The sequence below is a fragment of the Medicago truncatula genome, chromosome 5, assembly GCF_003473485.1.
Source record: "Medicago truncatula cultivar Jemalong A17 chromosome 5, MtrunA17r5.0-ANR, whole genome shotgun sequence".
Taxonomy (NCBI): domain Eukaryota; kingdom Viridiplantae; phylum Streptophyta; class Magnoliopsida; order Fabales; family Fabaceae; genus Medicago; species Medicago truncatula.
The window spans coordinates 793,252-858,612 of NC_053046.1; the positions used below are offsets into that span (position 1 = coordinate 793,252).

The following is a 65,361-nucleotide window of genomic DNA, read 5'->3' on the forward strand; positions in this document are numbered from 1 at the left end:
CAGAAAAATGCTACACTATTTGCTACCATGTTGCGACGTTTCACACTGATGTTGAATGGGATGTAAGTCGGAGTGTGATAAAATGCACAGGTTGAAAGGTAAGTTTCACGTTATCAATTTTATCATGTCTCCTTACGAAATTTGTAGAGAGCACACGCATTAATCTCATTTTCTTCTAGCATCACTTTGTTGGTTGCATTTAAGGTGGGAAAGTACTAAAGTTTCCCACCATGTAGGTCCGGCTCTAAGGATACGCTGGGGGTTGCGGCGGACTAGGGTCCATGCCCGTAAGTAGCCAAAAATTTGTTTATAGGGGTTGTATATATCAATACACTTTTCAAGGGCGTATATATAGCAAACATTGCAAAGAGGGACCAACCCTTTATAAGACTTCAACCCAGTAGCCCTTCACCCTTTGTATTTTACAACTCAGCAACATTTCATTTTCACACCTCCATCCCAGATCTTTCAAGGTGTCAGCATAGCTAAGATTTGAAAACATTGTATTATGGTATTAATGTCTTAGGGTGACAACAAAGCTGAGATGCCAGCTGACATAATTAATATATGTCTCATTTATCATTTATCAAAAACAAAAAAAGGGGACCATTTTCTCAAATTTGGTCTAAGTAAAATAAAATGTTAGGAACGATGCTGCCACCATGGCTAGGTTCTTATTTAATTTTTTTTTTTTTGAAGGATGGCTAAGTTGGTTTTTAACTAATAGATCAAATAAGGAACATGATTTTATCCTAGATAATGAAAACTTAATTTTTTTTTTTTTCTTTCTATATCTTCCACTTCCAATATCTCTCCTCCATGCCCCACTCACCACCACCACCAACATCAATCCCATTTTTCTACTTAATTGGCATAGTGGGGCACGTAGGAATTCAAAATTGGGTTTCAAAATACCTTTTTTTTTTTTTTTTTTTTATCATCAATTTCTAATATCTTTTTTTATAAAAGAAATTCAAAACACCCCATTTTTCCACAACGAAAATAATGGAGTGACAACGAAAATAATTCACTTTCTTTCACTCACACAAATTAAAGTTGTTGCGCCTTTAGTGGTTTTAACTATTATTTTTTTCGGTCACTATTAAAAACAAAAAGTTATATTTTAAGGCCCCGTTTGGTTTGAGCTTATTTTGAACTTATGAAAAATAGCTTATATAAATAGATAAGCTTTTATTTTAATCTATAAGTTCTGACTAATGAAAATTGTATTTTGATAACCCATTTTTTCATAAACTACCTTAAAAACTTATAAATAATACATAAAAATGTATTTATTTGCATAAACTGTTTTATATAAGCTCTAAAATAAGCTAATCCAAACGAGCCCTAAATTCATTCAATGAATGACATATAATGTGTATAATAAAGATCATATACATCATTAATTGAATGAATTTAAAATATATATTTTTCTTATAATATTAAAAAGGAGAAAAGTTAGGTAGAATTCCTTAGATTCTTTTCGTATGACTCTTGATTAAATTCACCATGATTTCCTTAAATCCATAATTTTCTTAAAGTTTGTTATATAAAAAAAAAAAAAAATTAATTAAGAACCATACGAAAAGCACCTAAGAAATTGTACCTAAGTTTTTTCCTATTAAAAATTATCGCAACAAGACAGGATATATAAGTGATTAAGAACAACACGGTGAATAGGCCTCTAATTTTCATGTTAATCACGGTGAACACTTAATTTATATCTTATGACCACATAACTTAAAATTAATTTGAAAAATATGTTAATCACTGTGCCGCCTATCCTTTTTTTGACAGGGCTGTGCCGCTTATCTAACAATATATAAATGGAATAAGGGATTAAATATATATTTATTTTACTCTACAAGCTGGCTCTAGTTTTCTCTCTTTAGGTTTTTTTCTTTTAGATTTTCCATCGAGGGTGGTTTTGGTTCAATTCTTGACCTGAAATCACCCATCTTCATCTTTTTCTCTATATTTCAATCTAAATAAGTGATTTTCAGATAGATCTAGGGTTTTTCTTTGTGATTTCATCATCTAAGTATGGTGGTTTGTTGTTCGTCGTCATGTGCGGCACTGTTTGATTTCCCGTCTTCTTGCGGTGTTCATCTGATTCATTTTGAAGATCAATTATTCAATCAAAAATTTGAGCGTCAACGTTGCAGATCCGGAAGCCATGGATATTCCGGTCACTTTAATTTTATCATATATTTTTGTAGACATTATGCCGTTATATGCTATTAACTTGGATGTTGTGAGTATATTCGCAGATTCATCCTTCACGTTTTTAGCGGTGTTGAATGATGTAATCTCTCGATTTGAATGAATGAATATCATTTTGTTTTTGTAAAAAAAAAATGGAATAAGGGATTTTTCGGGGCTGAATTTTCATTATTTCAGTTGTATTGTCGAATAAATTTGTTTTTAAAAACGCTATATTGTTTGTGTTATTGAAAAAAATAATTTTTTTTTATCATATTTGTTATATTGTTGATAAATGATGAACATAGTTGTCGTCTTGAGCTTAACTCAGTTGATAGGGACAATGTATAAAATATGCAAGGTCTGGGGTTCGAACCCTGACCACCACAAAAAAAATGATGAACATAATTTGTTACTATTTAAAAGTTAAAAACATCTATAAGTATAATTTAACTAAAATTAAAATTTCATAAAAATAATATTTATAATTTATACACGTGAATATAAAATAGCCGACAAACGCAAATATTAATTAACTATATTTAAAAAATAAAATTAAAATAAGATTCCTTTACGGTGTACAATATTGTTCCTATCGTAGCGAGGATAATTTATATTCTAAAGGGATTTAACAATTTTTTATTTAATAATATTATAAAATAAGGTTTAAATATGTTTTTTTTCCTTCTAGAATCTCACATATATAATTACCTGAAGAGATGTTCACATTTACCGAGACATGCTCACATTTAGTATTTTACTTAATCTCAAATATGATTACCTTAAGTTGAGAGAATTCTGTGAGAAACAAAAAAAAAAATACTAGTATATATATTATAAATTTAATTACTATATTTTATCAATATTTTAATTGACGTGACAACACATCGATAAATATATATTTAAAATAATTATACATTAGCCATGTATAGTAATTAAATTTTTACTTTAAACAATAATTCAAACAAATTTAGTGGATGTTACAATAGCATGTAATTGGATTGTAAAGTAAATAAATCAACCAAAATTAAAGGTGCATCTTATTATTAACCAGAAAACTACAAAAGCAAGATGAAAATTGGCAAAGATGTTGGAAGTTTGGGTTAGATAGAGACATCGAATCAAAATCATAAAATGTAATTGGTCCAAACCATATCACCTTATCCATATACCTAAACTCACACCACACATTCAAATGCTAAAAATCCATACAAACTTTTGTATACTAATATTATTCATTTTTCATCATTCACTCTCACTCACACAAATAAGCATCATTCTTCTTCTTCTTCTTCAACATTCATCAACAACATGGCAATGGCAACTCAAGCCTCTCTCTTCACTCCACCTCTTTCAAGCCCTAAACCATGGAAACAACCATCAACTTTATCCTTCATCTCTCTCAAACCCATCAAGTTCACAACAAAAACAACAAAAATCTCAGCTGCAGATGAGAAAACAGAAGCAGCATCAGTTACAACAAAAGAAGAAGCTCCTGCTGCACCAGTTGGTTTTACTCCACCTGAACTAGACCCAAACACACCTTCACCAATCTTTGGAGGAAGCACTGGTGGATTGTTACGTAAGGCACAAGTTGAAGAATTCTATGTGATCACATGGGAGTCACCTAAGGAACAAATCTTTGAGATGCCAACTGGTGGTGCAGCCATAATGAGAGAAGGTCCTAACCTTCTTAAGTTAGCAAGGAAAGAACAGTGTTTGGCTTTAGGAAATAGATTAAGGTCTAAGTACAAGATTAAGTATCAGTTTTACAGGGTTTTTCCTAATGGTGAGGTTCAATATTTGCATCCTAAGGATGGTGTGTACCCTGAGAAGGTTAACCCTGGTCGTCAAGGGGTTGGTCAGAATTTCAGGTCTATTGGGAAGAATGTTAGCCCAATTGAGGTTAAATTTACTGGTAAGCAACCTTTTGATGTGTAAGGATTGATAATGCTTGCTTAATTGGGTATGTAATGCATGTACTTATATTATCACATTTATTTATGTGACAAATGCTAAACAATTTACATGTATTTACTTTTATGACTGTTTTGTTTTGTTGAACATATTTTGGAATGAATATTAATCTGCTTTAGCTTTTATTAGTAATTAGTAATAGTATAATATGTAGCACATAATAATAGTATACAACAGACTCTTTTATTTATGTTATTATTATAGATGTAAAAGTGTGATGGACATACATACATACATACATACATACATAGTTTAGGATTGATGTACAACCGGGTCTTAGTGAGTGTTAAATTCAAGAGTATCGAGTTCTATTACTGCTGATAACAAAAGTTTAGGGTCGATCTTGCCAGTTTAATATTGGTCAAATATTTAGGCAGTAGTGTCTAATGTACCATATATAATAAACAAAACAAAATCACTTTCCACATTTTTTCTTAAATTAAATACATTAGAGTAGTGGTATATAGGAAGAGAGCATATCCAAATAGAAGCACAAGATAGGAACCATTGGTTGTTCATTGATGCAACACTTACAAGCCTTTTTTTGAGTGGTGAAAGTACAAGCCAAGGGGTAAAAAAGTGAAGAGCAGAAAGGAAATACATATAATGAAAGAAATATCTTGATTGAAAGCATTTGTTAACTTGCATTGTGTGTCTTTTTGCTTTACTTTTTGTTATGATTTGAAGCTTAGTTATGCATTCTTTCCATGACCATATATGAACCTAGCTGCTCCCTCTGTGTATACATGAGTTTCATTGTTTAGCCTGCCAATAGTATCATTCAATGTCTATCAGAATTAGACCACAAAATATGATTATAACAACAACAAGATTATAGTAAGTTTAAGCCTTTCACTTACGAATTACGAACAGCTTTGCTCAAAGTTGATGATGACACAAATGTTTTTCCATCAAGATATCTATTCTCTTCAATAATCCTCTGTCTCATTCTGATATCTAATTCTTCAGCACTAAGGTCCAATGGAGAATCTGAAGCCTGTTATAGGCCAAGGAAAAATTAACATAGAATACTTAGCTTTGGTCATAAGAACTTGTCAAAACTTCAAAATTTATCGTCAATAGTCTATAATTTTACCAGGACCCATCCCCAAATATCAGCATAAGATGGGATATGAGCTGAATAAGGCACCACATCTGTAAACATGAAGAAAACATGTTAATATAATTTGACTTAATTATAGTTGTAAGTAGCATTATCATATCTTTGTCTAGGCAAATACTTACACTTGAAAACTTGTCTCAAGGTGTTGTAAATACATGAGAAAACTTCTGTGTGGCTGAATATTCCAGCAGGCCCTGCCTGCATAAGAATAATAACAACAATATTACATTTTGTATTGTGTTTCTTTCACCTTATCAAGTTTTTAATACATATTATTGAAACAAGTATATCCTCCACCACCTACCTGTGTCACAAATATTCCACCTTTCTTCAGTTTTGGCTTAAGAGTGAGTTCATAGAAGTCTTTGGTGTAAAGTTTATAGCAAGGACCTCCTTCTATTGGATCAGCCAAATCACCAACTATTACATCATACTTCTCTTCTTTGCCTTCTAGTTCAGCCCTGCAACATCAAAAGTATAAATTTTAGAAATGACCATAATCATTATAGCTGTAATATATCAAATTAATCTTAGCAACTGACTTTGCGTCATTGATGACGACTTCAAGTCTCGAGTCATGGAATGCTTCCTTGTTTACAACTAAGTATGATTTGCAAAACTCCACCACCTCCTGCTTCCATCAAACATCAATACATTAAACTTTAACCACTCAAAATTGTGGGGGAAAAAAACTTATCAAAGTTAACATACCTCATCAATGTCACACATTACAACTTTATCTATAGTCTTGTGCCTGAGAAGTTCCCTTGCAGTAGATCCTTCTCCTCCTCCCATAATAAAAACATTTTTTGGCCTAGAAAGTGGAATGAAAAATAGATAATGAAAAAAAATGTTCAAGTGCTGCTTAAATCACACAAGATCGATCATCAATTATTGAAGAAGAGTAGAGAGGATATACATAGGATGGTGAAGAAGAGCTGGATGAACAAGACATTCATGGTAGATAAATTCATCTGTTTCTGCACTCTGAAGCTTCCCATCGAGTACCAATGCCTGCAAAAGTATAATAACATAGTAGATAATTAAGTGGCTGGTTAATTTATATTAATAATACTTTTCTTATAAGTAAAGGTAACTTTCTGTTTTATATAAGAACCTTGCCAAAGGGCTTTGTGTCCAACAATGCAATGTCTTGGTACTGGCTAGCTCCTGTATGCAAGATGCTGCAGCCCCCACCAAAACAAAGAGAATAAAAAGTTAGAATCATTATAAAACATTTAACATAAATTTATATAATAGTGCTAAACATTGTATTGAGAAAGAGCAAACATATATATCTTAGTGTTTCATTTTAGTTGTGTTGTGTCTGCCTTTTTCATAGCCAAACAAAGGCAAAAAGAGCATTTAACTTTTACATTTCTTTACTTTTTTTTTTTTTTCCAGCTTAAAAAACAAAATTTTGTCGACAAGAAAACTAGACATTAGGCGCAGACTAATATTTTATTTTTGTCTCACTCATCATGAACCTTCTTGTTCCTTGGCTTCTATTATCTTTTCATGAACCTTCTAAAAAACTATAGTCTTTTAGAAAAAGAAACAACATGAACATGAATGAACTACCAAAGAGCCGCCATATATAAAGGAAGACAGAAGAACATTGTCTTTGACCACCTTATTGTTTATCTACTATAATATAAATGTAGAAAAGGCCAGTTTAGTTATGCTAAAGTACTAAACTATAATATGGTTGCAATAGATGAATATAATGAGTGAATGTATCATAAATACATAGTATACCTATTGAGAGCAAAGCACCATCTAAGGTTCTCTTCAATCTCTTCTTCATACCAACAACTCTTCCTATAACCATTAGGTGGTGAATGGCTTTTGTCATTTCCATTTCCATTTGTGTAAGCTACTTCACCCATCTTTCCTTTGATGACAACTAAAAAGAACAGAACAAGAGAAAGTGTGAAAGAAGAAGAAGACGAGAAAAGAGTAGTTTGTGATGTTATGGATGGATATGAGAATGAGAGATCGTATATAAGAAGGAGAAATGAAAGGGAAGTAATTATTGATAGCTAGGAAATCTAGCAAAGTGGAAGTGCTTCAGACTTGAAAAAAGCAAAATAAAATCCTCATTGGTTTTCGTAAAGTACAATACATTACACACTGCGTGCGGGATTTCTTAGATTGATATTATACCCTCCCTAGTTAGGACCGTATCTTATCTTAAATTTCTTACTATTACTTTTGGTTTAGTACTGTTTTAACAACTTGTTTAAGACTAATTAACAGTACTATAGTAGTAATATTTTATCAAAAGCATAATATCTACTACTAGTAGTAGTATACTTAGACTTTAATAACAACTTTGTTTTATTTTATGTTTGAATTCATAACAAACACTACTTTAAACACAATCATTATCATTTGTCTGTAATTAGTAAGAGCACGATATAAAATTAGCAAGAGCAAGTGCAGTGTTTTGCATTGTACATGGAAGGAAAAATAAAGTCTAAGACACTTAATTGGTGGGGTAAATATGATAGATTTATTTCCCTAAGACATACTATTATTATAAGATAGATAAAATTTAATTAGTACTTAAAAAAAAAAATATGCCTGATATTTAAGATTTGACAGCGTGGAAGTTGTCCATATAGCTTAGGCATGCGAAAGTATATGAAGGCAGGCACGTATTGATGGTATGCATGATGATATGTAATGATGCTAATGCAGCAATTTGTCACGCAGATGATGGAGTGGAATGGATATTATTCATATTAGTTATAAAATAAGAAGTAGGAAAAGGATAAAATAGGATGATTAATATATAGTGGGAGTGACAATTACCGAAAATTGGGGTAAATTCTTAGTGTTGGAAAATGTGTGCAAATAAAATGTTGGTTTTGTGAGTGAAAAATAAGTAGAGCGTGCATAAGATACAATCATGTATATTCTCTTTGTTGTTTCAAAAAGCTACTATGAAGAGAGAGCTACGCGTGCCTATTCATCATCACTATCACCATCATCATCATCATCATCATAATTCAAACCCTAATTCATCATATTTCCATTTCAACCCCACCGTAACTATAACAAATATTAACCATTGCCACTGTTCTTGTTTCTGCCCCTTCTTATGTTATCATGTTGCATTGGACATGTTCACTTTGTGGGTCCCTAATGTTTGTTTTGTTTTGTTGATGTAAGGTTGCCATCAGCATGATGTTTCCACATATAAATATATCATGTTGTTGAGTTTAGTTTGTGAGTTAGAAGACCAATATAAAAAAATGGGTGTTGAACAATTTTTCAGAGTTTGCTCAACCATTCTATCTTCATTTATTGGTCTATTTGTTAGAGATTTAGACGCAAGTGGAAGATAAGTTTTTTTTTTTAATTTTTTTTTTATCAAAACAATAAAATATAAAAGACAGGAGAAGCCTGAACCAATACAACATGGTCGCATAGTGTAAAATCTATAAAAAGAGAAAATGAATCTATTCCAAGAAAGGAAAGACCTTAAGGAAAGAGGTGTCAAAGACAACCATTGTAAAAAACTAGACAAATTATGACCATTCATGGCCAAACCACAGCTAAAAGACTACCCTCTCTGAAATTTGAACAAAAGTTTGGTATTCTCCGATATTCTGTTGCAATTGAACCAATTATTCTATATATGTCAAGGCGGCTTTGGAGGAACCCTTTTGGGCACGAGTCCTCATAGCGTCTGAGTTAAAGTTAGAAGGCTTCATTTTGTTCATCTGCTTCTTCTTCTTTCTCTCTGCCTTAATGCTCTCAAATAGACTTGGATAGTCTTCTATTTCAAGCCTCTTGTCATGGCTGAGAGTGACCTCCATCACCTCTTCTACTTCTTCTGCATCATCCCCCCAAAATTGTGTGGAATCAACTTGTTAAAATTGTTAAAATAGGTAATCAATAGTATTATATATATAAAGTAAAGTTTTTTATGTCATGTGTCAGTTTCACGTTTATTCGCAATATTTTTATTATTTTTCTATTTTATAAAACCAATATTTGATTTGGCATAAATATCTCAACAAACTTTTGATCTTATCTATTAAATATTTTACTTAACTTTATCATTGAATTCCTAATCAATAATATATATATATATATATATATATATATATATATATATATATATATAAAGTAAGGTTTTTTATGCCACATGTCACTTCCACGTATATTCACAATATTTTTATTATTTTTCTATTTTTTAAAATCAATATTTGATTTGGCATAAATATCTCAACAAACATTTGATTTTATCTGTTAAGGTACCGTTTGACCATGCTTTTTTTCAGTCTAAAAGTTACTTTAAAACAAACTTAAAATAAAGCTCTTTAAGGAAAAAATTAAAGTTGTTTGGTTTCTTTATTTTTTTTTAGTTCTAAAATTATTTTTAAGTTAAAAGTTGTTTGGCAAAATATTGTACAAAACTTTGAATTTATTATTTTTTTGGTGGTGTCCGGGATTCGAACCCGCGACCTTGTATATATTTATGCATTGGCTAAGCTAGAAAATAGTTTGTTTTTTCTTTTCCAATTATACTTGTATAACAAATTTTGTTATAAGAATACCATATTTTTGGTGTCATTTAAAAAGATACGAATTTATATCATATGATATTATATTTGTTACATTGTTGGTGTCATTGAAAAAAATATGTTTAGTTTTTTTAATAAGAAAAAGATATGCATAGTTTGTTACAATATAAATGTGTAAAATATATATAAGTATAATTTTTTTAGGCATCTATACTTGTACTTTTAATTAAAATCAAAATTTTATAAAAATAATAATGTACGCATTACGCAACACTAAAAAAATTATACGCATTAGCGTAACAAAAAAACAGACATACGGACATAAAATATTACTCTAAACGCTAATGTTTGTGTGTATATTTGTGAGGTTGAAGAAAGGGAATAAAAATATTTGGTGTCATTCAATGACAACATGAATAAAAATATTTGTGAGGTTGTGATAATTAAACGATATTAAAATTAAATATATAAGTGATAAAAAGATAATAAAATTCCTTCAAAAATAGATGATAAAATTAAATTGATCATCCTTTAAAAAAAATTATATGGACCGGTTCAAAAAAAAATTAAATGAGAGAAAAAACAAATTGAAATATAATATTAAAAAATAAAAGAAAAGGTTGCCTGCGTGAATTAAATAGAGATGCTTGTGAAATAAATTACGGAGAAGTAGTTTTTTGAAGTAGAATTCAACAACTTTTGGTTAAAGCTCATTCCGTTCAATTTTATGCATTTTAAAAAAAGTACTTTTTTCGAAGGTACTTTGGTACCGTTTGGCCATACTTTTTTTCGGTCTAAAAGGTACTTTAAAACAAAGTTAAAATAAAGCTCTTTAAGAAAAAAGTTAAAACTATTTGGTTTCTTTATTTTTTTTAGTTCTAAAGTTATTTTTAAGTTAAAAGTTGTTTGAAAAAATATTGTACAAAACTATGAATTTATTATTTTTTTGGTGGTGTTCGGGGTTCGAACCTGCGACCTTGCATATATTTATACATTGTCTATATCAACTGAGCTAAGCTAGAGAATAGTTTGTTTTTTCTTTTCCAATTATACTGTATAACAAATTTCGTTATAAGAATATCATATTTTTTGTGTCATTTAAAAAGATAAGAATTTATATTATATGATATTATATTTGTTACAACATTGTTGGTGTCATTGAAAAAGATATGTTTAGTTTTTTTAATAAGAAAAAGATATGCATAGTTTGTTACAATATAAATGTGTAAAATATATATAAGTTTAATTTTTTTAGGCATCTATACTAGTACTTTTAATTAAAATCAAAATTTTATAAAAATAATAATTGTACGCATTACGCAACACTGAAAAAATTATACGCATTAGCGTAAAAAAAAAACAGATATACAAACATAAAATATTACTATAAACGCTAATGTGTGTGTGTGTATATTTGTGAGGTTGAAGAAAGGGAATAAAAATATTTGGTGTCATTCAATAACAACATGAATAAAAATATTTGTGAGGTTGTGATAATTAAACGGTATTAAAATTAAAATATATAAGTGATAAAAGATAACAAAATTCCTTCAAAAATAGATAATAAAATTAAATTGATCCTCCTTTAAAAAAAATTATGTGGACCGGTTCAAAAACAAATTGAAATATAATATTAAAAAATTAAAGATAAGGTTGCCTGCGTGAGTTGAAGAGAAGTGCTTGTGAAATAAATTATAGAGAAATAGTTTTTTGAAGTAGTATTCAACAACTTTTGGATAAAGCTCATTCCATTCAATTTTATGCATTCTAAAAGAAGTACTTTTTTTCGAAGGTACTTTATTGATCTTCTCCTTAAAATTGTAGAAAAGCTGGAAAAAAAAGCCGGGTCAAACGGTACCTTTATTAATATAGTGTTTGGCCTAGCTTCTCCTTAAAAATGTAGAGAAACTGAAAAAAAAAAAAAAAAAAAAAAACCGGGCCAAATGGTACCTAAATATTTTACTTAACTTTTTCATTGAATTCCTGATATTTTATGTAACAGAAATATCTCAACAGAAATAACACAAATTCCTTAAAGTTAATTTTATTATATATGTGTTAATATTTTTACTAAATTCAATTAATTTTATCTGTTTTTGTATCTATAAATTTACGAGTATTTATAATATGGTATATTTTATTATATTTGTGTGTATTTATTAAGATATTCATCCTATTCCAATCCATGATAAATTTTATTTGCGGATATCATACATATAATTTTTTTTTATCTTCTTGAATATGTCTAATCCAGACAACGCTGGATAAATACACTAGGTATATGTAATATTTAAAGTTTTGAGTAAAGTTATAGTGTCAATATTTTTTTTTTGAGTGGTTCTTTTAACCTAACATGACAATCTTCAAACTTACCCCATGACCTAACATTGATATTAAAACCAACGAGAAATTTTTGTGTAGGAACGAACCTAACCTACCATCCTTACAAACAACAAATTAAAACATGACACGTCGTTGTTTTCTTTTAAAATAATTATAAAAAAATAAATTAACTAGTCCTTTCTCTCTCTCTCCACCACCACTAGTTCGTGATCTTCCATCACCATTCACCACCAACACCATTTATGGTGGAAAAATAATGACGTGTCATGTTTTAATTTGTTTAATTTGTTGTTTGTAAAGATGATAGGTTAGGTTCGTTCCTACACAAGAATTTCTCAAAACCAATACTCCACCTGTCCCATAATAAGCGAGCTATTTGCAAAAAAAAATATTGTTCCAAAAAAATATATCTATTTCACTTTTCAATAGAATATTAATTATTTTTTCCAATTCTAATTAATACTACTTTCACCACTCATAATTCAATATATTCTATTTTGCATTTATAATAAAGAGGAATGCACCAATACTTAACAACACTCAAAATCATATTTTTTTTTTTCTCTTTTACTTATACACATATTCTTAATATATGTGAAATGAGCAAAATGCTCACTTATAATGGGAGAGAGGAAGTAATGTAAATGTAATGATCGTCTAAACTCTCATGACCCAACATAACTATTAGTAGACATCAACATTACTAAGAGGGGTAATGGTAACGCTGTTGCTCATGCTGGCCGGCCACAACCATGATAATTGAATTCAAATATTGAACATCGATCTTGGTTGGGTGGGGATAATGTATAGGAGGAGTTATCATGAATTCACTTTCCTCTTATGCTAGCTGATCATGCTCCTAAAATTTTAAAATTAAATATCTCATTATAGTTTTATCTATTTCTTTTAATAAAAAAGTACTCATTTGTAATATTGCATTCATAGTTTAGCATAAATCCATCTAGCTTCAAATGTTAATGTTTGTAACAAGAGTATCATCTTTATCCATAATAAATGGGAAATGTGTTTTTCTTCGTCTAATAATTAAGGCGGGAGGATTATAAGGCTTGAGTTCGATTTGCTAAAAAATAGAATATTGAATTAGACAAAATAAAATTGTATCTTGTTAGATTTATAAAACTAGTCATAAAACTTAACATAGCATGCATGTAGGGATCAAATACAAATATGAATGTTAGATTTAACAAATTCTATTATTATATTAAATGTTCCTTCAAAAAAAAATATTATTATATTAATGTTAGTATTCATCTTGCTGAAATATTATTTTAAAGAACTTTTGCCCAAAAATTAATGTTAGAATTCTAAAAATACTAACCATTCAATCACTGTATCTATCATTTCCTTTCAATTAATCCCCTAAAAAACATTCAATTAATATTCTTAAAAAAAAGGACATTCAATTTTTTTTTGAAGGAAAAAAAGGACATTCAATTAATATATATTGAAGTTGTCTTGTTCAAAAAAAAAATATTGAAGTTGTCTGATTTAGGTGATTTCTCATAATTTTAAGGTCTTGTACGCACCATTACTCCTTCCATGATGATGTTTCTTTGATTTATTACAAAACTCGACTAAAATAATACTACATTGAAACTTGCTAAAATAATTGTAAAATGACACCCAATAATAACTATTAAATATTCCTTCCTTAAAAAAAAACTATTAATATGATATGGCGAAATATTATCAACCCATTATTCCAAAACCTAATCAGAATACTATAGAGTGTACATATACATTTCTTCTTTTTTCCTACGGCGTGCAATGGTTATTATTTAGTTTTCTTTTACATTTCTTCTTCTTTTTATTTTTTCACTCAAGACATTTTTTTCTTCATATTTCTTCCTATATGCCTCCTCTACATCATCCATTTATCCCATTTTGCAACTATTGCAGGTTAAAAAAAAGTAATAACGTAAAAACAGGTTGTTTCCCTAAGGTGCATAAGAAGTTAGTTAGATACTCCATTCGTTTCAAAAATGAGTGCCGTTTTAGCCAATTGCACACAAATTAAGGAATGGAATAAAGTAGTCCAATGTCATAGCAATTTTACTAAAATAACCTTACTTTATAAGAACAAGACAAACTTAAAGTTGCATTGAAAATTGTGTGAGAGAGAAAAGTTTAAGTATTTATTGAGGGTAGAGTTGGAAGAAAAAAATTAAAGTTGTATTGGAAATGTAAAGTGACATTCATTTTGAAACAAATTTTTTTGGCTAAAGCGACACTCATTTTGAAATGGAAGAAGTAGTTTTTTTTAAAGACTAATAGGACGACTTTAAGAAAAATGAAAAATTTAAAGGACTTTTAGATGTATTTGACCTATAAATAAAAAGGAAAAATCTTATGCAAGAGTACAACCATATATTAAAATTAGAGTACAAAAAGTACTCAAATCAAACGATAATAAAATCATAAAATTCCTTCTACAGAAAAACAAAAACGAAAACTAAAACACCAACTAAACTCAATCAAGATCACTCACGGAGCTTAGTTAGATAGTTATATTGGCAGTAGGCCTAGTTTTCCAACCCTCTCCCTATATGCAAATAAACAAAGACATCATTCTAGTTAAATTCATACAATTTATCCATTAATTGCGAAGTCTCCAAAGAACCAAATTATCAATTAGCAAAGAAAAGAAAATCCAAATTATCATTCTTGAAAGTTGAGACTACAAGATGAAAATCACACTCTAGCCACGAACTATACAACCATAGGTAGCTAATGCATGGACTTCGTTAGCAACACATGGGGTGACAAACTAAGTCGAAAAGATACTAATGGAGCAATAATTATTTTAGTTTTCGAATGTGTAACGAATAGTCACGTAGTTTTTTAATGCATAAAATTTTTTAAAATAATCCTTGATCATACATTATATTAGTTAAAATAGTCTTTTACGTTAAATTGTATCGTTAATACTGTTATATTAATCTCTCGATATACTTACTGTCAGGGTCGGCCTATAGCCCGTCGAGGCTGGGCGACGACACCGGGCCTCCAATTTTTTGGGGCCCAAAATAATTTTTTTATATGTAAGACACGAAAATAATGATTATATATCTATTAAAAGAAAATATATTAAATTTGTAAAGCTTGCTTTAGTAGCGTGGCCATTTTTTGTTGAGTGTGAGGTCATGTGTTCAAGACCCACCAATGTGTGATTTTTAAATAACTTATTTATTTTTTTTGGGCCCAGATTTTTTTTTTTTACATCCCTTATAAAATTAAAACCAGACCTATGAATTTGTTAAGACGGCCTTACTTATGAGTCACTTATTCCGATTCTCATATCTCAGACAAATTCCAATGTCTGTTACAACGAATTTCAAATAAAAAGATTTATTGACTGTCTTCTAACAAATAGTGGTTGGGCAACCGAAAAAATAGGGCAGAGCACAGGCCTTTTTTCTCCCTATTTTTACAAGATTAAAATTAAGAGCTTTACACAAATCAGAGTTTAGTGGTATTTGCAGCTTGTTGCTGGAAAAATGACGGAAGTCAAACAAAATAAAGATGGAATTGTTGGGTCATGAGGGGAGCTCGGGGGAACCGTCTACATCGAGGCTAAAATAACCACACAAATAAAACTAAAACAACCACACAAAGCAAGAGAGACACCACACTCTTACTAAGCTGCTTTTTACTTTGTCTGTATCACCGTTGCTGCACAAGGAGCCACTTGCTGCTTGAATCAGAACAACCGCACAAGCAAGAGAGACACCACACTCTTACCTAAAACCTTAAGGATAATAATCAAGAAATGTCACCGCAATTATAAATATAATTCTCAGTAATATAAAGAAGGGCAGAGAAACAACTATTGGATGATCAGGGAACCAAAACAATGTTTATACCAATTATGTATGATTATAAGTGTTTATTTCAAAGAAGCCGTCCTCGTGTGCCCCATCCCCATCTATCTATATACACGTACTGGAGCCCACTCATATATACAAAGGCATTGAATTAAAACGTTGCTAGTAAGCATAACCATATACCAAGTACTTAGGTGACTTGGTAAAAGATAACGTATACTATTGAGTGGCCAAACAAAACGTGTCTATACTTGGTCAAAAGAAACAATTAGTTATAATAATTAATAAAATTAATAGTAAAACTTTAAAATAAAATGTTAATTAAGTTTTTAGTCACTATAAAAACAAATCACACTTTTTAGTCCCTACAAAATTTTTCGTTAGTGTTTTTAGTCCATGTTAAATTAAATGTTGTTTAATTATGCTTAAAATTTTAAATTTTTTAATGATTTTTTACATATTTGTTTAAAACATTATAAAACGTTCCTTCGCAATAAGTTAGCTCAAAATTTTATTTTTAAGTCCAAATTTTCGTTAGGTTTATTTTGAATTTTTGGTGTTTAAAAAAAATTATATTTAATTCATTATATGTTAAAAAAAATTTAATTTTTTATGAAAGAGATTATTATAATGTTCTTAACATGCCTGTTAAAAATCATTTAAAGATATTAAAGTTTAAGTACAATTAAACAAATTTTAATTTAAGAGGGACAAACACATACTTTTAGTCCTTGTAAAATTAAAACTTGCTTAATTGTGCTTAAACTTTTAAATTTTCAACATATTTTTTACATACTTATTTAGAACATTATACAAAGTTCCTCCGCAAAAAAGTAGTTCAAAATTTTATTATTAGGTTCAAATTTTCATTAATATAATCTTGAAAATTTGGCTTTTAGAAAAATTCATATTTAATTCATTACATGTTAAAAAATTAAAGATTTTATAAAAGAGTGTCTTACGATGTTATGAACATGTCAGTAAAAAATATTTCAAAAAATTAAAAGTTTAAGCATAATTAAACAAATTTTAATTTAACAGGGACTAAAAACACTAACAGAAAATTTTGTAGGGACTAAAAAGTGTGATTTATTTTTATAGGGACTAAAAACAAAAGTGCAGATATTTATAGGGACCAAAAACTTAATTAACCCTAAAATAAATAATTAATAAATTAAAATTCCTACATAACTCACACTTGCAAATCAACATAAATGAATGGAATACATGACATTTATCTTGTGTCTCTCATGAGCTAGATGAACTAACGCATGTCATGTATTATATATACTTACAATAGATCACACAAATAATTACCGGGAAGGAGGAAGATTAATACAACTAACAACAACAAAGCAAAGAGTTTTAAATTTAATTAATTAATAAAGTAAAATGGGAAACAAAATTGTTGCATTGTTGTTGGTAATGTTGAAGCTGGTCCCAAAGAAGAAACAGAGTGCACCAACAATTGCCAACGTGAATTGAGTCCGAACCATAGCTCCACCTATGTGACACTGGCATGTGCACTTCGCCGTTCAAATATTGCTGGTGTTTTAGGTATCATTCATTTTTCTCATGTATTTTGTGTCAATCATTCACATTTTGATTATAAATTAAAATAAAATAGGACATTAAAAGCAACATTATGAATTATATATGAGTATAATACAAAATTACTAATGGTTATATTTTTACAATGACTCTTAACTTGTACGTCCAAAATTTAGATTTAGTCTTAGATCTTGAGACCTAATCAAAAGTTTTGCTATTGTCTCACTTGATGCCCTAGATCATATTTTAAAATATTTGTTGTGCTTGTAGCAACTTTTAAAACCGAAGTAAAAGGCGGTTCAAGGAAGAATGGTCCACTTGAATCTCCAACAAGTGCTCTCAAGATCTAAAATTAATTGACAACAAAGGCAAAATAAAAGGGATCAAAATGAGATAGTTTCTTGACGAGGATAATGAATTCAAGGGAAAACACAAGGATTTCTCATCGATTATTGTGTATTAATATCAACTCATGTCGTCATCCCCAACCTCTTCCCCTTCCTTGTCATTTATTACCATAATAAATCACATTATTTTTATTATTTTGATCCTCTTTTTATCCATCTTCTTCTTTATATTGTCACAATTTTTTAAATTAGGAAATCAAATACGTTAAAAATGTATTCAATGATAAACAATCAAACCTTAATTTTAATAACAAACTATTAATTCAATGGATAATGATTAAGTGCACGACAGAAATTTTCGTGTATGTGTTGGAAAAATTATGACAGAATTATTGTAAACTAATGAATCAAAGAGAAATAATAGTACAAATAATTTAACTCGTAACAAATTAAAATAGGGTGCTGCTAACCGATGTTCTCGGGCGTTAAGAAACAATATAATTAATCTATCCCATTTAATTTACTACAATTAATGTGAAAAGTTAGTCAACTTAATTAAAATAGGAAAACGTTGCATTTAATACTCTTTAGAAATATAGCTACACAAACACAACACACGTTTCCTTTCATTTGTTTTTCTTGTGAACTTTTTTTGATTTTTTTTTAATCCACTTGCTTCCTTTCATATCAACAATTTTCTTCTTGTGAATTTTACTCTAACCGATTTTTTTTTCTGTGAATTTTCTTTAATAATTTTTTTTCTTTCAAATCAATTCAAGGGAAAGTTCTATTGTTTTTTTTTTTTCATGATAAAAATAGTTTCATTTAATAGTTTTTTTCCATGAATTTTCATTTAATAGTTTCATTTTCATGAATTTTCATTTAATAGTTTTTTTCCATGAATTTTTTTCTTCCGATGAAAAATTCTATTGTTTTTTTTTTTTATTAAAAGTTGTAGAAATAATTAAACTAAGACATGAAATTATAAAGTCCAAAATAAATTTTGCAATTCCAAAGATAAAATATATCATATTAAAAGAACAAACATTATGATCAAATAAATTAAGTTGATATTCCACTTCATGCTTGTATTGACGCGCATATATTGATGTTGATTTTTAAAGAGTATTGAATACAAACCATTCCTATTTTAATTAAGTTGACCAACATTTCATTTAATTGAGATTAATTAAATGGAACACATTAATTATATTGTTCTTTAACCAGTGCCGCACTGGATAGCATTGCCCATTAAAATATAGAATAGAGAAACTTATCTAATTGACTGAGACATTGCTCATTAAGAGTATTTTGCCACCACAGATGGATCACCCAATACGGTTGGTCTCATAACTAGTACTTTCCTCCATGATAGAACAATCACTTCTTCTAGCACCGCATGTGAATTAGCAAGGTCTCGAAAACCACTTTTGGATGCTCAAGAGAACTCTATTTTACTTATTATTATTTGAGACGTGAATAAAAAATAAGAGAGATTGAAGTATCATATGTTCTATCTTCTCTCTCTCTGAAGACTGCCCCAAACCCACTTTCTTATACTATGTAAACACGTACAAATTAATTCCTATTAATGTGGAAATTTGAAACCGAAAAAATAGGAGAATATCCAAGAATAAATGATATTTAGTAAGCTTTTAACGGTTAAATTAGTCAAGAGAATAAATCAATTGATATAATAATTAATAATAATAAATAATTTTAAAATAAATTATAAACTAAAATTCCAACTGTATGTTGCACGACAGCATATTTCTCTCTTTTATTTGATGATAGTGCTGAGCTAGTGTTGTATCAACATATACATATCTCTTGTGAGGTCGTGATAGTGTTGTGCTACTCCATATCAATCCTACAATATAATATATATTTATATAAACTCAGCGCTAGTTTTGATTCAAATGCCAAATCAATTATTTTTCATTTTTCACTGTGAGATGTGAGCGGTGAATCTCTCTCTATCAAGTAATGAAATCAATAGAAAATATATAATTTTCATTTGGCTCGTGGATTTTGCGGGCATATGAGTCAAACACATATTTTTGTTTTTTAAAATATGTTATTTATATTGAATTAAGAAATAAAAAGCAATAATGATGGATTTGGAACCCAACTAAGGAAGAAAAACACGCTCGTGCACTTTTTGTGTAAATAGAGTGTCGTGCCATATAGCACCACTCTAATGCAATTGTGTGACTCTTACACACGTTCATTTCCTTCTTCATGCTCACTGTCACTGTGAACATTTAGTTTACATCTTCTGGCCACATAATGTAAAATTAATTTGAAATATAGGACTAGCATAATCAGTTTAATATCACCTATTACTCAAATTAATTAGTAGTGAAAGAAAGATCGTTTGTAACCAATCTTACCCAAACAACAATGGTATTTCTTAACAACCAAATTAGAATGAAGTATGAACCCTCCAATTTCTCATAATTTAATATAAAAATTTCTTATAATTCAATATATAAATAAACACAATAATACCCATGAAATTTGGTTAGGTATGTACCCCTCGTTCAATCATTCAACCATCAAACACTATGTCATTTTTTTATATTAATTAATATTAAAATAAATTTAATTGTTAAACAAATTTTATCTATGAGACACTGATATCTAACTAAACTCTGATGTACCTAACGATTTATCTAAAAATAGTTACAAGGGAATCAAAATATGAATGTGAAACAAAAAGTTATTGTATGAAGATTTTGTTCTCTAGGAGACACAATTCATATTTGACACATAATATAATACACAATAAAAAATATGAAGAAAAATGAAATGAAGAGTACTAATTAGTAGCATTTGGCTCTAAAAATAATGATTTCATCACCACGGCACCTGCAAACATGAAACCGACCTCAAAAATATACATATGAGTGAGTTAACTTACGAACCCTTTCAAAAGTAAATAAAACTGAACTAAAGATATGACCAACTTGCATATGAATTGAATGGAGCTTTCAAACCCACCAGTCCACCTTCTCATATGCAAAATGACGTTAGATAAATTATCCACAAACTCCCTCAACACAACATACAAACAAAATAAATACTTTTGAGGGTATTAATTAACACTATATGTTTAAAATAGTACACTCAAATTTAAGCATCACAACTTTATAAACAAAAGTTGAACACGTGAGATAACATTGCATACAACACAACCATACCCCAAACTCATAATGAAAACCAAAGATTAATTTATTTGCTATTCAAAAAAAATATTACCATGCAAAATTTATTTTGTTTCTTTTTAAAAACTAATTAATTTATAACAATATAATTTAAAAAAATAAAAGAAAACAAAATCAAAAGCCAAAGGAAAAAACTCATTCTCAATGTCATTTAACATACATGTTGAAGTTGAAGCTTAAAGAAAGATTTGATCCAAAATGGAAACAAAATTTGGTGGAACAATATAATATAATAACATTCACAAACTATAAGAGTTCTGATTTGCCATCATCTGATCATAAAGCAAAGGTGGAACCCCAACTTCCACTGTTCCCTCTAGCATTTGAGTCACTTTCTTCATTGAAGGTCTAAGAGTTGGGTTTGGATGAAGACACCATAATCCAACCAAAGCCATTTGCTCAAACCTCTTGAAATCATTGAGTACTTCTAAGTCATGACTTACCACTATCTCCAGTTTCCTAGTAACCATGCACCTTAAAACCAAATTAACAAGAACCAAATCATCATCTTCACTTCCTCTTTCATCCTCATCATGATTCTGATATATATGACTCAACATGCCTCCTACAACAAATGATCTCAAGTAGCATAACTCCATAGCTGAAAACATCAACTTTTGCAGTTATCGGTGCACTCCTTAACCATTCAGGTGCTATGTACCCTATTGTCCCTCTAAAATTTGTACTTGTTCTGGTTTGATCTTTGTTCAAAAGCTTGGAAAGTCCAAAATCTGCAATCTTTGCAATATGATTAGCATCAAGTAACACATTTTGTGGCTTGATATCACAATGTATGATCTGCGTTTCACACTCTTCATGCAAGTAGAGTAAGCCTCTTGCTATTCCAAGAGCCATTTCAACCCTTTGACTCCATTGAGGTCTCTCTCCTTCTCCAAACAATAAACTTGACAACGCTCCGTTTGGCATTAGCTCATAGACAAGTAGTCTATGGTTGTCCTCCATGCAAAATCCCAAAAGTTTCACCAAATTTTTGTGATGTGTAAGACCTATAATTTTGAGCTCAGTCATGAACTCATTCTCACTTTTCTCAATCTTCTTTTCAAGCTTCTTCACTGCAATACCAATTTCCGTATCATCTATAATCAAAGTACCGTGATAGACTTTCCCTGAAGATCCCCTGCCAAGAATCCTACTAAATCCATCTGTTGCTTCATGCAGCTCTTGGAATGTGAATTCTCTAAAGTTGATTCCAATAGCTGTTGCATTTAGATACTTCTTTCTTCTTGTTATTAGTCTCTTTACAAAAGGATGATAATAAGCAGCAAGAGCTCCAAAGAAGCATGCAAGAGTTGCACTAATTGCAACCATAACCTTCAAAAAAACTCTCACATTAAAACTCTTGTTCTTTGAAACTTCAATTGTGTTGGACTCATTATTACTATAAGGAACTTTGAGAAGTGCTTTTTGTCCCTTGGAAGATGAACTGTTTCTAGCATTCAGCAACGGCATTCTCTTCTTAGCACATGTTGAAGTTGAAGAATTATAAGTAGCAGCAATGATATTGCAATCATCTATCACAGATTTCTTACAACTTTCCAAATCAACATCATTAATGAGAGCAAAATCAGGATAAAATTGAAAATCAGTGTCATCAAACACACGCAGCTCAAAATTCATCATTGAAGGTCCACTACAATAATTGATTACAGTTTTCGGACGACACCCTTTAGACACATCTTCTTGATCCAATGGAATATAACCTTGAATACACTCACAATTCACTGATTCATTATCAGGAGAAGTGCATAAACCATAAATTCCACAAACATAATCCACTCTACATGGATCATCTATAGCTCTCCAAACCCTTTCCCAATTTGTTCCATTTCTTTTGTGATACACATATTGTTGGAAATTGCCATTTTCATCAATTGTAGCGCGGTGATAGTAATCTTTTACTGGAGTTGGAGTACTTTTTGTTAATGAGTAAATAATGTTTCCAATTCCAGTTGCAAGATACAATAAAGAACTAGTTTCATTGAAAACCAAACTCAAATTTGAGACTAAAGTTGAAGTGTACCAGTATGAAGGATCTGACCATTGGTGTGCCTTGAGGATCAAGTTACCATCAGCCTGCATTTCAAGCATGAAATTTCCCATTGAGTAGTTTGAATCACCTTTTCCTTTAGAATAAAGAATTTGATTGCTTTTCAAGGTTTGTCCAGGTAAGATTGTGTTAGATGGAGAATTAAAACTGTCCCAAACAGTTCTTAGGTTGGAGTCTTTCAAGACGAAATTTCCATCGTCTTGCATATAAGCAGAATTTGCAGCTTCACTATATCCTCCAATGTTGTCTATGGTATGAGAAGTGGTTCCATTAGGATATGTTATCAGAAGGTGTCCTTCAGATGTGAGTTGGAGTAAGGAATTTGTTTCAACTGAGGGAGTTTGGTACCATACAAATGTTTTTTGTGGGATTTTTGCAAACCATATTCCTGGTAGAAAAAGACCATTGGGAAGAGGGTAGAATCCGAATTCGAAATAGCCAGAAGGTGATTTCCAAGTTGAATTTGAACCAGCAGTGATGCTTGATTTTAAGTCTATGGCATATAAGACATTTAGTGATGAAATTAGTACAAGAATAATGCATGGTAGAAACATAGCTAAAGACATAGGAATTGATGGTGGTGATAGAAAAGAAGATAATAATGGTCCAAAATGACTAGTCTAGCTTGAATTTGTTGCAAATTGTAATGCACGGCATAGAAAAGTTTACAAAAGAAGCAGTCAAATTTGTCCACTACTTTGATTCGTCCAGGTAGCAAAGGATGAATGGTATGCCGTATACGTATGTATGGGGGTTCAAGACTTGTTGCCACTAATTAATGCATAGCATAGTCTTTACCATTTGACAAAGTCAAGTTAAAAAAACATATGAGAGATCTACTACGTCATTAGGAACTGAGATTCTCAATTGGAGAGTGGGATATCTAAAATTAATTTCAGTTTATTGTGTCCATTCAAATAAGTGTCCTCGGATTAAGGTGTCTGCTCACCCAAAACTTGTTGAATTTGGTTCGTTACTGTTATTTGCTATTACAAGTTAGTATTACAGTATATGAGCATCTTCCATGTTATTTTTTATGAACCTACTACATTGGATAAATAGTTTCTCAATGCTGCTACATCATACTTATTAAACTCATACTCATTTTTTTACTCTAAAAGTAAAAAATTATACAACTCTAACAACCATAATAATTTTGTGTTTTTTCAATGTTTTCTGTTATTTTGTAACAATATCTATCTATATATTACCAATGTAATGTTAAGATAGTTCCAATGAATAGAAAAATTAAAATACAAATTCAGCAACCTAGTGAACATATATGAGACTATGACATCATTATTAGAGATTATTCTCTATCCTCGCTCGCCCCCGGGATAGCATTTTCTGGAAGTTACCTTTTTTTAGTGGTAAGTAAAGTATACCATATTCCTTCTACTGCCACGTTTTCCTCTCGAATCTAGATACTTCTGCACAGGGCTATTTGATATTCAAAGAATCAAAATCATTCATATTTTATCTATAGTATTTTCTAAATGAGGTTTAGTTAATATCCAATTAATTGGTAGTGTCAAAATTACTCCCCAGCTGCAATAGTTTTTGATCAAATTTTGTTTATCTCAATCATATTCACGTATATGTCCTAGACTATTTTCTCTAAACTTGACAATTATATTTAAGTGTGAGTTGTTTTTTTTAAGAGGTTAAAATGAAATATATTACCACATCAAAAAGGCCCTCCTAATACAAGGTGTGCTAAGGAAGTAACACCAAAGTACAAACTGTGTCTTAGCAATATTTACAAGTAAACCGCCAAACCATAGAAACAAAACAAGAAAGAAATAAACAGTTAACCAATTCCTAAGATGGTAAACGGACTTAGCCACCAGCCATGGTAGTTAGAGGGGAGAGTAACACATTTCTCCTTCAACCACATGAAAGTTAAGGACTTTATCTTGTCTACCACTTGCAATATAGAGCAATTTTTATCAGTGAATATTCTGTTATTTCTTTCTTTCCAAATTTCTCACACTGTTGCAAACCAAATAACCTGGAGGATGAAACGCCTTGTCTTAGCAGCGCCTCCAATAAAACTGAAATGGTGAAAGTGACTTAAAGCATCCAAAGGGAGAACAGAAGATACCCCAATTCACCTAAAAATATGATGCCAAACAGTCCCAAAAAAATTACAATGTAATAATAAATGAGAAGATATTTTCACCTCCCCACAACCACTAACGCAAGACTGCTCATCGAAACCAACAATGTGACGACAATTAAGGTTGTCCTTAGTAAGCAGCCTATCACGTAACAGTCGCCAAGCAAATAGCACCACCTTCAATAAAAAGAGATTCGATAGAGGATACGATACCTGACAGAGCCTTGAAAAAAGAAAGAGCATATACAGGCAATTATAACAGGACAAACTTTAAGTGTGAGTTGTTAGTCTTTCAGAATACCATTAGAGCTCAGACGTAAACCACCGTCGAATTATTAGAGCGCCACATCGCACCGTCGTTAGGTCACTAGACCTTTGATGTAGGTCCCTAAGAAATTGGTTGGAGATCCGCCGCCCACTTCCGTGGGGGTTGTCGGAGCTCCGCAACGATCAACGACAACAGCAGTCCTTGACCACCGGCTAATAGAAAAGACATTCATATTTTATCTATTTTCTAAATGAGGTTTAGTTAATATTCAATTAATTGGTAGTGTCAAAATTACTCCCCAGCTGCAATAGTTTTTTTATTTTTTATCAAATTTTTTTATCCAATTATATGACCTAGACTACCTTCTCTAAAACTTGGCAGTTATATTTAAGTGTGAGTCGTTAATCTTTCGTAATACCGTTAGAGTTTAGACATAAACCATCGTCGAATTATAAGAGCGCCACAGCGCATCGCCGTTAGGTCACTAGACCTTTGATTTCGGTCCCTAAGAAATTGGTTGGAGATCCGCCGGGGTTGTCGGAGCTCCGCAACGGTCAACGACAACGGCAGTCCTTGACCACCGGCTGCCAATAGCATTTTCCTAAAAAAAGGGCTAAAAAAATTCAATATTGGACCTTGTACATAAAATCTCTTTAAATTAAATTCATGAAAAATAAAAATAAAAAAGTAAATAATACACTTTAATATATGAATCGGACGAACATTCAACCATTAAAATCTAAAAATGGATGAATCAAATGTATTTTATTCTTAATGAATTAGATTGCATGAATTTTTCTTAAAAAAATTAATATATTTTAATGGACTAACAAATTGTTTTAAGAGAAATAATATTTAAACACCAATTTTAAAAAACTTTTGTGACAATAACAATGGAGAAAAAAGAATAAAAGTACAATAAAAGCATAAGAAAAAGTTGTCCAAAAATAGTTATTCATATATCATTTTTTTTTTTTCAATTGTGTTTAATATATTAGAATTTAGAAAATAAAAAAGAAAAGAAAATTGAAAGAAAGTGTAAGAGTGTGTTTCTGGGGAAGTCTAGAACACAACCCTGTTGTTTGTATTAATTAGAAAAAGACAGTTTCTCTTTCTCTCTCTCACTGTGATCTCAACAACTTCACTCTCGCGTTTGTTCTCTCTCACACATTGTGCTGCTGCTGCATCACCCCGCTCACTCAGTCAGGTTTGTCATATTTTTTACCTTCTGCTACTCTTCTAATCATCTTCATTCTATAGAAAGAACTTCTCTTATTATTACTTCAATATCAATCAACAACAATTCTTGTTTTTAATTTTTTTTTTTTTTTTTTTTTGTTTCTTACTCACTCACACCAACCAACAATGCCATTTCTTTTTTCTCTTGTTCAACTTGTCTTATAGGTATTTGTAACTAGTCCTGCATCAATCAAATCAAATTTCATCAATTCTTCTTTTCATTTTGGAACTCAAATATTATATTATACTTGTTTTTTCTTCTTCAATTTTTATTTGTCTCTCACTTTGCATGACACTTTCAATTAGGTCCCTCAATTTTTTAATGTTTTAAAAATGGTTCTTTGACTTTGTCAAATTTTACTCATATCAGTCTTTCAAATTCAAACAATATGCTAGGGACTAAATTGATGATGGATAAACTTAGGGTTAGGGACCAAATTAATTGTAATATAGGGACTTTATTGATAGTAAGTGGTTAAATATAAAGACCCAACTTGACAGTTTTAAAGAGTTAGGGACCTTTTTGAAATTCTTATAATCTCAAGGACCTATTTGAAAATGCACTACGAAGTCAGGGACCTATTTGAGAGTTCTCTACAAAGTCAGGGATTATTTTTTGATGCTATATTCAAGAGCATGTTACTGAGTATAATTTATGGTATTTGGTCCGACACAAGTTTATTCCTGTCATTGTTTTAACAACTCTGAAAATGGAAGAATCATAATCAAACATTACATACTGAAATTTTGCTTATAACATGTTTTTTTCTTCTTTCCTTATTGTGCTCTGTTTATAAGGTTCATTCTACTATGATTGTGTGAGTTTTAGACTAATAGTGATTAATGTTAACAATTAACATAAATGAATTTTTCAAACATGTAATTTTATCTGAAGAGCTGCATGTAATTATATCTGAGGAGCTGTTACTTATCTAAGCTATGATTTCAAAGTGTTTTGCTTTCTATATTAGATTGTTTGGTTGAAAACTCTCAATTTTTCCTGTTAAATGCAGGATGGCAGAACGAGAACCTGCATATACTGTTGCATCTGACAGTGAAACAACTGGGGAGGAAAAATCATCGCCTCTTCCTGAAATAGCGATTGGAATTGATATTGGCACCTCACAATGTAGCGTTGCTGTGTGGAATGGCTCCGAAGTGGAGCTTTTGAAAAACAAAAGAAATCAGAAGCTTATGAAGTCATTTGTGACATTCAAAGATGAAGCTCCTTCTGGAGGAGTTACTAGTCAATTCTCCCATGAGCATGAGATGCTGTTTGGAGATACGATTTTCAACATGAAACGCTTGATCGGCAGAGTTGATACTGACCCTGTGGTTCATGCAAGTAAAAATCTGCCATTTCTGGTGCAGACCTTGGACATTGGCGTTCGTCCCTTTATTGCTGCGTTAGTGAACAATGTTTGGAGATCCACCACTCCCGAAGAAGTCCTTGCAATGTTTCTGGTGGAGTTAAGACTGATGACTGAAACTCATCTCAAACGACCGATAAGAAATGTGGTGCTTACTGTGCCGGTTTCATTCAGTCGCTTCCAGCTGACCCGCTTAGAGCGTGCTTGCGCGATGGCTGGTCTTCATGTTCTCAGGTTGATGCCTGAACCAACAGCAGTGGCGTTATTATATGGACAGCAACAACAGAAAGCTTCTCAAGAAACTATGGGCAGTGGAAGTGAGAAAATTGCTCTCATTTTCAATATGGGTGCTGGTTATTGTGATGTTGCTGTGACTGCTACCGCTGGGGGAGTATCTCAGATAAAAGCCTTGGCAGGAAGTACCATCGGTGGAGAAGATTTGCTTCAGAATATGATGCGCCATCTCTTACCAGATTCTGAAAATATATTCAAGCGTCACGGGGTTGAAGAAATTAAGTCAATGGCATTGCTTCGAGTTGCAACCCAGGATGCAATTCATCAGCTTTCCACCCAAAGCAGTGTTCAGGTTGATGTAGATTTGGGAAATAGTTTGAAGATATGCAAGGTTGTTGACAGGGCGGAGTTTGAGGAGGTGAACAAAGAGGTGTTCGAAAAGTGTGAAAGCCTTATCATCCAATGTTTACATGATGCAAAGGTAGAAGTCGGGGATATAAATGATGTGATACTTGTTGGTGGATGTTCATATATCCCAAGGGTGGAGAATCTTGTTACCAACTTATGCAAAATTACAGAAGTTTATAAAGGTATAAACCCTTTGGAAGGTGCGGTTTGTGGTGCAGCAATGGAAGGAGCTGTTGCTTCAGGCATCAGTGATCCTTTTGGAAACTTGGACTTGTTAACGATTCAAGCCACTCCTCTTGCCATTGGAATCCGAGCTGATGGGAACAAGTTTGTACCTGTAATTCCGAGGAACACCACAATGCCAGCGCGTAAGGATCTACTTTTCACAACTATTCATGATAATCAAACTGAGGCATTGATACTTGTGTACGAAGGTGAGGGAAAGAAGGCAGAAGAAAACCACTTGTTAGGATATTTCAAGATAATGGGAATACCTGCAGCACCAAAAGGAGTTCCTGAAATCAGTGTGTGCATGGACATAGATGCTGCAAACGTGCTGCGAGTTTTAACCGGTGTTGTGATGCCTGGATCCCGTATAACTGTGGTTCCTGTTATGGAAGTGAGGATGCCAATGGTTGATGATGGTCATGGTTGGTGTGCTGAGGCCCTAAATAGGACCCATGGTGCCACAATGGATTTGGTTACCCTCAAGAAGGCATAAATTGATAATAATGTATCATTGTACCTATTTTAGTTGTTTTCCTGTGTTCCAGAATAGAAGTTGATTTACATGTATAATGTTTGTAATATAAATGTAATAATACATAGAAGACTTTATTTCTATAGCTACCACCGCGTCTGTGTATCTCTGATGTTTAAATTTCCTTATGTACTAGTTGGTTTATTTGTTGACCCACTAACACTGCCCCTCAGTTGCAGGAAAAATAATCTCAGGAAGATATATGTGCAAAAGAGGGAGGAAACTTAATATGTGTTAGAAGAAAGAGAGGTGAGAAAATGGCAGACCTATTGCAGTGTATTTATCTCACTCTCCCTCTGCAGTGTCCTCCCCTCTGCTGCAATTTTTCTGGTATCCTCTGTTTTTATTATTGCTTTGCTTTCCTTAAAATGGAGTGACTCCATATTTACCTTTTGGGCATTTGCATTTGATTTTTGTACTTGCAAATTGCAATGAAGCTCTTCAACTGTGCTATTGAAAAGGTCAATATTAGAGTTGATTTCAGTATTGTTAATTGTTATATGCTTTAGGATATTTCTGAGTATAGATTCATCTAACATTTTTATCTTATGCTTTGTTGTTAGCTGTTATTGAGTTCAGTTTTTTTTTACTCAAGAATCAAGCTTTGAAGGACCTTATTTTCCTTTTGTCTGACGAATATTGTATAGTATAATATGCTTAAGCTCGAATTTCTCACATTTTTAGACCAGACGGGATAACAGGCTATGTTCTTTTTACTCACATAACATGTTATGCTGGAAGAAAAAAAAAGCAACAAACAATATTTCCTTTCTATCTCTGTTATCTTCTCTTTTGTTTTGCTATTTGCTTTTACTTTGGTTATTTCATCTTTTCTATTAGTTCAGTGCACACACACTTTGCTCTTTAATTCCAACATCTTTAGCGAGTGTAGTGTTTGGTTGCATGTCTATTCACCGCCACTGCTCGTCCACAGATTTATGCCATCAAATACGAGAAGCTTTACTCGTAGCTTCAAGTTAAACGCACGTCTGGCAATATCCTTCTGTGGAAACAGACATGACAGTAATAGGTGGTATTTAGGGTACAAATGATAAAATTTGTGTACCGTATCCTATTGTCATTTTGGTTCTCTTGTTGCCTGAACAGCAACAAATTGAGCATCAATCATGTTCTAATTACTTGATACAAAAATGTTAAATAACGTAAAAACAATTTTTTGTTAGTGTAAAAATGATAGATAATTTGATTTTAGTTTGTTCAATAGTTTTACTTTGAATCAGTAGGTTTATTAAATTAATGTTTTCTTCCATCAATTTACATGGTATTTTTACCAACCATTTCTGATCCTTCCCACCTTTCTGAATCTTTAATGCACAATGAACAAAGAGGGGAAAACAATAAAATAATAAAAGCATTTCTGTAGGATTCTCAACTGAGTGAAGTCATTCATGTGAGTACGTGTGAATGCTGAGTCAGCAAGACATTGTCTTCACACTTGTAAGGCACCCTAGTGGAACAGGTGGCTAACAGAGAACAAAGCCTTGTGTGTATGTGTCTTGTTGGACACTCTTAAAAAGGTGCCTGTACTTGCTTGAAATGCAAGAGCAAGAAGGCCTATGTGTCAAAATAGGAAACCTTACGAATGTGTGCCTTTTACTACCACTATGGATTGATTGATATCAAATGATGGTGAAAACAAAGATTTATATCTTCAATCACAAGCCACTCTTTGGTGAAAGAGAAAATTTGATACACCAATAGAGGCTTCTTTTTTCTACTTTTTCAGTGAAAGTGTGAGATTCAAAGCTAATTGGTGGAGTGTTCCCTTAGGGATAAAAGCTATGAAAGGGACATTTTACCTACAATAAATACTAATCACATCATTGGCCTACAAGGGAATGTAAAAATGCCAAAAAACATGTAAAACAACCTTCTTAAAATCTTCACCCTTGTTTAAGCAAAGGCTATATATTTCAGGTTTCCCTCTTCTTAGTATTTCCTTCAAGTAATTGACACCTACATGTGCCACACTCATTTCATCAAATGGGGTGGTTGCAATCCCTCTTCTCTCCATTGAAGAAGGTTTGGTTCAAGTTGCATTCAACTCAAAACAAGAGTATGTTCCATGACACTTTTCATACCCTGCATTGTCTGTTTTTCCTTCTTATCTATAATGCATGCTAAGTTTCACAAAAATGCATGTGTCCTCTTTTTCATTGTTCTTAGTATGTTGTACAAAGCTTTTTATCCTTGAAAAAAAAATCAATCACAAACTATACAGTTCCATCCTTCACCTTCACTTCAATGAAATTTCATAGAAACAGAAGTAACATTATGCAAATTTATACACTACTCATGCCAATTTTTTTTGTTGTTGCAGGAAGAGGGATATACATTCTGTATGAAGATGTCAAATCTTGCCCCTACGAAGATGTGCAAGTCCTCTGGTCGATACTAGTGGAATCACATTCACCTCCTTTGCCATCATGAAAATGAAGAACAAAACATAACTGAGAAGAGGCTTGTAATAATGTACATAAAATATTTTGATATCATCATGAATTATCCCATTGCTTTTTTACAATCTTCTTTTACAGATTCTCTACATCATTTTTACACTTTCATTAATACTTGATTTATCCTCTTTATCTTGTTTTTCTTTTCTTTATGTCATCCATTCTATGGAAAATTGTTAGCATTACTCTAGAAATAATTTAGCGAATATTTATGATGGCCATACACAGAATGTTTTATTTTTCTTTTCCTTTTTAACTTTTGTACCAATATTAGAATAGAATGATTGTCTTCTTTTGAAATTTGTGTCTTATAAAGCATCCACTAAGTCCATCTTTTTTCCTCTCTTTAATGCTTTCCATTAATTTGTACATAATTTTTTAAAATCTGAGTAGGGTAGTGGGGTAAGAATGCATTGGCCTATATATAGATTCTTTGTTTTTTTCCTAAAGAAGTAAGGATAAGCTTTTTATTGGTAAGATGTCTATTTGAAGCTGTTGAGATGGTAGTTTTTGTTGTTCCTTAGTCTTCCTTATTGAGGTTGATAGTGAAAGCTACTTTATAGTGAATATAGCAAACTAGCCTTAGAAATACAAAGTTGATGAGGAGTGAACACTTACGTATAAGAAAATAAAATAGGACTTCAAGTTGTCTTTCATAGCAAGTATAGGATCCAATTTCATGCCAAAAAGTTAGTTATTAAAAACTGTAATATAAGAAGCCATTCATTAAAGCACAAATGTATGATTTGGTCATTACCAACATATTAAATAAATAAATATGTCGATCACTCTCTCTTTCTTATTGTTTGAAGGTGATCAAACATTTTTCTATCTAGAATAGTTTTGCCTATATATATAACCCAGCTGATAGTAACCAACCTAGAAGCCAAGAATAGCATACATGTGTGTGTGAAAGTGAAATGAATATAAAATGAAATGAAATAGTTTTATTTCACAAACTAAGAGAATCCACAATGAATTTGGAGTTGGTGCATTAACTTGTGTGGCACATTTACTTCTCTCAACTGTCCGATTTGGTTTAACGGCTGAGATCATACAGCTTCACTAAAATTGATGTGTAATCTTAACAGTCTAATCTCAAATTATCGATTAAAATTAATTACAATGTAAAGTAGTTTGGAACTCTACATCACACATAGAACTATATATATATCCTGAGCACTCTTGCTAGTGGAATATTATTATCTTAGCTGGTTTGTGCATCCAAACAAGCTCTTCCGTTGCAACTAAAGGGCTGCTACTTATTAAGAAGCACAATTAATTAAATTTTACATACATCTCATAATACATTTTAAAGCATATCTCATGAAAACAAAACAATACAATACAATACCCCATAAGTACACAAAAAAAAAAAATTGAATTACTAAGAAAGTCAATTATAAACAATCTCTGCACAACCGCACCACCCCATTAAATAGTTTCATGAGGGGGGAAAGGGATAAAAAAAACAGCCCAAGCTGAAAAACTAATGTATTTTCTTGAACTATGCTTAGATTCTCTAATCATTCTATATAGCAAAATCTCCATGATCCCAAAAGAGTAGGCAAGATGCAACCAACTCAATAGTATACCGAAAAGAATATTACCATCAAACCCTAGATTAATCATATAGATTGTATTTCAAAATATTCCACATATACATAGAAGAGTCCTCCCATATATTTGAAAAATTTACTAAAAACACAAAATTATAATGAAAAAACCAATGGAAGTAGCAATTATCTCTTGCCATTGTACTTTCTTTAGATCTTTCTTTTACAAACAAAAAAAAAGGATAATAGTGGAACTGGAAGCGGCATGTATATCATAACAATTGGAATATATCACACAAAATACTTAATGCACAATAAATATGATTTGGAACAATTCAATAGAGCAAAATAAAAATGAAAGTATTTAAACAGTATTGTTATCGAGCAACAATGGTACTTCACCCAAGAATTCATTCATACTAAAGACCACCGTCCTCGTTTATTTTACCAGAAGACTTATCTAATGTGGCATTTCATATGGAAAAGGTTAATCATTTTCCACCATAAAAAAGGTGATGTATTACCTCTAAATGGAGGTCAAAAAGGTTGCAAGAGATTTTTTGTTTTGTTGGTTCATACAAACAAAATTGAATGGAATATTAAATTGAATTTGTTTTTACACCTCCCATGTAAAAAAACACTACTATCTACACCTCTAAGGCTCATTTTGGCAAGGTCAAATTCATAGTTTATAGCGGATAGTTTATAAATTCGTCTAACAAAAAAACTCGTTTGGTAATGGTCTTTTCACCACAAACTTATAGCTTATTTTTCATACGCTATTTCAAGTAGGTTTAAACTTATAACTTATATTTTTTCTTCCAATTTTACCCTTATCATATTAATTAAAATTTATGTTTACCCTTTATTATAAATTAAAACTAAGTTATAATATTTTTTTTATGTTTCTCCTCAATCCTCACGCATACTGTGTAAGTCATGGTTTTAAAACTCGGACTGGACCGGCCGGTCGAACCGGTTCAACCGTGAACCAGTGGGCGGTCCGGTTCACTTATTGGATCGGTTATGCTATTGACTCGCTACGAACCGGTGTAACTCGGCCTGAACTGGTGATTCGGTGGGTCTTCTTGAACCGGCCGGGTCAATACTTTTGACCCTTTTTTTTTTTTTTTACAAGAAACAAGGGTTTGTTATATTTAAAAAAATAAAAATAAAATCCATTTTGGCCAGGCCGGGAATCAAACCAGCAGCAGGAGATGTAGAATGAAATACCAATAGACCATACACTCATTTGTGATAGTGATTTCCTTTTTATTTGTTATATTAATTTCAATTGTAAAAGTTTATTACTAACTTCAATTTTTTTTTTTATAAAGCATTAGAAAGAAAAAAAACTTATAATTTAATGTTTCAATTATCTTGTACCAAAAAAAAAAAAATGTTTCAATTATCTTTTTTCATAATTTTGGCTGAACGAAATATTGCAAAATTATATTTTAAATTAATTCCAAATATTTTTAACACAGAAAAATACACTTGCTTATATATATTATTGTAATTAATAGCGTATTTTTTTGTAAAGAATAAAAATAGCGTAATTTATTTTTATGAAAATCAATTTTATGCTTAAAATTATTTTTTTGTATTTGTTTGGTAATTGTATCATAGTCGATGGATTAAATTTAAAAAATAAACTTGTGAAATTATGTTATTTTTTATAAGTGTAATAATACTTTTTAGAGAACAAAATCATATAATGTAATACAAGATTTTCATTATAAAAATCGAGCCGAGTCAACCGATTTAATCCGATTCTTTCATGCAGTTCGATCAGTGATCCAGTGGTTCGACCATTGACCCAGTGATCCAGTATCCTTACCGAGTCGATCACCGATCTGAGTTTTAAAACTATGGTGTAAGTGGCATCCACTTTTCTTTTTGTTCCATATATTATATACGACCTTTTTAAAGTATAAGTGGATGATATATACAACCTTTTTTTTTATATATAATATTTTTTTTTTTTTTTGCAAAAGTTGATGCTAGAGCATCAACAAAATATATAAAAAAGGAAAAAGGAGTACAAAAAGAAAAGGGGGGACTAGGCCAAAACCTTTTTAGAAATTAACAAACCTATAATTAGGTAAACCCAACCTATTCCTGGAGTACTCCTCCCTAATCCCATCTGGTATGTTAGTATGCCAAACAAAAGAGTTAGGAGGTAAAGCTAAACCAATGTTCGCTAACCCATCAGCACAAGCATTACCTTCCCTATATACATGAGAAAAAGTAAAATTAATGCCCCTAACAAAAGCTAAACAGTTGTGCCATCTGTTTCTTAGGATCCAAGGAACAGAAGCCGAAGATTTCATAGCCAGATAAACCAGTTGAGAGTCTGTTTCCAACCACAAATTGAACCAACCCTCTCTTTGAGCCACCTCCATAGCAATGATAGCAGCCATTAGTTCCGAATGAAAGGCATTACCATTTACAAGATTTTGAGCAAAACAGCCAATACAATTACCATCTCTGTCTCTGAAGATGCCGCCTGCAGCAGCATTGGTAGGACTCTTTGTTGCAGCACCATCAGTGTTCACCTTAACCCAGTCAAAAATTGGAGGAGTCCAGATAACTTCAATAACTCTAGGGGCATTAGGAGGCTTGATTGGAACTCTGAAACTCTTTAAAATGCTAAACTCCCTCATATCAGGTGAAGAAACTTTTGTTGTGTTACTGCCAGACATACAGACTGAAGAGACAATGTTGTTGATAGATAGCTTCCTGTGAATGAGCTTATCCTTAAATCTAGCTTGATTTCTTATATACCATATTGAACTAATAATATTAACAATGCCAGCCTGCGCACCACTAACTTACATTGAGGTGACCATCTTCTATCACATATCTTCCAAATATCCTCTAGATTGGAAACTTGAATTGGGAGATTTAGAATGCCAGCAAACCAGTTCCAAAGGTATTTAGCAAAACTGCATTCAAAAAATAGATGGAAGGAAGTTTCAGCATACTTATTACAGTTTGAGCACATTGATGCTAAAGAGCAGCCCCTAAGCACCAGATTATCATCTGTTGGAATCCTATTATGCATCAATCTCCAGCACAACAGGGACTTTGATGGAGGAATATCTTTACTCCAAATCTTCTTTGCCCACCCTATGTTCTGGGTACAATGAGCTTTGAATATATAAGCATCTTTAAGTGAAAGCTCACCATTTGCTGCATTTTTCCAAACCAATTTGTCCTCCACAGCATCTGTAGGTATTGTTACTTTATGAACTAGTGAGTTTATTGCAGGGAATGCCATCTGCACTATCTGAGGAATACTCCAGACTCCATTAATAATGAAATCTGCAACTGTGGCTTGTAGATTTTGAGATATATGAACAGGTATGTTTAGAGTAGAGGTTAAAGAAACCCCACACCATTCATCATTCCAAAAGTTCACTGACTCTCCATTACCAATTAGCCAGCTAGCTTGTTCTGTTGTAGTATCGAATTCATTTTTTATGCTGCTCCAAATTGAAGAATAGATGTGATGTGAGATCGGTCTTCTATTTCTTATAACTCTGCTACGTAGTAGAGTGGCCCAAGATTCATTGGAATTCCTAATATCCCAACAGAGCTTAAGATTGGAGGCTTCATTCAAAGAAATCAAGGATCTGATCCCTAATCCTCCTTGTGAAATTGGTTTGCAACATTTGTTCCAAGATACTGTAACTAATTTCCTCTTGTTCACATCACCACTCCAGATGAAATTCCTAATCCATTTCTCTAAATCTTTTAGAAGTGAAATAGGCCAATTATATATAATATGTACATAATACGTGGATGATATATACGAACTTTTTTACTGTGTAAGTGGCGTACAATTATCTTTTTTTTTTCATAATACGATTTTTTTTTTACTTCTAGCATTTATGATATTACATAAAAAAATTATACTTTAAATTTTTTTCAAAGTAACTTTATGCTTTAATTTTTTTGTAAAGTATAAAAACTGAAATGGAATAAATTTAAAATATAACTATAACCAAAAATAATAAGTTAATAATATATTTTTTGTAAAGTAGTAATTTTTTTTTAAAGAGACACAGAATTAATGAATTCACGTTTTTCTTATAATTAATAATTGATTCATGAAATATTATTTTTTAACAAATAAGTTAACACCTCTCGAAAAAAATAAACAATTGACAGTATACCAAATAATAAGATAATTATTAGGACCCTTTGCTTAGGCATAAAGAGTGACTTACTGTGTATGGAAGTCCACTTGCTAGCAGCTTAGCAATGTTTCTTCTGCCTTCCTTTTCCAAAAAATGAACTATAGAAATAGAACTAAGAAATCAATTGAACTTCTTTATGATGTCAGCATGAAAATATAACTTAAAACTATATATGCAAATTTGTACACACAGCCTTCCAGCCCCATGTACATGATGCTCACTTGAGAAAAGCTGCAGGAAAACCAATTGTTTGTTCCTAATGAAGTAACAAATATGCATGAAGTGATTAATTTTGGCAACAGTTTCTGTATCGATCATGGCAGAATGAAATGATATGACAGTTGATGTATTCCCTAATGCTGATCCAATTTGAGTCTAGCTTCTCCAAATCACTCTCCAAAAAGGTCACACTCCATGTCATAAAAATCATCTTAAGTCTATCACTCCGGACCACTTAAGTAAATATGAATAATATTATTTATTACTAATATTATTATATTATATTTTGTACTTTGAATTAAATCATAAATTTGTTAACCATTTCAATAAATTAAGCTTATTAGTATACGTTAATATTTTGCATATTAAAATGTATTATCATAAGCGAGAATTAAAATATGATATAATATATGGTCAAATTCTCTAAAAAAATCATGTTAAATATCAAGAGAGTTTAATCTCATTGATCCATTAGTTTGTTAGTCTATAATTTAAACTTATACTTAAAGATGTTCATAAAAAATAGACTTTTAAACAGGAAAGCATGCAATATCATACTTTCAATAGGCCAGACCCGTGCCTAAAAAGCAAGTCTATGACAGACTGCATGTCAGACTATTTGCTTAAATTTTTTGACAGATTAGATTTTTACATCTTCCAAAACCTAGTTCGGCCTAACTTATTATCACCCTAGCTCGGCCTTGCAATTCGACCCATGCATCTGCACCATGACATTTATTTAAATGAAAGGAATTTATGGTAATTCTACTTAGCTTAATGGTTTACAATTAATTGTATGACTTTGTTCTCTTAGCTTCCTTACGAGCAGGGTTTAGGTTTGCTCCATTTATCTACTTTTTATTTATTATTCATTTATGAAAGAGATATGCACAAGTGGAAGACTAGTGTGACTTATTAGAAGGGTCAACTTATTAAAATGGGTCCGATTAATCTTCCACTTTTGTCTAATTTTCTTATTCATATACAATAAATAAATGGTAGATAAATAGAGCAAATTGACTCATTTGCATCATGAATTTTTTCAAATCAAAGGAATTTATGTTAATTTAAAAATAAAAAAAAATTATGGTAATGTTAATTAGCTTAATGGTTTACAATTAATTGTATATGTTTCCCTCAGCTTATGTACCTGCATCATGAAATTTATTTAAATGTGATGTGATACATCTAGACATAAAATGATAAAAGGTATACAATTTTTCAGAGAATCCATGATAGCTCAGTGCACACACAATATATGAATTAAGTTCACTGGTGTGGAGTAACAAATTTAACTCAATGCTCGCGAACCTTTTTTTTTTTAAGGAAGAGCCAAAGGTACAAATTACAAAAAAATAATAAATAATAACTTTAACTTAATAGAATCTAAAATATATTTCAAAAATGGAATGAATTTGATGGTAAACTTTTTTCATTTAGCATATGTGCAATGAGTCCACGTTTGCTACATTCACATATCATTCATTTATAAACTTCAAACAAAAAAAAACTATCATTCATTTATTGTCTATTTATGAAAGAAATATAGACATAAGTGGAAGACTAATTAGAACAAGTCTCATTAATTAATCATTCAGTTATGTTTATATCTCTTTCATCAATAGACTGTAAATTGATGATAGATAAATAGAGCAAATACACTCCTTCATTGAGCATCATGAAATTTACTTTTTTTTTTTTTGAATAGCAAAATATTATTACCCAATAAGTCCGTGTAAGAAGCACTAATAAGTTCGGGTGGAAAAAAAATAAAACAAAGGGAAATCGGTTGCCACAAACACCAACTCGAACAAAAACCCCTTAAAAAACCACCCCACACAAAGAGAACAAAAACCAGGTCCTGACGCAAAAATTTACTTAAATGTAAAGTTTTTTTTTTTTAAGCAAATGGAAAGAATTTATGGTAATGCTAATTACCTTAATATTTACAATTATATACTTACCTTTTCCCTTAGCTTCCATATCTGCATCATAAAATTTATTTAAATATACGTCTAGGCAGAAAAGGTATGCATAATTTTCAGAGAGGTACAACCCAAATAAATTTCAACCTTTGTAATAGCATAGCTGAACAGGTACAAGTTGGACTTGGTGGATTCGTCCATTTTTCATTTCTCTCTTTCTTCTCAGTCTCGTACGTACTTACTGCTACTATTGCATGCTCTCATATTATTCAATTATTCTTTTTTTTTTTTTTTTTGTTATATATTAAGATTCAATAATCACCACCACCTTGTTTCTCTCTACTAGCAAATTGTTTGTTTTGTTCCAAATCCATTTTATTATTACTACTAGAGTATTTGTGGTGGTGTTCTCTGGATTAGTTTTAAAGTAAAAATTCATTGTTTAGATGACTAGTTTTAAAAATCTGATTTGATTTAACTTAATTGTGCTTATCTTTGTTGAACTTGTGTGTATTTTTTGGCTATATCTTCTCTGACATATTTTGTGTTAGGTAGATAGTCCGCTGGTAGTAATATATCTCATTTTGATTTCTTTAAAAAAATGTCGTTTATTAGTTGTGAAATAATGTTAAAAAAATAGGTATATTTTGATGACTTTTCTCAATATTTAATGATGTTCTTTATTTCTCTCTTACCCTTTTTTTTTTCTCACCAGTAATCAAGAAAATGAAGTGGCTGAAATCACTCATTTCTCGATTGAAGAAGGTTTGGAAGAAGAAGCATTCAACCCAAATCAAGAGTATGTTCCATGATACTTTCCATACCCTACAACATGTAGTTTTATTTTCTTCTAATGAATGTTATTTTTCACAAAAATGCATGCATCCTCATGTACGGATATCAAATTTGCATCAGTATGTATGAGTTTCCTAGGAGGAAATTTACTGCGTTGACATCCTTAGTTTGTAGCACTTTGAATCAATCAATCACATACATAAATTTTCCTCCTTCACATTTATTTCAATGTGATTTCATAAAAACAAAAATATATCTTCCACACAATTCATTTTTTATTATCTTCTTACTCATGCCCATTTTTTTCACACAATAATTCCTTTTTGTTGCAGACACAGGGTTATATGATTTGTACGAAGATGTGAAAAATTGCGACTATGAAGACGTGCACGTCCTCTGGTCAATACTACATGAATCACATTCACCATCAGTGCAATTGAAGAACAAAAAATAATTGAGAAGAGCTTGAAATAAAATTTAGAAATCACATATTATCCCATTGTTTTTTTTTTTTTTTTTAAGACTCCCCACCCCTCTTTTATTTTTTTTTAAAATACCCTATGTATCCTTTTATGTTTCTTTTTCCTTTATGTGATAAATTTTATTTCTCACTTATCTTTCTTTCACTAGTTAGTTATACATACATTATTATGAGTGTTCAAATCAAAACTGATATAAAATAAACTAAAAATCAACTCAATTTTTATTTTATTTTTGCATAAAACCGAATATTATTGGATGTTGCTTTAGAAAATATCTCGGATCAGATTTCAGATCACATTTTTAAAACCAAACTGCATAAGTGAATTTTAAAACTTAATTTTCTTATTAGTATAATATATTGCATTATCTATTGTTTGTTATTTTTTTTTTTTCAAACAATACTTATAAATTATAATTTAATCTATATTTTTTTCTACTCCATATGTTTCAAACATAATCGATCATTTTTCGTTTTGTAATATTAATTTCAAATATATTTGATCTAATATTAATTTTTTTTGTCAAATAGTAATATTACTATTAATATAAAAAATTACAATTGTAAAATTGAACCAAATAAAACTACGTACATTTGGTTTGATCGGATCATATCTTTTTAAAGTGTTATCCAAACTGAACCAAACCTTACAAATTTTTTATTTTGGATCAGATGGTATTACCATTAGACAACACTTTCTTATACAGACGTTATCTTATGTCATCATTAGATAACACTATATTTATAAGCGTTGTTGTTGCATATCATCTTTAGAAAACGCTTTATGTCCTTGAGAGCTTTTCTTACATCACCATTAGATTGCGCTTTTGCAAAGTATTTGGATTGTGTTTTTGTATTAAATAAATAGAACATGAAATTTTATTGACATATAAACCCTTTCAAATATCTTAAATTTTCATAAAATTGATAACATATCTCATACAAAGTTGAAAATTACAAATATCTAAAATTGGAGAAAATTGATAACTTTTATATGATACTAAGTATAAAACTACATATCCAAAATTACATAATGCTCTTGATCCTATAAAACAATGATGCATCACTAGGGATGATAAAAAGAATACATACTTGTGGATAAAATCTTCTACGAATATGGGTCGGATATTTTAATGGATATTCACAAGTAAACTATGCACAAGGTTTTCAAAAAACTTTGTATACGAGAATACTTAAAACAATTTTCTCTGGTTTATAATTCAATCCTTACTCTCTTGTGTATCGGAAACTTTCAAAAAATCCGAGGAAAAAACTTAAAAATACAATAACTTAATTTATACTCCACTCATCATTAATCATAAGACCATTTATAAAAAGTGTATGTGCTTGAATATAAGACCATCTAAATATAAGATTAATTGTTTGTTAGGTGTGAATTTTTTTTTTTGCAGAGTTTGGTCCTTTCTCTCTCAGATTGGCTTGAATTTGTTACAGTAAGTTCAGGTTTCATATGAGATCAAATTTGGCATTTTACTTCCTTAGGAGGTTACTCAATGTATATCTGGACGAGTGTTCACTTTATCTGGCTCTCTTGTGTTTGGATGATTTGAAAAGAAATAAACACGCACATTTTTCAACAGTTGGAGGAAAACACGGGAACCTTATGTGATAAGATTAAGCTTAAGCCGTTTTGATGGTTGAAAGCGAGATACACAATCTTCGCTTTTGACAATCATAATTGATGGCTTAATCCTGTTTGATGTCTAGCTTCTGTTTCTTAGCTTGTTTTTTATTGGTTTTTACTATATCATTTTACGGACCTTGTATATATTACACAATGCTCATATTAACTGAGTTAAGTTCACGAGGATGTATACTTCGTCCATCTGTTAATATATAACTAGTTTACAAAAATAACTTGTATTAAGAAAAGTAGTTGGAGAATAAATTTGTTTGAAAACATGTAACTATTACCCCCTAAATCTCAAATTATATTTCGTTTTAGAAGAATTTTTTTTTGTCTCAAATACCAACGAAGTATTAATATTTCTTTTATTATATTCTTAATTATTTATTACCCTCTTTCCTTTCAATACTTTAATTTATCTTTTCCAAACCGTTTATTAGGGACAATTTTGTAAAATAATTCATATTATCTTTCTTTTTTTCATACAAAATTAATTATATTTGTTAATAGTGTGAAATGTCCAAAACGTATATAATTTGTTGGTTTTTTCTAGATTACCCTCTCTTATTTAGAGGGTATTTTACCCTCTCATGACATCAACCAATCAAAATGTAATATACATTGACAACATTAAATGTCATAAATGAGTCAAATTTTTTCTTAAAAAAAAATCAATTATAATCATAAGGTAACTTTTAATACTTTTAATTTTTATTTAATTATAGACATGATTACATTAGAGATCCTTTATCTTATTTATTTGTTACACTTTGGTCTTTTATCTTTATTTTTTTCTGTTTAGGTCTTTTATCTCTTATAAAAGCACATATACATCCTTTTTCTCATTTTTTTATTAAAAAAAATACATAATTTTATTTTTTAAAATATATTTTTATTAAAAATGAAACAAATCCAGAAATATGATGAAGATATTCATCATCTTCATCTTCTTCCTTTGAATCTTCATCATCTTCATTGAATCAAAAAAAATTCTACACAAATATATCTCCAAATATCATGAATTAATGTTATATTCACCTCAAATCTTCTTTTAAACACAAAAATCAAACCCCTATAGAGAAAGGGATTTAGTTGCATTACCAAAAAAAAAATTAATTATATAAATTGTCACGTTGTATATTATTATTATTATTTTCTAACTCAATATTCAAGCCCGACATAAAAATAATCCCAAAATTGATAGCAGCTTTGCACATCAATTTTGTTGTTTTCAGAACAATCTTAACTTTCGTAAAGCTCAACCCTTCCGCCAGTGACTAAGCCTCCACCATCCGTCTTGCAACATTTGTGAAATTAAGGTTTTGATTTTTGTTTTTAAAATAAGATTTGAGGTGAATATAACATTAATTCACGATATTTGAAGATATATTTTAGTAGCATTTTTTATTTATTTAAAGAAGATGATGAAGATTCAAAGGAAGAAGATGAAGATGATGAACATCTTCATCATATTTTTGGATTTTTTTTCAGTTTTAATAAAAATATATTTTTAAAAATAAAATTATGCATTTTTTAATAAAAAAAAATGCAAAAAAAGATGTATATGTGCTTTTAAGAGAGATAAAGGACCTAAACGGGAAAAAATAAAGACAAAGGACCAAAATATTACAAATAAATAAGATAAAGGACCCATAATGTAATATTGCCTTAATTATATTTAAGTGTTCAATCTTAATTAATTTACACTACAGGACTCGCTTAGAACAATTAAAATTTCACATCAAATTTCTTTCATCTGAATGTACTTAAATTTATCAGTTATATTCATAAAATTTATTCCTCCCATTTTGATTGTTCAATTTTGTCGTTTCCAATTGCCGCATTTTTCAATTTTCACGAGAATCGTCATGATTTCAAATATCGTGAGAATTGCCGTTATTTCTAGTACAACAACATCAGGTATGATGACTTGATTTTTCTTTTTGATTTGATTTTTCTTGGTTGTGATGTAGTTAATTATAACAATTGAGTAAATCATCCGTCGTACTTTGAAGGCTGCTAGCAGGTGTTGCCGTTGTGATGTTGTGGGAGTTTGCTAGCATTTTTTGGTTGCTGCTGAAATGGTTATGTGATGAGGCTTTTGTTCTTTTATTTGGACTTAAAGGCTTTTGCGGACAGTGAGACAGGTCTATGCGTGTTAATCGATTTTATCAGGTTGGCTGCTTAAATAAAAAAATAAATAAGTCGCGATACCTGACGCGGTTCTAGAAACAACGACAATTCTCACGATAATTGGAAATTGCGGCAATTTGGAACGACAAAATTGAACAATCAAAATGGGAAGAAGAATGAAAAAGAAACAAAAATTGATCAATATGGAAGAATAAAGAAGAATAAATTTGAAAGAATGAGATGTTTTTGTTCTCACGTTCATGGTTCTGGAATGAAAGAAATTGTATGGATGTAAATGATGAATTTAAGGACATCCAGATGAAAGAAATTTGATGTAAAATTTTATTTGTTATAAGTCTTCTAGTGTAAATTAATTAAGAGTGAACACCTTAATATTAAAAAAAAATTAAATTAAATCATTTGTTGTTTAAAAAAAAAAAAGTATTAAAAGTTACCTTATGATTAAGATTAACTCTCATTCAAAAAAAAAATTAAGATTAATTCTTTTATTTTTAGAAAAAATTTACTCATTTATTTGACATTTAATGTTACCTATCTATATTACATTTTGATTGGTTATCATGAAAGAGTAAATTACCCTCTAAACAAGAGAGGGTAAGGTAAACCTCACCTAATTTGTTTGATGAATGCTAATTAGTAACAACACACTCTATTTGATTGGTTAAAATTCACATTGATTGCCACCAAATCAAATCACTTATGTCCCATACAAATTTGGTGGATAATGGAGTGGGTGATTATCCGTTTACAAGCAAAACAAAACCCAGCACAAGCATGGGTGTTGCTGCTGTTCCTCTTCTTCCCTCCTCAATCTTCTTCACTTCCAACAAATCCAAGCTGAGGATTAAAGCTAATTATGGCATCAAGTTTATCACAAACTCCGATTGGTTCCAAGTGGGTCGACCCATTGGCAACTATGGTTTCATGAACGTCACTACTTCCAGTACCGATCAATATTCACTTGGTGGTGGATTGAAAACTCAAGATGTTCAAGAAGGCAGCGTCAAAATCAGGTACTTAGTTAGTTACCCGATGACTAATTTGAACACTGTGAGGGACTAAATTGGATACCTATGAATGATGACAGCTTGATCGCAGTGCAGGCTTTATGAAGGCAGAGTTTCCCAGGGTCCACTTAAACAAACTCCTGTTCTTTTTAAGGTATTACTTTTTTTATTTTATTTATTCAATACATACATGCTTAATTTAGTCCATGATTACAAAATGTTAATCAGATTTCTCCCTTAATCGAGATATATTACTATTATCAAATGCATCCATGATATTATTCATTTAATCACTATTTATTTTATTTTATAGGAGAATGCCAACAAATGTCCTTTAAGACATTTGATTAAGAATCAAAATGATGTATTTATTACATTGACAATGTTTAACTTGTATTTCCAAGACAAACTTTTCTTTTATGAATTCCTTAACCAATGTCCTTATGACACTCGTTGGCAAGACCCTATAATATATAGCATACATTGTCACATCTCTGTTCCCTTCATTTTCCCTCACATCTGTTGCGACTGCTGTGATCTTTACTAGTTCATAATTACGACCGATGTCTTTAACTAGCTCTTCATGTTTGAATTCACTTCACTCAAAGTTTTATGTTCCATTGAGGCTTGAACTTGAAATTTGAAACATTATTATTACTTTTAACAATGAAGGTTTATCCTGGAACACGAGCTGGTGGGGTTGTAGCAGATATGATGGCTGCAAACGAGTTGAATTCCCACATGTTCCTTCAAGTAAGATAGTTTTAACCATTCCATATCAGTTCATAGTGTTATTAGTTGCTCATTTCTTCGTAATTCTTGCAGAGCAGTTCTAAAGGTATTAGTCAGCATCTTATGTTACTTTTAGGTGGGTTTGAAACAACTACTGGAGAGCAGGTTCGTCCTCTCAATTTGAAAATAAGCTTTTTTGCTTAAGAACATATATTTCTTTCCTCCAACTCTGTTAATTATGTTGGAGATATTTATTCAATCCAGTGGCTTGCTTTTCGTGATTACGGGAAATCTACCGCAGCAGACTATGCAAAAGTTGCGAGTGAGAAGGTATCAAAACTGTCTTCATGGAATAGCTTTGAACGAGGCCAGTCAATGAAAAGAAGACGACGTTTCATTATAAAGCTGCTTCAGGGTGCTTTGAGAGGTTTGGCTTACATGCACGATCATGATAGATTACACCAGAGTCTTGGACCATTTTCTGTATCTCTCAAGTATGTGAATAGCCGACATTTAATTTGGCTCTAGATTTTTCATTTGGATTATAATTCCTTCCCACTCGACCATTAACATGCTTACTTGTAACATGATGGCAGCACAATATCTGAAAGTGAAGCTCCTTATTTGATTCCAAGACTTAGGGACTTGGCCTTTTCTGTTAGTGTCAGGTAAGGTAATGACTTGCCAAGCTATTTGTCTTGACTTAACCTAATTTCAATACACTGATCACACATACAAGTTTCATATGTATATGGCATAGAAATAGTTATAAGTTTGTTTCTTTATTCCTTTTTTTCTGAAAAAAAAATATTCTTTATGAAATTTGAATTTATTCCAGGTACTCGGAACTAGAAGATTCGGGACCACTTACAGAAGGTCTTTGGGCACGAGCATCAGCAGCTAGTGCATTCACTTATCTAGAGAAACGAGCTTTTGGAATAGCTGATGACATGTGAGTTGTCTGAACTTGGCCCAGTACAGAAGTTTGTTTCAGAATCTTTTAAAGATCACCGCTGACTTTTATGAGTTACAATGCAGATATGAGGCAGGCCTTCTTTTTGCATACTTGGCTTTTGTTCCATTTTGTGAAGCTGGTGTAATGGATGGCCTTTCCTTGCAAGTAAGCCGTGCTGCCAAATTGACTTTGTCTTTGTTAGCTGATGATTTATTTCTGTGAAAGTTTTCTTTATCATAAGATAGCATCTTGACTGAAGTATTTATTTTATTCACCATGAAATCCAGAGACTTTTAGAGAACACTTTCCGACTTGATCTTGAAGCAACACGAGAGTAAGATATCTTTTTTAGTCTATATTTCTGGTTTGAACTCTCAAACACACTTTTATTGGTTGAAATTCATACGGGTCCCACTAAATTTATGTGGGGCCTACTTGATTTAGTGGAATCAATTTGAATTTCAACCAATAAAAGAGTGTGCTAGAGAGTATGTTCCTGGCACTCCTCTTCTGGTTTAACTATTACATGGAATAGACATCTGTTATTTTATAATCTAGTTGTCCTTGGTTGAGGTATACTTATTATGGGCTTGAGTAATACATAAGAAAAACAAATAGTTTAGAGACTTGGGAGGTGTTATGTAAACTAGTTGAAAATAGTATAGGATGGAACTAGTATAGGATGGAACCTGCTAGACAAGTCCATATAAAACAAACCTGATCACAAATTGGGACTAGTTTGGTGCAAAACTAAGCTAGCATGTAGCACATCGACATAATGTAGCGGGGGGACTTGATCTACTATGTTCTTTTAGGTCTTTCCATTTCAGGGACTAGTTTGCCACCTTTTTTGCTGTTCTATTTTACTTTAAACTTGAACCCAACATAGAACAGAACTCACAGTTTTGTTCTATCTTATTCTAGCATGCCTACCAAACACAACATAGAAATTAATACAACAATGCTCTGTAACTGATATAAAAATCCTGGCATACTTATTGATTACAGCTAGGATGAAAGAGTATTTCGTAATTCATACAAATATATTTCATCTTATAATGATCTGATCCTTAAATCTACCTAAAGGAGAGCAAAAAGGAAGAGAGGAAGATGGAGAGAGAGAGTATGGAAAAAGTTGGATTGGGAAAATTCATCTTTAAGATGACTTTTTCAAGAACTAGTTGTATCAAAAAATTGATTTGCATAATAGCCAGTCTCTAAAAAATGTGGCTGTTATCTAGAAACGCCTTTATATTTAAAAGGTAGCCCACAAAATGGGGACGAATCTTGTGGGATAACAGCACAATTTCTTGAAGACTGATTTATTTATTTTTTGATACTTAACTTTCCTCCTATTCAACCTATTTCCTATACATGGTAATGGTATAAATAAGCAAGACATTTCACATTATATTAAATAATAGATCTGTTATATTTATAAATTAGCTCACAAAATGGAGACGGATCTGTTGGAAGAGAGCAAAATTTCTTGTAGACTGATTTTCCTTTGATGCATAACTTTCATCTTATTCTACCTATTTCCTATGCATGGTATATATAAGTCAGATATTTCACATTATATTAAATAATACATCCCTAGTGAATCAATTTACATAGTGTTGTGAATGGATTCAAAGTTCCATCGTCTTGTTGCAATTGCAACTACTCCAAAATACAAAAAGGAAGTATATTTTTCACAAACTAAAATTTGCATTTTGTCCAGCAAGTTTGAACTCTGAAGAAGCAAATGCCTTGTAAAGTCGGATATTATTTTTAATTATTAGGTCATTTCTTTTGTCTCACGTTTTATTCATGCTTGGTAGGTACTGTATAGCAGATGACAAGTTAGTTAATGCCATCGAATTCTTGGATCTAGGCGATGGTGCTGGTTGGGAGTTGCTTCAGGTATATACCACATGTCTGCTAGTATGGGCAACTATCAGTGCATGGCTTTGAGTGTGTATTTATGCTCGCGGGATACACACAAGTGTCTAAAATAGCTTGTTTTCATAGACCTTCTAAAATAGCTTATAGAAAGGCTCTGCAGCTTATTTCCAACGTAAACATTTTCTTTAATTTATTGCCTTAAAAAGCTTCTGTAGCCAAACCGTGAAAATGTATTATATACATTTTCTGCTTGCATGTTTTGGTTCATAAAAAATGGAGTGCGTTTTATTGCTACATGAAATTCAAATGTGAAATTCGAAGTCAGTAGCTGTATATATGAAATGCTCATGGTGTGTTCTCATGATTTCCAGGCAATGCTTAATGCTGACTTTCGAAAGAGACCAACTGCGGAGGCTGTTCTCAGTCACCGGTTTATGACCGGGGAAGTCCTTTGAATTTCAAGTTTAAAAAAATATGGTTGTCTTTATGAAATATATTGATCACGGCTCACCACACCGTTCATGTTTTCTGTAAATATTCCATTTTTTGGGAATATATGTCTTGAATTTGCACTGCTTGGTTACAAGCAGGAATACTATTGTAAATATTATTATATTATCATATTTGCATAGTTAATATACAGGGCACAATCCTTTTGTAGGTTTGATGCGTTTCAACTGTATCCTTTAAACAATGTAATTGATTTCTAGCTCAACTAGTTCGACTAACATGTTCAAATCGAGTTTAAATGCACCATTTTGGAGGGTACCAAACGGGATTGTGATCAAAGCTACATTGTTGCTATAGTTAATTGTGAAATTAGAGAAACATGTTAATGTTAATATTGGTCAAAAGCACACTTTTAGCTGTGTAGGTGAATTGATAATTTTTGAGATACCACTAGTACTTGAGAAAGAGTAAATTGATCCATCTTAACAGCAAATTGAAATGCTAGTGGCATTTGAGAAAGTCCCTTTCGATCAACTGTTTTTTGCTAAGTATTAAAAATGTGTTTGTTTCAAGTGTTATCTTTTAATATTCCAGAGAATAAAAAGATATCAATATATATGAATATGTTTGTTACAAGTTTATTAAATTTTATTTTTGTACATAAAAAATTCTGGAAATGAAAATCATTCCCAAAGAAAATGGTGAGATAAAAGTTTTCATGAAGATGAAAATAATTTCACGTGTAGAGATAAAATATTTAACCAAACCTCATTAACCTCCATTTTTTAATGGTTCCCGAAAATTAGAAAATTTTAGTAAACTTTTTGAGGTTTTTTTTTTGTGTTAACTCTCCAGTTTATAGCATAAGGAAGCCTTGGTAATCCAGAGTTCGATCGAGGTAAGTAAAATCTGATCAAAACTTATTCGTATTAAGAATTGAACTCTCGTTCACCAAAACTTTTTGAGGTTATAAAGCTAGAGTTTTGATCAATCTATAAAATAATACTTTAGAAGATCATTTGAATTCTTATCTTGTTTTGATTTACTTGTTAAGAAAAAAATCTTTGTTTTAATTTACCGGTCAACAGAAAACTTGTTTCCATTTAAATAAGCATTAACTTTACGATTAATTTATAAAAATAAAAATAAAACTTTACTATATTTTATAAGGGAAAAAAAACTTTACTTTACTTCCTAAAAAAAAAAAGCCTTTACAATTTTTTATAAGGAAATGATCTAATGATATTCAAACAAAAATTCTGCAACTAACAAAATCGTGTTTTTAAAATTTAAAATATATAATAAAAATACAAATATACTTTTGTCCAAATTTAATTATTTAAATATCAAATTTGTCAAAAAAAGTTAAAATATTAAAGATTTATTTTATTTCAAAAAAATATATTTTAAATCTATATTATTATATATAAAGAAAATAACTCATTTCAGCTCTTTTGGACTGACTTTTTCACTTTCCCAAAATACCATTAATTTTCAATACAAATAAAACATGTAATAAATATATAAAATAAATTTAAATATTAAAAAATATAACAAATAACATGAGAAAATGCAGTTGAAGCAACGTAGAAGTGAGAAGCATGAAAAGGAGTTAGTGTGAGTGAGAATGGTCACATGACTCATTAAGCTGTGTTTTAATCTCAGCCCTTGCTTTAACTTTAAATCTGATGGCTGTAATTTATTCTTATTATTCTCACATAAAATATACATTCTCATGTGATATGCCCCCTATATATATATATATATGTGTGTGTGTGTCTGATTTTTTTGCTTTATCATTTAAAAAGTGTAACAAATTAGATAAATATATTTATATTTTTTTTTTTTTGAACAAACAAAAATGATATATATTAACAACGGTGAGTTACCCGCACAAGGCGTGCAATAGGGAATCACGTAAAGTTATGTACAAAATAAGTGCTAAATATAGCACAACACAACCTAGTGAAGAAAAATAACAATTACAAGTGGACGCCCATACACAGGAGCGGGTTATTCCACCAATCATGATAGCCGTAAATAAATGAAGCCTGATTCGACCGCAACCACATAAAAGATGTCAGTTTAACTTTTTCAATGAGAACTGTAAAAGATTGTTGTTGGTGATCCCCGTGAGCTTAGCTCTGTTGGTAGGGATATTTCATATTATATGCAGGGGTCGGGATTCGCCCGGACACCCCACTTCTCCACATTTAATTGTGTGAGTTCTAGCCACCAAGCTACTTGACCAAAAAAAAAAATTGTTGTTGGTGTCATTAAAAGAAAGAATTTAGATTATATTTTTTTGTTATATTATTGGTGTCATTGAAATATCATAGTTAGTTTGGTTTGTTATAACTTGAAAGCAACAAACATTTATATTTTTAGTTTTAATCAAAATCAAAATTTCATAAAAAATCAAAATTTCGAACGTTGGCGCAATAAAAAGATCGGAAAGACTTTTCGCTATCTATACTATAAAGAAAATAATTCCTTTCAGCACTTTTGGGTTGATTTTTTCTCTTTTCAAAAATGCCCTCAATTTTCAAAATAAATAACACAATTAACAAATAAATAAGAATAAATTTAAATATTAAAAAAATGTAACAAACATTATATGAATATATATATGTCTGATTTTTGTTTCCTTTATCATTTAAAAAGTGCGACAACCTAAACTAGATAAGTATATTTATACTTACTTTTTTATTATCCCAATTATACCTTTAAACAACTTTTTCTATAATAAAGATTGTTGTTGGTGTCATGAAAAAAAATTAGGTTATATTTTTTTTTATGTTGTTGGTGTTATTGAAATAAATAAACATGTTTAATTTAATTTGTTATAACTTGAAAACAACAAATATTTATATTTTTAGTTTTAATCAAAATTTCATAAAAAAAAAACACAATTCATAATTTTCAAATTTTAACACAGTAAAAAAAGTAACAGTGCCCATCTTTTCACCAGGATTAATAATATCACCATATATGTTAAATACTTCTACCAATATGGAAGATTGGGTTCAAATAGTCCAAATTCAATTTCTTTTTTGTCATTTTAAAAACCAACATATATGACAAGATTGGATATCTAACCTCTAGAAAAAAAAGATAAGTTTAAATATGAAGAGAAAACCTAGTTAGAAACTTTTTCATGTAGTTCTTAATCATAACACTATCATCAACGATTTCTCAAATCTACAATTTTTTCAAAATTTACTATAAGCATAAAAAGTAAATTTTATGTTAATAACCACATGAAAAACACATAAGAAAATACAACTTATTCTAAATATAATTTGTTTAGTCAATACCGATATAAGTAGGTTTCCATCCAAAGACACATGGGTAAATGTTTAAGTAGATATACAACAAAAAAAAAAATACTAGTTAATTTAATTAAAAATCAATGCAGATTTTGAATTCCATGCATAGATTCATATTTAAAAATTAAAAGCGAGCAACTGTATAAAAACATAAACATAGAGCCGAAAAGCAATTAAACAACTTCTTAAAATAAAAAATAATCACCAAGTAATTCCTTCCATGTTCAAATTATTTGACCTCTACACAATGGACAAGAATATGATGAGGAACGGTTGATGCATTTTTGGATCCATGGACGAATGCATTTTTGATGAAAAACATGTGAGCATTTTGTATAAGCAAGTTCTAATTCGGTGCAAAACTCCTCCAAACAAATTGAACATTGTCCTATTTTGTGAGAAGAATGATAATTATTTTCTAATTTCTCCAACAAACCCGCAATTTGTTGGGCTTGTTGACCATTATCATCGAAATTTCTATCATCTTCTTCCTCTTCCTCTTCTACCGTTTCTAATGTGTCAACATGAAGCGACATATTCATCTCTAAAATGTCATGTCCTTCACCGTACTTTAGGACCATTTGTCTAGCACATTGCTCCATGTCAGGTAGAATCACATCTAATATGTTAGTAGCCACGAAATCAAAGGTGTCATACAAAAACAAGACATTGTTATGATCTCCCTCCGTACAATTACATAAGATTTCAATAGGGATCGCCAAGATTTTGTTCATTGTAATCGCAGAGTTGGACATAGAGGTTGTAGCATCGTGATCCGAGGGTAAAATTATGTGGGTGAAATCAAAGTTAATTAAGAACCAACCCCCCAAAGAAGGAATGTCTTTTGAGTCAAGTAAGATTGGTTCATGAACATGACTCACATGCAGGCTGATGTAGGACCGATCCATGAAATGGTTATTGATCAAGTCTTTATGGTAAAAATACTATGAATGAAATAAGCTGATTTTTGGAGTTCACGAGTTCGGTTGAATTGGTTTGGTATACATTGTTTCCATATCTTACTATATATATAAAGAGAATGGATGGTGTTGGGGTGGTTTTTTAAACAAATTTCGTCACGAAGATTGTTATATTGTTGGTGTCATTCAAAAAGATAAGAATTTAGATTATATTTGTTATATTGTTGTTGTCATTCAAAAAGATAAATATAGTTTGTTCCAATATTAAGTACAAAATATTTATACATACTAGCGAAAAGACGGGCACGAGTGCCTGTCTTTCCGCTCTTTTTATTGCGTTAACGTTTGAAAATTATGAATGATGTTTTTTTATGAAATTTTGATTTTAATTAAAACTAAAGATATAAATGTTTTTTGCTTTCAAGTTATAACAAACAAAACAAATAATGATTATCTATTTCAATGACCCCAACAATATAACAGAAAAATATAATCTAGATTCTTTTTTTACTGACACCAACAACAATCTTTATTATAGAAAAAGTTGTTTAAGGGTATAATTGGGATAAAGGAAAGTAAGTATAAATATACTCATCTAGTTTTTACACTTTTTAAATAGTGAAGAATAAATTTAAATATTAAAAAAATATAACAAACACGATATGATTTTTTTCCCTTTATCATTTAGAAAGTGTAACAAACTAGATGAGTATATTTATACTTACTTTTTCATTATCTCAGTTATACCCTGAAACAATTTTTTTATAGTAAATATTGTTGTTGGTGTCATTAAAAAAAAAAATTAGATTATATTTTTTTGTTATATTGTTGGTGTCATTGAAATAGATAATCATGGTTTGTTATAACTTGAAAACAACAAACCTTTATATTTTTAGTTTTAATCAAAATCAAAATTTCATAAAAAAACACCGATCATAATTTTCAAACTTAGCGTAATAAAAAGAGCGGAAAGCGTGCCCGTCCTTCGCTAATAGTAATATAAAGAAAATGATCAATTTCAGCTCTTTTAGACTAACTTTTTCCTTTCCAGTACCGTATTTCGCTAGATATATCTGTATTCTCTTTATATATCGGTATAGATATATCACTAGAAGTAATATATTGGTAAAATTGACCAAATTCCAACCTAAATCAACCTATACCGACATATAAAGAGAATGCACCATTTTGTAGGTTGAACTTTGGTCAATTTTACCCTTCACTTACTATATATTAAAATAATTGGCTGATTTAATAAAACATGTGACCGGTTGTTTTAAAAAAGAAAGAAACTAAGCCCAAAAAAATTAAATAACAATATATTAGCGTCAATGTGACGGAAAAAAATAATATATCAGCGTCAAGACTTGACGTGTACTCGTCTTTCCGCTTTTATTGGCAGTATTGTAAAAATCTCTCCAAAAAAAATTAATTTTTCTTTATAAAATATGAGTTAAATATGAATTTTTAACTGCAAAAAATATAAATCTTCATATTTAAGTCATGTTTAGTAAAAAAATTAATTTTAGAGAGAAATCTATATATGAGTTTACTTGAAAGAAGAGACCAAAAGTGAAAATGGAAAACTTTTGAGGACTAAAAGTCGAAGAAAATTTTTAGAATGACTAAAATGAAAAGTTTGTATATTTATAGGACCTTAAAACATATTTAACCCTGCTATATATAAAGAGAATAAATGAATTTTGACTGACTTTTTTCTTACTTATTTTACTCTTCGTTTAAGCTATTTTATCCTTAAATAATATCATCTTATAGGACCGTCCCACTACAGTAGAAACAATATTTTCTTCTATACTATATATATATATATATATATATATATATATATATAAAGGATATGAGATTTATGGCTGACTTTTTTTTATTATTTTAATTATACCCTTAAACTATTTTCATGTATTAATGTTATATCGTTGGTGTTATTAAAAAATATAATAATTTATATTATATTTGTTAAATTATTATTGTCATTAGAAAAATAAACATGGTTTGTTCGGTTTATTACATTTTGAAATTCACAATATTTATATTTATAATTTTAATCAAAATTTTAAATAAAATATCGTATATAATTTACATGTGTTAGTACAATCAAAAGTATTATTCATACTTTTAGGGTGGATATTCACTCACCTAAAGCTCATGTAATTTGAGAGGATATCGGGTATCCCTCAATATCGAATTGGATGAAAGTGAATACAAATGGTGCCGTTTCTAATGCTATTGCTGTTTTTGGAGGGCTCTTTAGAGATGCAAATGGCTCTTGTCATGGTTGTTTTTGCACGGTGCCTGGGTGTTGAATCAACTCTTTATGCTGAATTGTTTGCAGTTATTTTGGCTATAGAGCTAGTTTACTCGAAAGGCTGCTTTAACCTTTGGTTAGAGACTAACTCAAAATTGGTCACATTAGCTTTTAATAAGGCTACCCTTGTTCCCAGACATATTAGGAACATATATCAACATGTACGCACCTAATTGTAACTCATTTATCAGAGAAGATAATTTTTGTGTTGATACGCTAGCTATTATAGGACTCTCTTTATCCACTTTCACTTGTTGGGATGATATTTCAGACTAGGTCAGAATAGACTTTGTAAAAATAGATTAGACATTCCTAACTATAGATTTACTATCTTTTGAAAAGGTTTTAGTCTAGTCATTGTTTTCTTTGTTATGCTTCACTTTTTTTTTTCTTTTCATTTCAATGAATTGAGTGATGCTCTTTGCATCATTTTTGCTTAAAAAAAAGTAATTTTCATTTCAAAATCAAAATAATCCCCACAGTAATTATAATAATAATAATCTACATTACAAAATCAAAATAACCCCATAAAATGACAATTGGGGTAATCGGACCTGGTGTTTGCAGTGAGAGATAGATATATGTCAAAAGCTGACTAAGCTTTTATTAAATATATGATGACGTATTTTGGTTTTGAGGCATATATATGGCAACTAAGCTTTTATGACATATATTTTTTTTTGTTGAAGAAATTATATATTTCTTTTAAAAAAAAACTTTTATCAAATATTTGTTTACAGTATTAAAATAAGTATTTTATTATATGTCAAAAAAAACTTTTAATATATATATATATATATATATATATATATATATATATATATAATTCTGCTATCATTTTTATAATGTGTAAATATTATAACAAAAAATAAAATAATTCTCTTTTCTAAAGCTTAAATCGGTAGAACAATATTATTTCTCAATAAATTTAATAATACAATCAATTTTCATTATTGTTTTTAATATGTTACCTTTATAGATATAATTATAACTATAAAATAATTTTTTCCTTCAAAAAATAATTATAAAATAAATTTAATATGTTGAACCCATGAGTCAGGGTTTGGCAACGTGGCTGCCTAATTTGAGAGATTCCTCTCAACAATTGCACGTAAAAGATATTCGATTCACACCAAAATAATATATCTTTGTGCTCTTAATAATCAAATTTTTTTTTCAAATTTAAGTTTACACCATAACCTATGGAACTAAAAAGCTAATTTTCAAATTCTAGTCGATCATTTTCTAAATCATTTTATCCTGAGTAGTATAGATATTATAAAATTAAAATAAACAAATTAAATTGAAATTAATGCAGACAGACGAATGCATTGATGTCCATCTTTTTGCTTTAGTACACACAGAGATTTTTTTTGTGGTGTCCAAAGTTTGAACTTTGTACCTTACATATATCATTATCCTTACCAACTGAACTAAGTTCACGGGGACAATTTTACTATTAGCGACTCTAAATATTTTTCTTCTAATTTTTGGCCCTTCAAATAGTTTTTGTCGTTACTTTGAGTCCTTGCTTTTAGGTCAACTCATTTGTATAATTCGAAATTTTGTTTTTTTTTTTTATAATCATGTTTAATACGTTATAAAAAAATTATTGCAAAAGTTTCTCTCGTTAGAGTATCCACAATTGAGAAGCTCATTTTTTGGTTCGTAAATGGGTTCAACGTGTATACATCACTCATTTATAAATTTTTAACAGCAATATCTAATAAGCACTCAATCTCTTCAACCCAGTATCTCACATAAATTTCTTAAATGAAACAAACTAAAACTATCTATAATTTTATATCATTACATTTCAATATTTTAATATTAAAAAGTGTGGGTCTCCGTTAAGATATTATAAAGTGTGGGTCCCAATTAAAATTGATGATCATAAGTGAGACTCCCAGCCTTATAAGACCCTGAAAAAATTTCTCCCAATGATAAGACCTAATAGGTATCGGGTCTTAAAAATTTAAGATTATTTTATCGGAGATGGTCTCGGTTCCCTCTATCTCCTCTCTCTCGTCATCAATTTTTTAGTTTTTTTATTTTAATTTTTAAATTTTTCTCTCCTCAACCCTAACAAAACCACAAGGACACTCCCCATAACAAATGATCTAAATCCATATATTTCTCTCCCTTTGTCATTATAAAAACGAATGAGGAGTACCACTAGCTAGCAATGTTTCTTGTGCCTTCCTTTTCCAAATCAAAACTCCTCAAAATAAAACCTTACAAATAGAACTAAGCAATCAATTGACTTACGTGACACTATTTTGCAGAGCTTATTGAAACAAACTTTTTTTTTTTAGGAAGACCCAAATTTTAAAATTACAAAAAATAATAAATGAACACTAAATCTGATTCAATATAAAATCTACCAAAAATGGATGCAATTAATGGTAATGGTAATTAGCATAATGGTGTATTACAATCAATTTTCATACCTTTTTTCCTTTAGCTTCCATATATATATATATATATATATATGTATCTGCATCATGAAATTTATTTATTTATATATATGATGATACAACTAGACAGAAGTGTATACAATATTTCAGAGAATCAGTGATATATTATAGCTCAGTGCACACACTCCATATAGGTATTTTTCTCAACCTTTGTTTTTCACTCTAATAATTTCATATCTTGTTATTAATCTAAAATCTAATTATTGCTCGTTTGTTTGTTTTTTTGTTTGTTTGATAACATGCATGGCTGGACAGAGTAGAAGTTGGACTTGGTGCTGTCTCGTACGTACTTATTATTACTCTATCACTCTCATTCTTCAATTAATATTCAATTATCACCATGTTTCTCTATATTAACAAATTGTTGTTTGTTTATTTATTCATAAAAACTGATTCCTTCTTTTCAAATTGATTTTATTATTATAACCGTTTAGTAGTATACTCCGCACTGATCTCAAATATAAACATTGGTTAAAGAAATTTGATTCTAAACTAGTACATAATTTGAAAAATTCATTTTTGAATTGAAAGTATTGAAACTCATTAAGATTAACGATGATCAATAAAAATAGTTTTAAAATTTAAGAAACTTTGTATACTGATATAAACTTTCTATCCGCAATGAATTTTGTAATATTTTTATTTGTTAAAACGTTATTGAGTAGTGTATCATTATTAAAATATTACACCGGTATTATTATTCCTAGCATAAGGTTGTCTTTTTTTAATAAATGTTTCTCATTTTTAAATGTTACACCGTCTGGTCACTATTCATTTAATAAATGATGTATGTAGTTTATAATAAAGACTGGATACATCATTAATTGAATGAATCATAAATGTAATTTTTTGCTTATAATATTGATTGGAGAGTGTAGTTTAAAAAAAACTTATCGATGGTCAGGTAATTTGATCTCTCCCAGTCCCATGTTAGTTTGAACCATATATCTCATTTTTTAACTCTTTCTGGTGCTGCAACCCAAATCACATAAGCTAAACTTTGGAAATGACTTATCAATACTCAGATAATATTTACTAAGTATGTACATACACTTTAAGGAAATATAAATTAATTTAAAGTTAACACAATAAATATATATTTATTATTTTTAATCAAGTGAGTAAATTGAATAATTAGATAGAAGAAAACACAATAGTTATAATTATGTTTAAATATATTACACTAAAATTAAATTTAATAATAAGTTAAATACAATATAACGATAATCATTGTAACAAAACAAAAAGATAAAGTAACAAATAAAATACAATAGTCAACCTATTAATATTCAAAAAGTTAATAAAAACTTCAAAAATAATATTTATATATTAATGTTCAACTTAAGATACAAAGCATCATAAGTGTGTACAACGAATCCCAAAATTTAATACGTAGAAGTGATACATGTTACTACGAACCTAAATAAAAGTTTGTATATAAATATAGTAGTTATTATAATAATAATTATTATTATTATTCTCTATTTTTTTCTATTATTATGATTATTATTATTATTTAAAGTTGATGACTACACTAAATCGTTTTATTAAAAATATAAACCTTAAAAATCTTAGTAGTGGCTAGGCCAAATTCTATTTTGCTTTTATCAGTTGAGAAACAATGTTAAAAGGTAGGTATGTTTAATACTTTTCTCAATATTTATTGTTTTTTCTCTATTTCTCTCTTACCCATTTCTTATTGTTTCCCTCCAGTGATTCATAAAATGAAGTGGCTGCAAATGCTCTTTTCTCGATTGAAGAAGTTTTTGTCGAAGAAGCATTCAACTAAAAATAAGAGTATGTTCCATGATACTTTCTTTCCATAGACTGTATTGTCCATGTAGTTTTATTTTTCTTCTAATGCATGCCGGTTTTATTCTAATGTATAAATTTCATTTTTGTGATGTTTCATAATAATATGTATTAGTATTTTATTTTGTTTTATTTGAAAATAATAAAAACTTGATCATTTATTTTATATAGATGGATCTAAGGGGACAGTGGAGATCATTGTGGATAACGACAGAGGAAAAAGTCTCATAGTTGAGGAACCAAAACAAGGTGAGAAGCATTTATATGTTGGGGATGGAGAGCATCAGAGTACTCCCACCTTACTATGTTGGAGTAATATTTTTTACAAAACATCTTAGCATTGAGTCAACCAAAATCACACACCATAAGATTCCCTCCTTAACATTTATTTCATATGTACAAAAAAATATATGTCTTTCACACAATCATTTACTCCCTCCATCCTTATCTATAAGACCCTTTACAAAAAAAAATAAAAAATTATCCCTACTACCAATTTGTTTTAAAATATAAAAATCTAACTTTGAAATTTCTTATTCATAAAAGGTAATTTGGTAAAAAAAAAAATTAAACACATTTCAAAGAAATTTATTTCTCTACCTTTTTTAACACCAATGATTTTTATTAAAGGTTCTTATAATAAAAGATATTGAGAGTATTTATTATCTTGTTACTCACCCATTATCTTTTTCACAAAATATTTTTTTTTTTTTTCATAAACAGGGATACATGTTTTGTACGAAGATGTGAAAGCTTGTCAATATGAAGACGTGCAGATCCTTTGGTCAATGGTGATGGAATCACATTCAACTTCATAGGAATTGAATAATTGAAAAGGGGCTCATAAATCATAATAATATTTAGAAATCACATATTATCTCATTGTTTTGTTTTTCCCCACCCCTCATCTATCCTTTGTATCTTTCTTTTTCCGTTATATCATAATAATAATAAAGTTTATGTCTCATTTATCTTTCTTTCACCAGTTAATTATATATGTATATTTCTCTTAAGTGTAGAAGTTGACCGTAAGAAATGGATATATAGATTGGATATTAATGATCAACCGATGTATACGAAAGGTTTAATTTTATTATGATATTTTTTTTAACAAGGCAAAATGTGATATATTAACATAAAGTTTTGATCCTTAGCACAAGGAGTGCTTAAGGAAATAAAACAAGGTTATAACAAAGTTCCGATCAAAATAACAAAAGATAACAAAGAAAACAATACATCAGTCAATCCCCAAACAAGCAAGGGGACGTTGCCACCACATATGATACACAAATGGAAAGCACACATATTTTTTGCTTTCAACCATTTGAGAGATGTAATTTTAACCTTCTCAAGTAATTGCAATGTTGTTTTTGTTGTGTTGTAAACAGTCTTTGGTTTCTTTCATTCGAAAGAACCCAAATACCACAAAGCCAAATCAAATGTAGGAAAGACCTTATCGGATCATAACCACCTGAAGAGTAAACAAACCGATAATAATGATCCAAAACCTATTGAGAGTCCAAATAAAACACAACAATCCAAGTCTTAATTTGTCGCCAAAGGTCATAAAAAATACGACAATGAATAATTAAGTGATCTATTGTTTCATTTTGGCCACATCCTGTAACACATAATTGAGAATCATTAGTAATAACACCTCGTCGCACCAAGTTATCCTTTGTTGGCCATCTATTGCGGAGAAGATGCCACGCACAAATAGAAACTTTCAAAGGAGCACTCTTATGCCAAGGAGCATCCGAAACGACGTCGTGGTTATGCATCTCCTGTCGCATGAGCATTTGATACACACAACGAACGGTGTAACCATCACCGATATTAGGCCACCAAAGCCGAGACATCTGATTCAGTATCCTGCAATGTAACGTTAGTAAGCAAATTCCTAATCTCCACCACCAACTCCTCCTCCCAAGCTAACAAACGACGCCTCCACCTCCAAACCTCCCTATCTTCACCCCACCCCAAAGCGTACATCTCTCCCACCGACAAGTTCTTATGATTCGATAAGTCATACAACCTCCTAAATCTCCATGAACGACACCGTCCCCACCTAGCAATTCGACCAAAAGAAAGTATTAAAACCATTACCTAAACATTTTGATATACTTTCTTCAAACCAACTATCACCCTCCACACCTATTCCATTTTGAATTTTAACTATCTCCCTCCACTAAGCTGACCCCGTCACACCACCCTCCCTCAACCGACATCTCTGCTACTCATAACGAGAAGACAACACATTAAACCACAAACCCTCCTATCCACTAAACACTTCCAACACCATTTACCAAGAAGAGCAATGTTAAACTCCCGTAATCTCCTTAACCCCAATCCACCAACCACCTTACCCATAATGTAATTTGCATTTAATTTTATGAGAATAATAAAAAAAAAAATCTTGGAAAAGATAAAAGTTTATCTTTTTTGCTTATATTTTGGGACAAAGAAAATGTGTTTTTTTGCTTATAATCTAGGAAGGAGGGAGTATAACAAATAAATATTTGTGTATCCACATATACTCACCTTTTTCTATGACTTTTTTTACTCTTTCTGTCTCATAATAATCGTCTTTTTACTATTTTTTCTCTTTCTTAAAATAATTGTCACTTTAAAAAATTAATGTAGCATTTACTCCATCTGTTTTAAAATGAGTGTTGTTTTAGTAAAAAAAAATTGTTTCGAAATGAATGTCACTTTCAGTTTGCAATGCAATAACTTTTCCTTTTCAATTGTACCATTCAATTAATATTGTATACACTACTTCAAAAGTGTTATTTTTTCTTTAATGAGAAACAAACCAATAGTTGATTAGGATAATTTGGTAAAATAACATATCTCCTTCTTTTAATTAATGCATTTCTTAATATTTGTGGAGAAATCTTAAACGTCATTCATTTTGAAACGGAGGGAGTATTATTATTTTTCCACTATTATACTAGTATTATTCATTGAATTTCATTCAACTTAATTACTTTATTAACTACAATTTTTTTTTTTTATGTCAGGTAGCCTAGTGGCTAGAATTCAATTTATAAGGTGAATAAGTGGGGTGTCCGGGGTTCGAACCCCGTCCCCTACATATAATAATGCATTGTCATACCAACTGAGATATGCTCACGGGACACTTCACTAACACAATTAATAAGAGCATGTTAGTAAATGATAATTTTATCATTGAAATCAACAAAATTAATCATTTTCTTAATAATCGTGCACAAACCTTAAACAATTATTATTGTGAGACGGAGGGAGTATTTAAATTTTTAAACTAAATAAATTTTTAAAAAATGCTCGTAGAAATTTAAAAAATTTACCAAACACATTCGTGAGAATTATATTCCTAAGGATAAGATTCTTAGAAAAGCTAATTCTAAGAATAAATTTTGGACCTCCAACTCTTATATCAAAGACCCGTTAACTGTTGTTAGGCAAGTATGTTAATTATTACGTTAGTTTTTTTTCTTTTCCAAAGACTTTAACTCTAGACTCCCAACTCTTTAACATTTAACTCAAACCAGTTGAGCTACTCGTTAATCTTACGTAATCCAATAAACTCCTAAGACAAATTGATATAATATGACACGAATTTCTGGCATTACTTAGGATAATGCTTGTTACCGCAAGAGGTTTTATCCCGAACCAATTACGAGAGTAATGTACACTCTTATAATAATTATTTTATTCAACATAGAGAAATGATATTTGCACAACCATTTTTTGACAACTTTTGAAACAATCTCTCTCATATTCACATGTGTATTTATTCTCTCTCTTCTTCTTTCTCTCTCCATTGTTTTTGTCCAATCACAAAAGGAGAAAAGTGATTGTCACCAAAGTTGTCTAATATTAGTTGTACAAATATCACTCCTCTTCAACATAAATTGGCTATGCATGGTTAGTGGGGTTCTTTTAAAAGCTTCTCTTCTAGTGCATGATAATTTTGCTAGGGGTTTTTCGCTATATTTAGCACTGCCCACTTACTTATTAGCTTCCAGGAAATAGGCTTTCTCATTTAATCATAACAAACTGTGTTGAAATGTCTTTATTGCCCCATGATAATAATGGAGTAACAAATACCACACTGCTTAGGATCTGAAAGTATGGACCTTCCTATCTCGACAACATATCCTACTAAGCAAATGTTCTACTAACACATTGATGACTGATAAATGTGGGGAAATGTTTCTTTCATTGATGATGCAAATTTATGGTCAGTACCCTGAAAAATGAGTGTGAAATGGAAAGTGCTCTACATTAAAAGTTGTATGATAAACCCAATCCCAAAAAAATTCCACTCCTGCTTTTCAGGGGATACATCAAACTGACTCTTTGCAGTAAATGTTTAGTATGGAATAACATAAGGATCTTGCTA

General features: G+C 30.5%; 5 protein-coding genes and 1 long non-coding RNA gene across 7 annotated transcripts; 4 read left to right on the forward strand and 2 right to left on the reverse strand.

The window, feature by feature from the left end:
- The first annotated feature begins 3,444 nt into the window (after positions 1-3,444).
- On the forward strand, positions 3,445-4,304 carry LOC11438662 (photosystem I reaction center subunit II, chloroplastic). Its single transcript, XM_003610658.4, has one exon. The coding sequence runs from the start codon at positions 3,514-3,516 to the stop codon at positions 4,141-4,143; it is 630 nt and encodes a 209-aa protein (XP_003610706.1). The 5' UTR covers positions 3,445-3,513; the 3' UTR covers positions 4,144-4,304.
- A 354-nt stretch (positions 4,305-4,658) lies between these two features.
- LOC11439099 (thermospermine synthase ACAULIS5) lies at positions 4,659-7,388 on the reverse strand. Its single transcript, XM_003610659.4, has 10 exons — positions 7,061-7,388; positions 6,420-6,486; positions 6,222-6,316; positions 6,014-6,116; positions 5,845-5,933; positions 5,607-5,763; positions 5,425-5,500; positions 5,276-5,334; positions 5,040-5,176; positions 4,659-4,944 (listed from the first exon to the last, which is right to left on the reverse strand). The coding sequence occupies exons 1-10, from the start codon at positions 7,189-7,191 to the stop codon at positions 4,872-4,874; spliced, it is 987 nt and encodes a 328-aa protein (XP_003610707.1). The 5' UTR covers positions 7,192-7,388; the 3' UTR covers positions 4,659-4,871.
- Positions 7,389-21,270: 13,882 nt separating this feature from the next.
- Positions 21,271-23,880, reverse strand: LOC11437609 (G-type lectin S-receptor-like serine/threonine-protein kinase LECRK1). Its single transcript, XM_024783803.2, has one exon. It carries the CDS (start codon positions 23,785-23,787, stop codon positions 21,685-21,687), a length of 2,103 nt encoding a protein of 700 aa, XP_024639571.1. The 5' UTR covers positions 23,788-23,880; the 3' UTR covers positions 21,271-21,684.
- Positions 23,881-26,659: 2,779 nt separating this feature from the next.
- LOC11440133 (heat shock 70 kDa protein 8) lies at positions 26,660-29,731 on the forward strand. Its single transcript, XM_039834545.1, has 2 exons — positions 26,660-26,815; positions 27,861-29,731. The coding sequence occupies exon 2, from the start codon at positions 27,862-27,864 to the stop codon at positions 29,578-29,580; it is 1,719 nt and encodes a 572-aa protein (XP_039690479.1). The 5' UTR covers positions 26,660-26,815; position 27,861; the 3' UTR covers positions 29,581-29,731.
- A 1,707-nt stretch (positions 29,732-31,438) lies between these two features.
- On the forward strand, positions 31,439-32,228 carry LOC11440134 (uncharacterized). The gene is made up of 2 exons (XR_003012535.2): positions 31,439-31,696; positions 31,961-32,228. It is a non-coding gene; the product is annotated as an uncharacterized lncRNA (long non-coding RNA).
- A 13,556-nt stretch (positions 32,229-45,784) lies between these two features.
- LOC11443464 (uncharacterized) lies at positions 45,785-50,337 on the forward strand. Of its 2 annotated transcripts, XM_003610667.4 has the most exons (11): positions 45,788-46,092; positions 46,183-46,240; positions 46,759-46,839; positions 46,912-46,983; positions 47,083-47,312; positions 47,415-47,486; positions 47,657-47,770; positions 47,857-47,938; positions 48,061-48,107; positions 49,597-49,678; positions 50,032-50,337. In XM_003610667.4, exons 1-11 carry the CDS (start codon positions 45,854-45,856, stop codon positions 50,113-50,115), a joined length of 1,161 nt encoding a protein of 386 aa, XP_003610715.1. In that variant the 5' UTR covers positions 45,788-45,853; the 3' UTR covers positions 50,116-50,337. The 2 variants fall into 2 exon arrangements, 1 of the variants encoding a protein (XP_003610715.1); XR_005646395.1 differs by lacking the exon at positions 48,061-48,107 and having other exon boundaries at positions 45,785-46,092.
- The last annotated feature ends 15,024 nt before the right edge of the window (positions 50,338-65,361 follow it).

What these genes read in the sequence shown, in the direction of transcription:
- LOC11438662 (XM_003610658.4), top strand. Translation starts at nt 3,514, where the DNA reads ATGGCAATGGCAACTCAAGCCTCTCTCTTCACTCCACCTCTTTCAAGC.
- LOC11439099 (XM_003610659.4), bottom strand. Translation starts at nt 7,191, where the DNA reads ATGGGTGAAGTAGCTTACACAAATGGAAATGGAAATGACAAAAGCCAT. An exon ending in CTTGAGACAAGTTTTCAAGT is followed by an intron (nt 5,335 to 5,424) that starts GTAAGTATTTGC and finishes TCATGTTTACAG; the next exon opens with ATGTGGTGCCTTATTCAGCT. An exon ending in AGCAAAGCTGTTCGTAATTC is followed by an intron (nt 4,945 to 5,039) that starts GTAAGTGAAAGG and finishes TACTATTGGCAG; the next exon opens with GCTAAACAATGAAACTCATG.
- LOC11437609 (XM_024783803.2), bottom strand. Translation starts at nt 23,787, where the DNA reads ATGTCTTTAGCTATGTTTCTACCATGCATTATTCTTGTACTAATTTCA.
- LOC11440133 (XM_039834545.1), top strand. Translation starts at nt 27,862, where the DNA reads ATGGCAGAACGAGAACCTGCATATACTGTTGCATCTGACAGTGAAACA.
- LOC11443464 (XM_003610667.4), top strand. Translation starts at nt 45,854, where the DNA reads ATGGGTGTTGCTGCTGTTCCTCTTCTTCCCTCCTCAATCTTCTTCACT. An exon ending in ATTCCCACATGTTCCTTCAA is followed by an intron (nt 46,840 to 46,911) that starts GTAAGATAGTTT and finishes TAATTCTTGCAG; the next exon opens with AGCAGTTCTAAAGGTATTAG. An exon ending in TTTGGAATAGCTGATGACAT is followed by an intron (nt 47,771 to 47,856) that starts GTGAGTTGTCTG and finishes GTTACAATGCAG; the next exon opens with ATATGAGGCAGGCCTTCTTT.